General features: G+C 45.1%; 2 protein-coding genes and 1 long non-coding RNA gene across 13 annotated transcripts; 1 reads left to right on the forward strand and 2 right to left on the reverse strand.

Moving 5' to 3' along the window:
• The first annotated feature begins 22,073 nt into the window (after positions 1–22,073).
• LOC123123570 (uncharacterized) lies at positions 22,074–26,362 on the forward strand. Of its 2 annotated transcripts, XR_006460677.1 has the most exons (3): positions 22,221–22,605; positions 22,749–24,000; positions 24,833–26,362. It is a non-coding gene; the product is annotated as an uncharacterized lncRNA (long non-coding RNA). The 2 variants fall into 2 exon arrangements; XR_006460676.1 differs by lacking the exon at positions 24,833–26,362 and having other exon boundaries at positions 22,074–22,605; positions 22,749–24,577.
• A 919-nt stretch (positions 26,363–27,281) lies between these two features.
• On the reverse strand, positions 27,282–32,678 carry LOC123123571 (uncharacterized). Of its 10 annotated transcripts, none has more exons than XR_006460683.1 (8): positions 32,215–32,677; positions 31,796–31,883; positions 31,548–31,715; positions 30,904–31,066; positions 30,544–30,618; positions 30,382–30,449; positions 29,947–30,153; positions 27,282–29,088 (listed from the first exon to the last, which is right to left on the reverse strand). XR_006460683.1 is itself a non-coding variant. In XM_044544096.1 (7 exons), the coding sequence occupies exons 3-7, from the start codon at positions 31,565–31,567 to the stop codon at positions 28,696–28,698; spliced, it is 693 nt and encodes a 230-aa protein (XP_044400031.1). In that variant the 5' UTR covers positions 31,568–31,715; positions 31,796–31,879; positions 32,215–32,674; the 3' UTR covers positions 27,282–28,695. The 10 variants fall into 10 exon arrangements, 4 of the variants coding, with proteins under 4 accessions (XP_044400031.1, XP_044400033.1, XP_044400030.1 ...); XR_006460685.1 differs by lacking the exons at positions 30,382–30,449; positions 30,544–30,618 and having other exon boundaries at positions 27,282–27,558; positions 28,528–28,695; positions 28,853–29,088; positions 32,215–32,675; XR_006460680.1 differs by lacking the exons at positions 30,382–30,449; positions 30,544–30,618 and having other exon boundaries at positions 27,282–27,558; positions 28,528–28,695; positions 28,892–29,088; positions 32,215–32,674.
• A 706-nt stretch (positions 32,679–33,384) lies between these two features.
• LOC123123572 (non-specific phospholipase C1) lies at positions 33,385–37,011 on the reverse strand. Its single transcript, XM_044544099.1, has 3 exons — positions 35,770–37,011; positions 34,317–34,493; positions 33,385–34,080 (listed from the first exon to the last, which is right to left on the reverse strand). Exons 1-3 carry the CDS (start codon positions 36,899–36,901, stop codon positions 33,764–33,766), a joined length of 1,626 nt encoding a protein of 541 aa, XP_044400034.1. The 5' UTR covers positions 36,902–37,011; the 3' UTR covers positions 33,385–33,763.
• Positions 37,012–72,089: the final 35,078 nt, after the last annotated feature.

Below are 72,089 nucleotides of genomic sequence, written 5' to 3' on the forward strand. Positions count from 1 at the left end.
GCCTCCCAAGTTTTGGGCTGGAGCCCTACACATGGCCACATTCCTTCTAAATATTCGACCTTCTAAAACTAAACCCAACACTACTCCCTATTATTCCCTCTTTCTTTCCCACCCCGACTACTCTGTGGTTCGTGTTTTTGGCTGTCTCTGTTTTCCCAATGCCTACGCCACTTCTGCAAATAAATTGTCACCACGCTCTATCCCATGTGCTTTTCTCGGCTTCTCTGACGAGCACAAAGGCTATCGCTGTCTTGACCTTCACACCGGACACGTTCATGTCTCTCGTCATGTCACGTTTGCTGAGCACATTTTTCCTTTCTCACAACGCGCTACTACACCATCCAACACCCCTAGCTCCGCAAACACCCCCTCTCCCCGTCCTTTCCAACTATATACTCCCCTACCCGCCGAACACAACTTATCACCACCATACACTCACCCCACCCGAGACGTCCCCAACACCCCCGACCCCTGCTCCCTCCCCAACACCCCCGGCCCCTCCTCCCACTCCACCACCCAGCCCTGCTCCCACTCCACCACCCAGCCCTACTCCTTCGTCCGACTCTTCCGCTGCGCCGGACTCACCAGTACCCACCTTACCCCCTCGTGCTATTCCTACAGCAGCCCCGATTAATGATCATCGCATGCGTACTAGGGCCAAATCAGGATTTCATCAACCCCAAGACCGCCTAAACCTTCATACCTCCGTATCTCTCACTTCTCTTCCAAAGAATTACAAAACTGCTCTACTTGATCCCAATTGGGCCGCTGCCATGCAAGAAGAATATAATGCTTTACTTCAAAACAACACCTGGCAACTTGTTCCTCGTCCTCCCAATACAAATATTGTTTCTGGCAAATGGATTTTTCGCCAAAAGTTCCACTCCGATGGGAGCCTCTCACGATATAAAGCCAGGTGGGTTTGTCGTGGCTTTTCTCAGCAACAAGGAATTGATTACGAAGAAACCTTCTCTCCTGTTGTTAAACCTAGCACCATTCGCACCGTTCTTAGTGTTGCTGTCTCCTCTTCATGGCCCATTCACCAACTTGATGTGAAAAATGTTTTCCTCCATGGTTCCCTTCAAGAAACTGTCTACTGCCAGCAACCTCTGGGTTTTGAAAATTCATCCTTTCCAACTCATGTATGTCTTCTTCAGAAATCTCTCTACGGTCTTAAACAGGCCCCACGAGCTTGGTTTCAACGCTTCTCCTCCTTCATTCAAACAATAGGCTTCACTCCATCTCTCTCCGACACCTCTCTTTTTGTGTATCATCAAACTTCTGACACTGCCTATTTACTTCTCTATGTAGATGATATCATTCTTACCGCCTCCTCTCAAAAGTTCTTAGATCATATTGTCTCTCTTCTTAGATCTGAATTTTCTATGACTGACCTAGGACTCCTTCATCATTTCTTAGGCATTGCTGTTGTTCGAGATTCCTCCAGCCTTTTTCTTTCCCAACGCCAGTATATTCTTGATCTTCTTAATCGTGTTGGTATGCTTGACTGTCAATCATCTCGCACTCCTGTCGATACTAGTTTTAAACTTTCGGCTACCGGTGAACCCTTTTCCGATCCTACTCTCTATCGTAGCCTAACAGGTGCTCTCCAATATCTCACCATTACTCGTCCTGAAATCTCTTTTGCTATTCAACAAGCATGTCTCTATATGCATGATCCCCGGGTTCCTCACTATAATCATGTTAAACGCATTCTTCGGTATTTAAAAGGAACTCTCAATCATGGTCTCCACCTTAATAATTCTTCTCCAAACTCGCTTACCGCATACTCTGATGCAGACTGGGCTGGTTGTCCTGACACTCGAAGGTCCACTTCCGGTTTTTGTGTTTTTCTTGGTAACAATTTGATTTCTTGGTCTTCGAAAAGACAGGTTACAGTCTCACGTTCATCGGCCGAGGCTGAGTATCGCGCTGTGGCACATGCCGTTGCAGATACAATCTGGATTCGGCAGTTACTCTCCGAGCTACATAGGCCTATTGAGCAGGCCACTATTGTCTACTGTGACAACATATCAGCAGTCTACATGACCAGCAATCCAGTTCAACACCGACGCACAAAGCATATTGAGATTGATATTCATTTTGTTCGTGAAAAGGTTGCTCTTGGTCAGGTTCGGGTGCTTCATGTTCCCTCTACGGCTCAGTTTGCTGACATTTTCACCAAGGCACTGCCTACTAAGCCGTTTCAAGATATCTATTTCAGTCTCAACGTCGTCGAGCCTGCCGTTGATACTGCGGGGGGATGTTAGAGTAGTCATTATGGTATACGACTTCTAGTCCAAGTCAGTTTTGTACCCCTACCCCAAGTCGGTTTGTACCCTCTTATATACTCTTGTATGCCGCACCAAATCATCAATAAGCAACAGTTTTATTCAGCTTTCAAGGAGCACGCAGAAAGCTTGTTTCTTGTCACCAATAGTTATTTGAGGGAGTAAAAGCTATAGCACGCACAAAACTGGAGTCATATTTTTGTAGCATTTGCATCATTTGAGAGAGTAGGTAGGAAATATAGCTAGACAATTAGCATCCAACGTATGGAAACTAGCTGGCGCATGTCTATCAAGAATTTCCAGCTTGATTTAATTCTCTCGATCGCCTCCAAGTCCCAAACCAACCTTGTACATCTCATTCAGCTGTAAATCTCATTCCATTAACCAAACCTGCCGCCGAGCTCAGCCATATGTGGCTTATCTTCGACTCAAAACAGCGCAAGAGCGTCTGTGACCCTTGTGTGATGCAGCAATGCATGTTGATTTTTCTTTTCTTTTTGACAAAGCCGGTTTATCATTCATTCGGCATTCACCAGGTCTTTACATAACAACATCGTGAGCCTTTGCTAAAGCATTCGCTTCTCCACAAAGAATTCAGAAAACAAAGATAATTAAGTGGTGTCCAGCCGTGCGTTGTTTAATTAGTTTCCTTACTGCGATCCAAGCAATCCATCTCCAACTTCACTTTTTCAAACAAAGATAATTAGTTTCCTTCACCGAGTCTCAGTACTACCTGGCTTTATTTAAGGGAGGGACCTACCGAAAAGTGCAAGCACCAACCGAGCTCCATAGAGCTCTTTATTTTTCTTTCAACGAAAATACTTTTTCACAACTAAAAAAATCTAAAAAGAAAGTATACACATATGCATATGTTTGTAGTATACATGTATAATTTTTTGTAAACATATATGTTAATATGTGATGTACGCAAGAAAAAGACAACTGCATGGATCAAAATAGGATTTTTGTTTTTGGGACTGATATTTGTCTTTTTTGTGTAACATGCAAATAATCAAATTAGTTGATGAAACTTTATACATACTTGAAGAACATGCATATGTATTTATAGAAATTTGTTTTGACATTTTTCTGAAACTTAAAAAAAATCTATTTTGATTTTTTTTTATTTTAAAAATCAAGCCCATCCTCTGCAACGCCACTCTTAGGGACCAATCTATTAGTTGGGAAACCTAACAAACCAATGTATGGAAACTCATACCTACCTGGCGCTATTCTACATAGGGGAATGTAACAAATCTTCTTCGTACATTAATTTATTCTCTCGTCTCCCTCCTCCTCCTGGAAACCAGGGAGACACTTCCAAAAACCAAGGCATGCCCCTTTAATTGCTGCTATCCCTCTGCCTCCTCCTCCATTACTCCCCTACCTTGATCCCTCCACCCCGTTCGTTCCATTGGCTCCCGCGCACCTCACGTGGATCGCCCTTACATCCGACGGCCTCCCCTCGTTCCCCGCTCGCTCAATCTGGCCAAGCCGTACGCCATCTTGTCTATAAATGGCCAGACCTTTGCCACTGCCTCTGATTCTTTCCCTCCCGCCACACACATTGCTCCTCCTTTTATCCTTAAGCCAACACACAACCAATCCTTGACATGTGAGCATCTTCGATCCCCTGGCCATACATGTGGCTGCTGCCCAACGCTCGTCCACAACGTTACACTTGTTGGTTTTGTTCCCCCTCTCTCGTTTCTCGATCAAACCTCCTTAAAGAAAACCTTGCCGTGGTGCCAATCAACCTGACAAGTCTGTGTACCTTGTGATGCAGATGGTCTTGCTGGACATGAGGAGGCAGAGATGCGGGCAACAAGCATCCTGAAAGGGCCATGGGCCAGCAGCGTACATGATGGAGAAGATCCACATCAGGTTATCCAAGCAAAGGTACTGACAAATTTATACATGCTTCCTTTCAGCGGTAAAGTTGATTGTCTTCACTTGAATTTCTCAGTAATATGTATAATCGAGCCAGTAGGGCATGAAATCCTCATTCCTCTCTTGTCTCATAGGAAAGCATACACCAGTTTTAGTACAAGATTCAATCAGATAGTGACCTGATCTGGTCTAGTATAAAGAAAGTGTCAGTAATTAGTAGTAAGCCATGTAAATAGAATTGCAGCAGCACCAACCCAAGTATACATATTTATGGCAATCAGTAGTACAATCCGTAGTCTCTCTAAAACCTGTTGTCAATGGAAAAAGAGGAAGAAGTGTCACAGTGACGGACACCTGGGTTTATCTGTTTATTGGACGATATCGTATATGGCTAGTATCGTGTATGAACTTAAAAAAAACAATCATGAGAGCGTGTGCAGACCCGGTGTCAAGAGTGATCTTGACGTACCGGACTCTTGGTCTTATGCCGCGCGAGGCTAGCTAAAATGTTTGTACTAGGATGGACATAAGTCTCCACGTTGACTGCAGCAGGTCACTCCCCACATGTTGTATGGGGATAAAAGTTGATGCTTGCACGAGCAAAACTATCTTGTTCAGTTGAGAACAGATCAGGATCAGTGGTGTAAGGCTCTTGGATGCCCAATGTAAACACTACAAAGACTATCCCGTGTTATGCCATTTGCCTTTGAGTTTTGTAACAGCATGCATGCAGGAGTTAGGAACAAATAATGTATCTTCAGAAAGAAACATCATGCATTCATCCCTTGTTTAATTCAATTTCCTCTTTCATGTGAACCTTTTTGAGTTTGCATAGTGCATGCCTACAGGAATAATTTTTTACTAAACCACCTGTAGGCATGCTTTACAAATTATAAGTACCAATAGTAAAAGTTCTTAACAAAATAAAGTTGAAGCATCCCTTCTGATTGGCATTCACAATATGTTGCAGTTAGTTGTTCGGTAGTCATTACTGTAAGTGAACTCCATGAACGAGGGTTAGGAAGTTTAAAAAAAGAAGAAGGGGCATCACACAGTACATACCTTGTGCCAGTGAAGGTCACGATTAAATCATAAGAAACAACTTAGTAAGTTAGATAAATAAATAATAGCAGCCAATTTATTTTCAGTTAAGTGGGTATAACTTGATTTCATAATGGATATACACTTCCAAAAGGAAAGCATAAACATATGAACCTATTTAGTGCACCCGTATCTTAATCAATACTAGGAAGCTCAGATGCAAGTTTGTTTGAAGAGAGAGAGAGAGAGCATTTTTCGATATTAGGGGATTGAACCGATTCACAATAGTAATTAGGAAATACTATACTAGACTGGATTTATATGACACCACTAGCACATGTTCAAAATCAAATGGGCTAGTAACAAAGTGTCTTGATGATTTGGCATGTATAGTTTTGTTTAGGAAACTCTGCGGTTATAATTACCATACTCACATGTTTGCGCAAAATTGCTTTCGGTCGTGTTTTAATCCATCATCCTTCCTACTAGCCAAAACTTCTTTTCGCTCATGCAATGCCGTTGTGGACACGCTTCTTAATCCATCCAACGCGCTATGCTGCCGAAATTTCCAGCCGAAATTGCCACGACTTGTCCAAAATTTGTCCTTGTTTGTAAGGAAACGCAAACTTTAGGGTGTTGGCTGCAAGATTCCAGGGACTTGGTTGCAAGATCCGATAAAATGTTTGGAGCTACAGCCGGCCCGGCGCCTCTGCTTTGCCTAATCAAAATAACTCAACTGAAAATCAATATCAGTCAACTGAAAATCAGTTCCAAGGAAGACATGTGGAACACACACCATGGAATTAATAGTAGAACAAAGTGGTTTCACAAATTCCTTTTTGACCCACGGACACACGGGGAGGTCCATTTCCACTGTAATTAAAATGAGATTACAATCTTCAAGCTGCTGTAAACTTAGATGCGTCAAGTAAACCTCTCTATATAAAGAGAGGAGATGTATCAATCTAATCAAGCAAGAATTAAGAAGGAAATCCCTTCCCTCTTGTCTGGTCGTGGGCAAAAGGCCCCCGGCCGGCCCTCTCGCACCCTCCTTCTAGCAGCGCCATAACAGCAGGTGCATGCCCCGGCATGTGTGTGCCCTTGCGAATGCCCGGCACGAGGAGTTTGGATAGACGTGCAATGCATATGTAGCCCCCCCCCCCCCCCCCCCTCCTAAGCCTAGAAGATATGATCGATGAAAATAATAGTGAAGCACTAGGATCAGTTAGGTGGATTGCATGGACGGAACCGACATAGGTGAAAACTATTTATCTCTTACTACCAGTTCTGGTTTCCTCCGTATTTCAATCCACCGCCAGTTCCATTTACATCGCATGCTGCATGCCACCTGACCATGCTTGCTCTGCATAGCTTGCATGCCTACGCGTCAACCGGACCGATGCATTTTTTTAAAGGATACATCTAAGGTAGACGTATCGGTATCATAGAAGAGCAACTCTAGGATGGCTTCCTCGTCAATGCCAGGATGGCTACCTCATCAGTTTACAAGCAACATCACTTAAGACCAAACTCCTCATACCGACTACTAGTACTTGCTATCCAACAATGTATCCATCCTAAATGGTACAAACCCATCACTCCGCAATAGATTCATTGTCCTCCAACTTTGGCCTTCCTCGGCCACTTGTTCCAGAACCGTGGCAGCCGAAGGTGATGCCCCATTGAAGCCAACATCATTGTGGTGTTCTCATATGGCCGAAGCCACAAGTGTCACTGCCGTCCAAGAATCTCTCGAGAGCCCCCGGTCCCATGTCAATCAAAGTCCACTACTCGTGTTAGAAGTATATTGTTTTGAAGCTAGAGATAGAATAGGTTTAAACCACGCGTAACTTGTCTTATACTCCCAAGTCTCATTTCCTCACATTGTACGAGGGTCAGATCAGTACGACAAAAATATTTGACTCTTTCATAGTGATATTGGAGCGGTTACTCTAGCGATATGATCCTATGTTCTTACAGCACTTTCATAGTTCGCCGCCCCTGAAGTGATTAATATTCTCTCCTCGAGAGCGCAACATCCGGTCAATCAAAGATCAAATCGATTCTCTAGATTAGGCCCAATCCAGTTTTCACCTTCACAAATACGAAACCCCATTAGATTAGTTTTTCTGTAGCTACAAATAAATCTCGACAAGCCTTGGATTATTAAATTCTAGTGAGCAGCAGCGCAGAACCGACGTCGACGTGCATGGCAATGCACAACTCTAGGGATACAAGGGCCGGCCGACCTCCCCCCTTGCTCCTTTATATACGGGGGCAAGGGGGCACCCTAGGACACACAAGGGAGGCCGTTAAATCTCTTCCTTCGGGCAAGGCTCCGGGCCCAGATGGCTTCACCTCAGAGTTCTTGCGCGCCTGTTGGGACATTATCAAGCATGACATGTGCAACGCTTTCGGCAAGCTTTACCACCTTAATGGCCTGGGCTTCCAGAAGCTTAATGAAGCGCTTGTCACTCTCCTCCCGAAGAAGCCCGACGCCACCACCTCGCTGACTACAGGCCTATCAGCTTAATTCATCTCCTGGCCAAGCTTTTTGCCAAGGTGTTGTCACTCCGTCTCGCTCCACGGCTTGGGAGCATGGTGTCGACCAACCAGAGCGCGTTCATCGCAGGTCGCAGCATTCACGACAATTTCATCCTGGTTCAGCAGACCGCCCGCCAGCTGCACAACATGAGGGCTTCTCGCATCCTTCTCAAGCTTGACATTGCACGCGCCTTTGACTCCGTCTCATGGCCTTTCCTCCTACAGCTCCTTGGACACCTTGGCTTTGGCCCAAGGTGGCGCGAGTGGATCTCCATCCTGCTCTCCACGGCGAAGACGCGTGTGCTCATCAACGGCAATCCGGGCCATCCCCCCATCTGCCATGAGAAAGGTCTCCGGCAGGGTGACCCCGTCTCTCCCATGCTTTTCACGCTGGTCATCGACGCGCTCAACCCCCTCCTCCAGCACGGCATCAGGACTGGAGTGCTGCGCCGCCTCACTGAGCGTCGGATGGCCTCGAGCATCTCCCTGTATGCCGATGGCGTGGTTATCTTCTGCCACCCGGACCCCCACGAGCTTCAGGTCATCCGTGAGCTGCTCCGTGTCTTCGGCGCCGCGACTGGGCTGCACACCAACTTCCGGAAATGCTCCGCCACGCCGATCCATTGCACGGCCGAGCAGACCGCGTTGGTCGAGGGCACGCTCGCCTGCCCGATAGCGCACTTCCCCATCACATACCTTGGCATCGCACTCTCGACCCGAAAAGTTTCCGCGGCGGCCCTTATGCCCATGGTGGAGCGCATGGCGCGCAAGTTGCCGACTTGGAGAGCGTCCCTCCTCTCGCATGGAGAGCGTCTAGCCCTGGTGCGCCACGTTCTCACCGCCATGCCCGTCCACCTGCTTATGGCCATGGCGCTCCGGCCCACTATCCTCAAGAAGATCAATAGAATCATGCACGACTTTCTCCGGCACGGCGAGGCCGATGCCTCTGGTGGAGGTTGCCTTGTGAGTTGGCAAAAGGTGTGCCGCCCCCTGGAGTTGGGCGGGCTTGCCATTCGGGACCTGCAATGCACTGGTGTGGCGCTTCGCACTAGGTGGCTCTGGCTTTAGGCCACTGATCATTCTCGTCCCTGGCGACACCTCCACTTGCCCTTCGATCCCGAGGTCCAGGCTATTTTTGATGCTTCCACATACTGGATTCTTGGCGATGGGACCTCCTGCCTATTCTGGAGAGACCGTTGGATCTCGGGCCGCTCGGTCAGTGAGCTGGCGCCGGCCGTTCTCGCCCTGGTCCCCAAGCGCCGGAGGCGTACGGTGACCGTTGCTCAGGGCCTCCACAACAGGGCCTGGGTGGGAGATATTCAGGGTGCCTTGGGGCCGGCTGCAATGGTCCAATACGTCGAGCTTTGGCGCGCCCTGCAGCCCGTTACCCTATCTCTCGACCCCGATGTGCTGCGCTGGAAGTGGACCGATTCGAGCATCTACACTGCGAGTTCCTGCTACCGAGCCATGTTTGCTCGCTCTACTGTCGCGCCCAACTGGAAACTCATCTGGCGCACGTGGGCCCCTCTGCGATCCCGGTCTTTGCGTGGCTCGCTAGCCAGGATCGCTGCTGGTCCGCCGCCCGCCTCGCGCGCCATGGCTTGCCGCACGATGACCACTGCATCTTCTGTGACCAAGTGCTGGAAACCCTCGATCACCTTCTTCTACAATGCCCATTCTCCCGGATCATATGGCATGAGATCTTCGCCTGGTGCCGGCTGCCAATCCCTCCTCCGGGCACCGATGATTGCTTCCTCGAGTGGTGGGCTGTTTCTACTAGGCGGGTTCCAGCGGCCATGCGGAAAGGACTCGCCTCCCTCGCCCTCCTCACGGCGTGGTCCATCCACTAGTAGAAAACTGGGCTTTGGTCACAGGGCAATATTCACATTAGTCCCGGTTCAGTCACGAACCGGGACTAATGTGAGCATTGGTCTCGGTTCGTGCGGCCAGGGGCCTGCCGGGCCTCGTGGGGGCATTGGTCCCGGTTCGTCCGGCCCCTTTGGTCCCGGTTGGTGGGACAAACCGGGACCAATGGGCCTCGCTCCTGGCCCACCACCATTGGTCCCGGTTGGTGGCTTGAACCGGGACCAGAGGCTCACCCTTTAGTCCCGGTCCATACCACAAACCGGGACTAAAAGGTTGGTCCTAGTTGCGGTCAGAGTTTAGTCCCACCTCGCCAACCGAAGGGCGCTCACACCGGTTTATAAGCCCGTCCCTCTCTGCCTTGTTGCGCTCCTCTCAAAGTGAAAATAGATGCCCTTATACAGGGAATTTGACCTAAATTCAGAGTAAATTTCTTTGAATTTCATAGAAATTTATTATGAATTTAGGTTGAATTTTCTCTATAGGCGCATCTATGTTAATTTTTTTATAGTAAATAAAATAAATAAACCTTAATAAAATAAATAAAAATAAATAAACCTTAATAAAATAAAATAAAATAAACTATAGTAAATAAAATAAATAAACCTTAATAAAATAAATAAAAATAGCTGCAGTAAATAAATAAAAATAGCAGCAGTAAAATAAATAAAAATAAAATAAATAAAGTAAAATACATAAGTAATTAGAAACAAAATGGAATAAAATAAATAAGTTTTTTGTTGTAAGTAGAAACAAAACAAAATAAATAAAGCAAAAGAGAAAACAAAAAACAGGGAAAAAAATTATGCCACCTACTGGGCCACCACGGCCTGAATACGACTTGAAACCCATCCATGGGCCAGGATTCAGGCCCGCAGAAGGCCCAGTAGGCCCCACAGGCAAAGAGAACGGTTAGGCCCGAAAGCCTGCAGTTGAGAGGAGCTCGAGAGGGTGGGCGCAACAGCGCTTATAAACCACTCTCGAGCTCTCTCAACTAGCAAGGTGGGACTAAACTTTTGACGCGGGGCAGCACAAGGCCTTTGGTCCCGGTTGGTGCCACCAACCGGGACTAAAGGGGGGCATGCGTACCGGTTCGTGGCACCAACCGGGACCAATGCCCCCCCTTTAGTCGCGGTATGAGGGGAGACTGACAGGAAAAGGCACGCTTGGAGGGGACTCAATAATATGCAGGGACGGATATTCTTGGTCTCAAGCACACTACACAGTTCTACAGAACTCTACCTTGGTGACCCCGTATGTCGATGAACACAAGAACAGTCTGCGCTCCAAACACCCGGAGCAGTGCGACGACTGGATTACATGTGAACACATCAGGACTTTCAGCAGTTGGTTGGAAACACGTCTCAGAGGTGACAACACTGTTTGTGATGAGCTGTACTCGTTGTCCAGGGGAGTGTTACTGTCTTGTGCATATTCGGTTTCCCTTATTAGTCCAGGTTATGGTAATGTAATTGATGACTTATGCATGCATGCGCAGCTTCCACTATATTCTCCTAGAGATTAAGCTTGAGCAGGGAGTAGTAACCGTCTTAGACTCGAGACGAAAAGATCCCCAGGACTATGTGGACATGACTCAAATGCTTGAGAAGTCAGTTAAATTGATCATTATCCACCATATCAGCAACTTTGTTCATTTCCTGATATTAAGTAATTGTTTTCTTTGTCTGGCAGGGTTTGGAGAAAATTCACCACAAAAGCTCCGGGACTGCCTAAGAAGCTGCAATTTAGACACCCGAAAGTAAGTACTATAGTAGCATGTTCCGCACATCTCCTAGTGATTCAAGCGCTAGTTTCATCAATACCATTTAGCATGCTTGCTTATTAGTTAGATTGACCTCTATTTCTTGTAAAGTGGTTGTGGCAGGAACAAGGGAATGATTTCTGTGGATACTACGTTTGCGAGTCTATCCGCCACACGACATGTGAGCGGGGCTACTCTGACGAACAATATGAAGTGCGTAAGCAATAATATTCACAATTTCATTTTATTACCATCATTTGTGTCGAGTTTCATTTATTCATATATATATGTATTGACCCCCTTCTTCAAATTAGATGTTTCGGATGCGGGATGAACTCCTAGCACCAGATCGTATGCGAGCAATTCAAGAGGAATTGGCGGCATTCTTCCATGACCACGTGATCGCTGAAAACGGAGAATACTATGTGGACCCTGTGTTCTTACAATTTAATTAGGAGATTATATTGTAAGAGATAATTATTGTATATATGTAGCCGGTAGTGTCAGATAGATATACGAGAACTTGTTGTTCGACTAATCTCTCGGAGAAGGAGAGGTGGTCGATATCACTTCTCTCTGTATGCATATGTTCATGACGATCTTCTGTTTCCTTCATTTGCTTACTAGCTAGCGTGTCTAGTCCTCTCCATACGTATATAGTACGTAGCGTCGACCAAGCACGGAGATAAGAGAGGACACTTCTCTCTATTAATTAGCTAGCTAACACAATATATGAAACACCTAAATTAACCCCCCAAAACCCCCCAACCCCTTTCAAAAAAAACAAAAACCCCAGGCCCTGAAATGCTGACGCGTGGATGCCTATTGGTCCCGGTTGGTGACATCAACCGGGACAAAAGGCCCTGCCTATTGGTCCCGGTTGGTGTCACCAACCGGGACCAAAGGCCCCCCTGCCTGGGCTGACAGCAGCGGCCACGTGGAGGAACTTCTGTCCCGGTTCGTGTAAGAACTGGGACTAAAGGGTTAGGGCTTTAGTAACGACCCTTTAGTCCCAGTTCGAAAACCGGGACAAAAGGCCCTTACCAACCGGGGTAAAAGCCCCTTTTTCTACTAGTGATCTGGCGCCATCGCAATGCATGCATCTTCGACCACATGCGCCCCTCTACTACGCACCTTCTCCAGGTCATCAAGGACGACGCTCGGGCATGGGCATCTGCCGGGGCCAAGGACATCGCAAACTTTATGCCTCCCTGATCCGTAGGTAGCTAGTTTGGGGCTGAGCACCCCCATCTATTCTGCTCTTGTACCACTTTTCCACGCCAGCTCTGTGTACGTGGTAAGGTGATACCCGTGTAATGTTAGAATTAATGGGCTAGGCCCATAGCAATTTCTGAAATCTCAAAGCCCATGTGTAAAATGGCAAGTGGTGGTGCTAAGTTTAGTCCCACCTTGGAAGTTGAAGAAGAGTTGGACCTCTTTATATAGTGGGTTCTCTCCACCACTCTAAGTGGTGTGTGAGAAGAGAAAGGGAAAACCACACGCGCGCGCTCGCTCGCCTCGCCTCGCCTGGCCTGGCCGTGCCGTGCCGTGCCGAGGCGAGGCGAGGCGTACATGCGACATGCGCGTGAATGGTCCGCCGAAATCCGGTCCGTCTCCTTGCAGGAGCGCAGCTTCCTTTTGCCGTTTTATTTTTATGTCTTGGCAGACAAGTTTTTGATTTCTTGTTCGGTAAGTATACGAATTAGAAACCGAGTCGGTTTGGGATTGTGGTCGCGATACAATACCGCCTCTGGTCCTAATATATATACAGCTACCGGCTGCGGCCAGAGACACACCGAAAAACACCTAGGGTTTTGCCTCATCTCACAACTTGCGCCGCCATCGTAGTCTACTCCATCCCAAACGCCGGCGTGCATCGGCGCGTGGGAGAGCAGGTCTCCGGAACCGTTCGTCTTTACGATCCTGCACCGGGAGAGGACGAATTAGGTTTTTGGGAAGCGTTGTGCGCGACTGCTCAAATTCGTCATCACGGGTCGTCTTCCGTCCAAGTCGGGCGGTGCTACTCATCGTCGTATTCATCGCCGTCAGCAGCAGATCGTCGCCAACATCGTCATCAACACTGTCGCACCCATAATAGCTAACGATCAGTACGTCCAACATCCTCTGTTCATGTCTGTTTCTACAGCTATTGTTACGTGTTTGCTGCTGTTATGCATGTCTTGCTGTTCTTCTAGTTTGCTAGATTATTGCATGCTAGTATCTCTTCTAGTCATGAATTATTTACTGGAATTAATCATGAACTTGCCTAATATTCCAACAATCCAAAAACCTAAATATAGGCAATTTCCTGAGTTAACTATGGCTGGATTCGCTGATGCACTGAGGCCGGATAAGTTTACCGGTGTGCACTTTAAGAGGTGGCGGGTGAAGACCACGCTCTGGCTTACTGCTCTGAAAGTTTTCCACGCTAGTGTTGGTGCTCCAGAGGGAATGACCGACGAAGATCGGAGAAAATTCCAGGAAGCCAATACTATGTTTGTGGGATGCATTCTGAGTGTTCTTGCTTACCGTCTGTGTGATGTGTACATGCACATAAACGACGGAAAAATTCTGTGGGATGCACTGAATGCAAAATTCGGTGCAACAGATGCAGGTAGTGAACTGTACATCATGGAGAGTTTTCATGACTACAAGATGGTGAATAACCGTTCTGTGGTTGAACAAGCTCATGAGATATAGTGCATTGTGAAGGAACTTGAACTCCTTAAATGTGTTCTACCCGACAAATTCGTGGCTGGGTGCATGATTGCAAAGTTGCCTCCTTCATGGAGGAGTTTCGCCACAACTCTGAAGCATAAGAGACAGGAGATATCAGTTGAAAATCTGATTGCATCTCTTGATGTTGAAGAAAAAGCTCGGGCTAAAGATACCACTGAAAAAGGAGGTGAGGTTCAGCCTACTGCTAACATGGTGCAGAGGTACCCACAGAACAAGAACAAAGGGAAGAACAAACCTGTTTTCAACAAGCCTACCAAGACTACTACCTTCAAGAAGAAGAAGTTCAACAAGGCTGAGCTAGACTGCTACGCCTGTGGGAAGCCTGGACACTTTTCCAAGGAATGCCCTGAACGTGCAGACCGCAGAGGGAAAACAAGCTCCAAGACTGTCAACATGGTGACCGCTAGCAATACTGATGGGTATGGTAATTTACCTATTGTGCTTTCAGTATTTCAATCATCTTCGTGGTGGATTGATTCGGGTGCTAACGTTCATGTGTGTGCTGACATCTCCCTGTTTACTTCTTATCAGGTCGCAAGGGATTCTTCCGTCCTAATGGGGAATGGGTCACATGCTTCTGTTCGTGGCATTGGCACGGTGGATCTGAAGTTTACTTCGGGAAAGATCGTGCAACTAAGGAACGTGCAGCATGTCCCTACTATGAACAAGAATCTAGTTAGCGGCTCCCTTCTATGTCGAGATGGATTTAAGGTAGTTTTAGAGTCCAATAAAGTAATCGTGTCAAGATTTGGACAATTTATAGGAAAAGGCTATGAGTGTGGAGGCTTGTTCCACTTTTCTCTTTCAGATTTTTGCAATAAGTCAATAAACCAAATTTGTGCTAATGTTAATGATGATGCAAGTATTTGGCACTCTCGTTTATGTCATATTAATTTTGGTTTAATGTCTCGGCTATCCAGCATGAGTTTAATTCCAAACTTCACAGTTGCCAAAGGTTCTAAGTGCCATAGTTGTGTGCAATCTAAGCAACCTCGAAAGCCTCATAAGGCTGCCGAGGAGAGAAACTTGGCACCTCTAGAACTCATACATTCTGATCTTTGTGAGATGAATGGTGTGTTGACAGAAGGTGGAAAGAGATATTTCATGACTTTGATTGATGATGCGACTAGATTTTGCTATGTTTATTTGTTGCAAACTAAAGATGAAGCATTAGACTACTTTAAAATCTATAAAGCTGAAGTTGAAAATCAACTAGAGAGAAAGATCAAGCGTCTTAGGTCCGATCGTGGTGGAGAGTATTTTCCAAAAGTTTTTGATGAATTTTGTGAGGAACATGGTATTATTCATGAGAGGACGCCTCCCTATTCACCTCAATCAAATGGAGTGGCCGAGAGGAAAAACCGCACATTGACTGACTTGGTGAATGCCATGTTAGACACTGCTGGTTTATCTAAGGCATGGTGGGGGGAGGCTCTATTGACTTCATGTCATGTCCTGAATAGAGTTCCCAACAATAATAAAGAGAAAACCCCTTATGAGGAGTGGGTTGGGAGAAAACCATCACTTTCTTATTTGCGCACTTGGGGATGTTTGGCAAAGGTCAATATTCGTATTCCTAAGAAACGCAAACTTGGACCAAAGACAGTGGATTGTGTCTTTCTAGGGTATGCTCAACGGAGCATTGCTTATAGGTTTTTAGTTGTAAAATCTGAAGTACCTGATATGCATGTTGATACTATAATGGAATCTCGTGATGCAACATTTTTTGAGAACATATTTCCTATGAAAGATATGCATAGCATTGCTAGATTTTCTTCTGAGATAATTCCTGAATCTAGTACAACTGATGAATATTTCGAACAATCACATGAGGAAGTCCTTGAGAAGGATAACAATGAAGTTCCTAGAAGGAACAAGAGACAAAGGATTGCAAAATCCTTTGGTGATGATTTCATTGTATACCTTGTGGACGACACACCCAAGACGATTGCAGAAGCATATGCATCTCCGGATGTAGATGATTGGAAAGAAGCTGTTCATAATGAGATGGACTCAATTCTTTCTAATGGAACTTGGGAACTAACTGATAGACCATATGGTTGTAAACCTGTGGGCTGTAAGTGGGTGTTCAAAAAGAAGCTAAAGCCTGATGGTACTATTGATAAGTACAAGGCGCGGCTAGTGGCCAAGGGCTACACTCAGAAAGAAGGCGAAGATTACTTTGACACCTATTCACCCGTTGCTAGAATGACCACCATTCGAGTGTTACTTTCCTTGGCTGCCTCTTATGGTCTTATCATCCATCAAATGGATGTAAACACAGCTTTTCTCAATGGAGAGTTGGAAGAGGAGATCTATATGGATCAGCCTGACGGGTTTGTGGTAAAGGGTGAAGAGAGAAAGGTGTGCAAGTTGTTAAAATCTTTGTATGGTCTGAAACAGGCACCTAAGCAATGGCATGAGAAGTTTGAAAGAACTCTGACTTCTGCAGGATTTGTCATTAACGAGGCTGATAGGTGTGTTTACTATCGCCATGGTGGGGGCAATAGTGTCATATTATGTTTGTATGTGGACGACATACTGATCTTTGGTACAAACATTAATGCAATTAATGAGGTCAAGTCTTTTCTATCAAAAAGTTTTGACATGAAAGATCTGGGAGAAGCCGATGTAATTCTAAACATCAAACTTATTAAGGATGAGAGTGGGATTACATTAACGCAATCTCATTATGTTGAGAAGGTCTTGAACCGATTCGGTTTTATGGATAGCAAGCCTTCTCCAACACCTTATGATCCCAGCGTGACACTCAGAAAGAACAAGAAAGAAACGAGAGATCAATTAAGATACTCTCAAATTGTCGGTTCACTCATGTACTTAGCTAGCGCTACAAGACCAGATATCTCTTTTGCTGTGAGCAAACTGAGTAGGTTCATGTCCAACCCGGGTGATGATCATTGGCATGCACTAGAAAGGGTCTTGCGCTATCTGAGAGGTACTATGAGTTACGGAATTACTTATTCAGGGCATCCTGCTGTGCTAGAAGGATATAGTGATTCAAATTGGATCTCCGATGTTGATGTACTTTACGCAACAAGTGGGTATGTATTTACTCATGGTGGTGGCGCAGTGTCATGGAGGTCTTGCAAGCAAACCATATTGACGAGGTCAACTATGGAAGCAGAATTAACTGCTTTGGACACAGCTACTGTTGAGGCAGAATGGCTGCGTGAGCTCTTGATGGACTTGCCAGTTGTTGAAAAACCTGTACCGGCTATTCTTATGAATTGTGATAACCAAACGGTTATCGCTAAAGTGAACAATTCTAAAGATAATGCAAAGTCATCAAGACACGTGAAAAGACGTTTGAAGTCTGTCAGGAAGTTGAGAAACTCCGGAGTAATAACTGTTACGTATATACAAACAGACAAAAACCTGGCAGATCCCTTTACAAAGGGACTATCACGAAATGTGATAGATATTGCATCGAGGGAGATGGGTATGAGACCCATAGATGTTACACCATAGTAGTAGCCCAACCTTTGTGATCGGAGATCCCGTGAATTAGGATCTGGGAAGAACAAGCTATTGGTTAACTGAGGAGAGTAATAACTTATGATCGTCTCCAAGTGAAGATGCAAAACTCTCAGAGCTGTAAGGCTCAGATCTGTAAGGCAGGTTGGCAACATGCCTTAATGTGGTTCTATTGGCTATAATTAGCAAAGATGCTGTCCTACAGAGCAGTCTTGAAAGAACACACCTATATGAGTTCTGACTGTAAACGTCGCATCTATGAGATTTGGGTGATCTCTAGTAAGCTCACGAAGAGACCAGGGAGTATGACGTATAAGCTCCAAACCGCGGGGTAGCCTACTGGCGGTCAGGTACTGGTTAAGACTTTGAGTGAAACCTGTTCACACAAAACTAGCAATTCAAGGCATAGTCCATTGTCAAGTTGTGAATGGATGTAGCTTAAAGTTCTAGGCAGAAGTTCAACTTAACAGTCTCTGCTGAAACACTGGTATATTAAACAAGTGGTGAGAGAAGGCAAATCTCTAAATGGGTATTTGAGATCTGGTGGGGGATTGTTAGAATTAATGGGCTAGGCCCATAGCAATTTCTGAAATCTCAAAGCCCATGTGTAAAATGGCAAGTGGTGGTGCTAAGTTTAGTCCCACCTTGGAAGTTGAAGAAGAGTTGGACCTCTTTATATAGTGGGTTCTCTCCACCACTCTAAGTGGTGTGTGAGAAGAGAAAGGGAAAACCACACGCGCTCGCTCGCCTGGCCTGGCCGTGCCGTGCCGTGCCGTGCCGTGCCGAGGCGAGGCGAGGCGTACATGCGACATGCGCGTGAATGGTCCGCCGAAATTCGGTCCGTCTCCTTGCAGGAGCGCAACTTCCTTTTGCCGTTTTATTTTTATGTCTTGGCAGACAAGTTTTTGATTTCTTGTCCGGTAAGTATACGAATTAGAAACCGAGTCGGTTTGGGATTGTGGTCGCGACACAATACCGCCTCTGGTCCTAATATATATACAGCTACCGGCTGCGGCCAGAGACACACCGAAAAACACCTAGGGTTTTGCCTCATCTCACAACTTGCGCCGCCATCGTAGTCTACTCCATCCCAAACGCCGGCGTGCATCGGCGCGTGGGAGAGCAGGTCTCCGGAACCGTTCATCTTTGCGATCCTGCACCGGGAGAGGACGAATTAGGTTTTTGGGAAGCGCTGCGCGCGACTGCTCAAATTCGTCATCACGGGTCGTCTTCCGTCCAAGTCGGGCGGTGCTACTCATCGTCGTATTCATCGCCGTCAGCAGCAGATCGTCGCCAACATCGTCATCAACACTGTCGCACCCATAATAGCTAACGATCAGTACGTCCAACATCCTCTGTTCATGTCTGTTTCTACAGCTATTGTTACGTGTTTGCTGCTGTTATGCATGTCTTGCTGTTCTTCTAGTTTGCTAGATTATTGCATGCTAGTATCTCTTCTAGTCATGAATTATTTACTGGAATTAATCATGAACTTGCCTAATATTCCAACATGTAACCCTGTCACTATTGTTTTCTACCTATCAATGGAATGATACGCATCTTGCGCATTCGCGAAAAAGCATCTGATCTACTACAGTCGCACAGAAATTCACAAAACCAACATGAAAAACTTGTAATACAACCACATAAGCATCGATCTCCCACAACACCATCAACATCATCACCGTCAACATGCAAAACCTACCATATTACCAAAACGGCATCTAATCTACCACATCCTCACACAAAATCATGATGCAATACTTGCATAAACCATACCTTCAAATCTACTCTAGTCTATAACATGCTCACAGATCTAAGCTACAAGAAGTATGGTTTGATGTTACTTACAACCATCGAAGGAGCGGGGAGGAGACGGGGAACAACTCTGAGAAAATGAGGAAGAAGGATTGCCGCCGCTGACCACCAAAAACTAGCGGGGAGGAGATGGGAAAGCATGGAAGGTTGGGGAGGGTGACACATGCAACTCTTCCAAAAGCTAGCATGCATGAACCCCAATGCAACGATTACGAGTTAATGGCATATATATAACTAGTGCACTAATCTTGAAGCCACTAGGTGGCTGCATGCATGCGTGCCCCTCTAGGGACACACGCGGATGCTTTCGATCCGTAGTTGTGGCACCCGCGCGGCAGGGCAACCAAGCGGAGACAACAGACACCGACATCATGTACGGCCGGACACGGTACACCGACAAGGTACGACTACGCGTTCCCAACCAGCAAAGTGCGCGCGTGGTCTCTACATCCCTCGAGCGCACCACCGCACGCACGATCGCCTCTACACCACAACCATGCGCCCATCTACATCGGTCGTTTTGATGATTTTTGAAAATAAATGTTAAGTTTCAATTGTTCAAACTTTAGTGCGAGCGGCCGTAAAATCATGACTTTTGTGTCTATGAGTGACAAACAAAATATTTTAAATTTTTATCAATGAAACTTGGTAAGAGTGAGCGAGAAAATTGCAAGTTTCCGTTGAAAAAATGTAAGTTTCAGCAATTGAAACTTAAAACTTATTGTGCGGCCGTGCACGATTCAACTACTTCGCGAATCGCGAGGCAATTGAGCGTTCGGGCAGGGCTTGGCAGGAGCATGCCCCTGCAAATTTCCACTTTTTGGCATACTGGTTTACTTAATTAATGCATTGTGTAATGTGTATCCCAAATTCCTGCATTGTGTAACGTGTATCCCAAATCCCTTGATTCCTCGGATTGATATGCTGTAGACCACAAAAGACATAGACGCTAATAGTAGCAAATGTTATCAAGGCTTTTACACATTTGCTATTTGGCACTGGTTTAATTATTAGTGCTGCTTGATGCTATTCATGCATTGTGTAAAATGTATCCCAAATTCCTTGATTCCTAGTTTCGACGGTAATTGTCTGGTTCTGCGTTACCACTGCAAATTTGCCATCTTATTTCCTGCTTTATGTTGGTTGTTAAAAGTAAATTTCTTGCTTTACCACTGCAAATTTACATGCACGATGTGTTTCTTGTGCTGGTACGATATTGATTGATGTGCATGCATTTAGACAAACTTCACTTGCTTTGAGCTTATTTTGCAATAATCCGCACATTTACTGAGGGGCAATAACTTGAATTGTTTGAAATAAAATTTAGATACTTACAGGTCAAGAATTTTGAAATACTCCTGCCATTATTTTGTTAAAATAGACGAGTACGGCAACGAGCGTCACCATTGACCTAGTAAAAGCAATATAAAATAGAACCTGCTGATGGCCATATTTGCAACTTAGAGAGACACGATATGCCAGCCTGAATAAGTGTTGCAGACTGATCACAATTTCTTCCGGTGATACTTTTATGATAATCAAACTAATCTGTTGTTTGCCCTTCATTTTATCACATCTATGTCCTTGCTTCGCCTTTCCAAAACAGACATGTAGAACACACACACCATTGAATTCACAAGTTTTCCCTTCTGACCCACGGACACACGGGGAGGTCCATTTCCAACTTCCACACACTAGGGTGTTGCTATTGCAAGGGAAATCTGTAAAGTGTTCACTTCAGTATCTCTAGAATCTGATTTACATTCTTAGCATCCTCGCTACAGGTGTCGTGATATTAGACACTGTGTTGCCTTTAGATGATAAATCGATAGAGTTACTAAGCTCCCACGGATTACTCGCATGGGGTGAATCCAGGCTTTAGGCTGGTCACAATGGGCAGGAACTTAGGAGTAACATCACACACTCCAATGCAACTTTGCTTATGTGGCACATATTTAATGAAGAGAGAGCTGCTTGTGGTAACTAGCTAAAGTTACCGGAACATCACACACTCCAAGAAACAATGAGTCTATGACCTAATAAATACATCGTTGCATGACACTACATATATGTTCCTACCCACTATGGAGGTAGGTTACTAGCTTATGTTCCTGCCCATTGTGACCAGCCTTAGGCAGCATGTGGACCACGTTCGTCAGTGTGAGAAAGCGAGGGGATCCTCCGGTCAAAGTGAGATAGCGACCGCCACACCTGGTCAACGCGGCCTCGTGTTTCTTTCTCCTTCATCCCATCGTGCATTGACTTGGCTGCTAGGGTTCCGGTGGTCAGCCGCCTCTCGCCGGTAGCCGCGACTATGAGCTTCCTCAGGCCGCCGACCGTGACCTTCCTAAAATACCCAAAAGCCAGCACGCAACTCCCATGCTCCGCTCCTCGCAGAACACGACGATGCTGCCTAACACAACGGCGGCGGCGACCAATAGCCGATCTGCGGGGCGCCTCACCTCGGCGCGGTGTCTGGCGGCGTGGGCCCCTACTGCTTGGCAACGGCAGTCCACGGCAATACGGCCGCGCCCCTCGGCCAGAGCACGGAGGAGCTACGAGAGGCGGGCTCGACCCAGCGTTCGGAGTCCAGATCCATGACCCACCGTGGCAGGGGCGGATCTGGGCCCCAGGCCCCCAGGGCCCAGGCCCGGGGCGTGGCATTTGTTTTTAGTTATTACCTATGCATGTTTTTAAATGGGCCCGGGGCTTGGCCCAATACACATCCAGCCATCTAGGGCCCAGGCCAGGCAGTTGCTCCATCAGCCCACCGCTCGCGTCTTCCGCGGCTGTCCACGAGCGCATCAGACCACCGCTCGACTGCCCCTGCTCCCTTCGTTCCCCAATGCCCAGACCTAGATCGACGCAGCCACGCCCACGCAGGCAGCAGCCGCCGCCGCCCGCCGGTGATCCCCTCCGCTCCGCACTCCCTGCTCGCCTACTCCGCCGCTCCCCACCTGCTCCTGTCCGCGCCTCCGCCTGCTCCGCCTCCGCGGTCCGCCGCCCGCCCGCGCCCTCCACCGCTCGCCCAGCCTGGGCTGGTCCCCTGCTGCTCCGGCCTCCGGTGCTCGCCGGCTCGCTGCCGGCCGCCTCGACCTCTCCTGGCTCCACGCGGCCACGCCGTCTTCCCTCAATCCCTCTGCTGACTGCTGCCCAGAATTGGTAATGGGGCTGTTCAGGCTGTTGTCTGTTGATACAAATTTCAAAGAGTAGACATTTTTTATCCGCAATCTGATTATGGAGTTGGTTGCTGCTGCTGTCAAACTGGTTGCTACTGTTAATGTCAATTTCATTTCATTTTGTAGAAATAAAAGATGAAGAGATATTTTTCATCCGTGGCCGCAACAGAAGTGTCTACACCCAGAGTTTTAGCAGGGAATCAAGGGGCCGGGAGGACTGAAGCAACTCCAGAAAATGAAACAGCTGGAGAAATGGGACCACCGCCTTCAATCTCAACTCGAGAAAGCAACATTTTTGTTATTCCTGATTCTGCTCGTGGTCAACTAAGGGAAGGTGATATTCAACCTGATCCTGGTCGTAGGAAACCTATTGAAAGCTTAGATCCGGATATTAGAGATGTTGCTAGAAGGATGTATGTAAATATGGGTCCATGCCAACCAACTGGTCATAAATTTAAAAAAGAAACTAGAGGAAATTCTTTGAAAAAGAGATCCTTTCAAGCTAAATGGTTCGAGAAGCATTCCGATTGATTGGAATATAGTGTTGCTAAGGAGGCAACCTTTTGTTTATATTGCTTTCTTTTTAAGCAACCTAGAAAAGAAAACTATGGTGTTGAGGCATTCACAACAGTAGGGTTTATAAATTGGAAGGATGGACTTAGTATTATTGATACACATGTTGGTAAACATGATAGTGCTCACAATAAAGCTAGACAACAATATGTGGCTTTCAAAAATCAAAGGCAATCTGTTGTAAATGTGATGGATCGTGGCACCATAAAGACCCAAGAAGAATATAGAGCTCGTCTTATCATTATTTTGGGTGTTATAAGATTTCTTCTATTACAAGCTCTTACTTTTCGGGGTCATGATGAGAGCTCGAGCTCATAGAGCGGCTTCTCTAAAAGCAGCTTTGGATGGTATGTTTCTTAAACATGGCTTGTCTATGTCTAAATTGAGAGGGCAAGGGTACGATGGAGCTTCTAACATGAGAGTGCAATTTTGGACGTTAAGTTTTTCTCTCGTGACAAAAAAAAAAAAATTGGGCCCGGGGCTTGCTCCAATCCTGGATCCGCCACTGCACCGTGGATGTTGGTTGCTGCCTGCCCTCTACCACCATAGGTCATCGGCCACCTCGAGTTTTCCCCATCGGTCGTCGACTACGCTGCTCCGACTCGTGCCGTCCCCTCCTCCTTCCCTTGTGTACCCTCAACAATGGCTAGCGACTGGAATAGTGGCAGGACAGGCGGCGATATCCTCCCTACAGCTCTACCGCCATGGATGCGCCACAGATTCACATGGGTTGACCGTTTCTGCCATGGATCTGACTCATGGTGGACTGCATCGACCATCGTGACCTTCGTCCCACAGCTCACCGGTAACCTAACCTCTCACCCCGAGGTTTTTGCAATCTTGGTTACTCCTTTTGTGTTCAGGTTAGAGAATGGGGAGCCTTTATTTTTTTTCTGTTGTAGATCTTCGTTCCATTTTTCTTTCATGGTCATATCTGGAAATGAACAAATATTCCCCCTCTTATATTGGCAGAAAAAGGGAATTTGTTTTGTGCCATTGTTGTAGGCAATAGGATAGGTTTCTTTATCCCGTGTTCATTAGGAAGCTTCCCCAGTAGTTGTATAAATGTTAGGGAGGCAAGTAGCACAACAGGACCAATCTCTGTATTGATGTTATGTGTGTCCAATTAGGGAGATGTGCTATTTGGTGAGAACAGCTGCATGTTTGAGGGTAGGTAAAGATGCAGCAAAAATGTTGTAAGAATACAAAAGGTGAAGATACACAGCAGAGTTGTCATTGTGAAGTAGTATTACTGTAGAAGAAATACAAATATAGAAATACGATCAATGGAGATAGTATCTTTTGATGTAATATGTATGTACCCTTCAGTTCAAACATAAAATGTTATCACTATCAGATAAGACCATTCAATAGCAATATAATGAAGTTCTGAAACCAATATGCAAATCTTACACCAACAGGTCTGCAACGGCGCAGTTCAATAACTGGGATAAGGCTTCCTGGTTGTTGCGAATTAAGAGAGAGGCTCATAGTAAAATATTTGTTAATACTTTGCACTCTAATGGTGTGATTGGTTGGGTGTATAAGCTTAGGCTGCCATTCTGAGTTGCTGCATACTCTTTTCTTTTTCATCACACTGAAATCCCTGTTCCTTTTGAATCATTGGTACATTATAGATGACAAAATTGTATGGCCCTCGATATGTGCAAAGCTTTCAGAGGAGCTGCAACACACAAGAAGCAAAGTGAGTGCCCTTGCTTATGAGAAGGCAAGCTACTAAGACGCACAAATGTGAGAACTTCTGATCTATTGGGAATGTTTAACTACATTTTGATTCAATAAAATCTGAACATGATCAAGAGACCTGAGATGCAAACTTCTGTTCCTGAATCATGGAGTTACACAAGAGAATGATATCAGTCTACATTAGCAAGAGGTTACAGGCAATGGACTTTCCCTGTATATTTTCATTTGCAATATTTCGTCTTATTATTGTATATTGAACCTCCTGCCCACTACTATTACAGATTATATCTTAAGATGTGTATATAGAGAGAATGGGAGATAAAATAATGTCTTTTTTATTTTTTTACTCAGTAAGTCTATGTTCTGAATTTATAAGTTAGTAGAGTATTGATGTGCTGCATAATTTTGGACTCCACATGCTTTTCTGGAGATTATTAGGAGCAGCACAGTACCTGAACTTTAGAGAACCTGTTGTAAAAAATTAGAAATTGGCACCTAGGCTCAACACAGACAGTGTTATGAGGGTGTCTCACTATTTTAGATTTTCGTAATATAACTTTTAGAAAGGATACAGATTAAAAATAAATTGGGATACCCTTGCATCGTTGTCGTGATACCATCATGGTATGAAATAATGCAAACTATCAAGAATCCTCTCAGAATCTGCTCCAAAGTACATGTTTTGTTATTTTTCCTACATGTGTGCTTATTCCTGAAGTACAGAAAGTAGTCTATATTATTGTCGAGTTGGTTATGTAGCAATGCACTTAGAATCATAATACAAATTCAGTTTTTGGTCATACCAATTCACAAGCTATATGTAAATAGATTGGTGGATATTTCTACAGTCATTTGGATAAATATATATCCTTTTGCCTTCTTTCTTTCTTTCTTACCCAAAGCAATGAAACAAAACTATTTATTGTCCACTGTTCTTTCCTTTTTGTTTCATTGCTTGCTATTTTGTTAGGGTTTTTTCTACCAGCTTTCAGCGTGATTGAAGGAAGCACAGACAAAGTAACAGAGTTTGGTAGACATGGTGTACTTTCCCAATGGAAGTTATTTTGTTATACCCTTCCATGTTGTGCTGAATGTATGAGCTTTAAATAACAATGAACTTTACATTGTAGATATTGAAAATCTTTTTTAGCATGATGCCGCTGCTGATGATAATTATTAGAATGCGACTGATGCTGCGGCTGTTTTTTTTTTCACTATCAAATTACTTGGAAAAGCCTTGCATTGTTGTTGGTTTCATTGCTACAGATCTAAGGTGACAAGAGATAAGGAGGGAGGCAGTGGATGGCAATTAATCTGGCCAGCAGCATCAGCGCGGCGGACAGCCTGGGCGACGTAATGTGCATATGGTTTTGGAAGTTTGATCTTAGCCTATTTTTAATCTACAAAATTAGTGGATTTTGCCGCAAGGAAAAAGTTGTTAATTTTACACATACTCCCTCCGTCCGAAAATACTTGTCATCAAAATGGATAAAAAGGGAGTGTCTAGATACATCCCTTTTTATCCATTTTGATGACAAGTATTTCCGGACGGAGGGAGTATTTGCATATGCTTGAGTTGTGTACGACTCAGAGAGGCTGGTTAAAATTTTGAGTCAATCCTCAACAGTCAACAAGCAATAAATTAGGCTTTGGTATATGTTCATTTAAGTCTACTCCAACTACAGTTGGTATAAACCATGCCGTACACTTAATATTGGTACCCCTCAAAGTATTTTAAAAATATATGTATGTGTACATCTCTGTTCAAGATATGGTTGCACATCAGTGTTCTCCTTTTGCATGTAATATATACATCAAGATTTTAGTGACCAGGCTGGAGAACATGCATGCAAACTGGGAGAGATTATTTCTAGATTAGTAATTGATTTGATGCATGCTACCCTATTTTTAGGAGCTCAACATTATTGCGAGGCCAACAAAAACTGGCGCAGCGAAGCGCGCGTTCTCTTCTAGTACTGTCTACTAGATTGTAAGTGCGGCTTGCCGCACCCCCGCACCCCTACCGGGTGCGGTCATATTGAACCTGGTAGAAAATACGGCTTGCCACACCCTTGCCGGGTGCAGCCATATCCAACCTGGTAACAAAGAAACTTGAGCATTGCATATAAAATAGAACATAGCAAGATATAGGTTACAAAAGCACCATCCATGAACCGACCCAAAAAATAGACATTTATAATGCCTCAGTTTTGATGGGAACTTAACCAAAAGAGGTATAGATAGTTATATAACAATAATGGTCCAGTACAAATAAGTTTAGTTACATGCCACATGCCAACCCAATCAGGACCAACCCCAGATAGCTCAGTAGTATACCATATGAATTTCAGGATAGAAAGGTATGAAGGCGGTGACACATAAAAGAAACTCCATGGCCATTGATATATCTCAAATAAAGCAATAACACATAATATGATCCACATTTAGAAAGTCGAGAGGAAAGTGCAAAAGACTTGATGCGAGTCATTTTTACAGAAGAATTTGCACTGAGGTTCAAATAGCTGTCGGTGGAGGACGTCATGGTAGCTCATTGTATAATACAACATGAGAGGGTCATCGGTGTAGAGGCAAATGATTCCCAACATCAATCGTCATGGAGATCCTTCCATCAGTAATCAAGTCACTAGTGAGATGCCTGTGGAAAAAGCATCCAAGTATAGATGTTCACTTTGCTGAATAAAAAAAACATATGCCCAGGTATTTTTATGTGAAGTGCAGTATAAACTTCAAAGTATCAAGATCTTGAAACTGATCTCAAAAGCCGAAACAGGTCGTATGAACAAAACAAAATAATGTATAAAACATGTTGCCTTCATTTCCAGGTCTCATTTACATGTTCCCCATTAGATATCTTCAGTGGCAGGAGATACAATCATTGTTTCACACTGAAAACTTGAAATGTAAAGTAATGACATATTAGTGGAGGCACCATACAAAATAATAGAGAGATTAGTCATAATCCAAAAGGGTTGTTCTGTATTGAACACTAATTAGATCATGTGAAATCGGAGCAAGAGTTTTGACACAAAGAATAGGCAACAAAACTATAGATCAGCATGATAGAACATAGCATGTAGTAGGATTCAGCGTCCATTTAAAACGATTCAAAGTAACCAAAAATGAAGGACAAAGAGACACCTTTAAGCTTTATGAATAACTCATCTACATGACCATACATGCTACTACTGAAAGCTAAAAAAGCTAACAGATCAAGTGTGAGGTGAGTTGGTAACTTTCTATGAGTTTTTTGACTCGTTGAGTTCCTCTGCTGGATTGTAATCAATGTACCTCCATTTTAATCCAGCGATATCATGCTATGTTCTTTGTAGCTGACCAACACTGATAGTGCATTTGGGGCATAGAAGAAAGGTTAACATTAGGCACTCTATAGATTCTCATTAACAATTTCAACACCAAATTCGACATCCATCGTGGACAACCTATCTATTTTTAGTAACAGTGAGGACCAACTAAATAGATAAACACATAGTGTGCAGATATGGTGTGCAACAACAGAACTAAATATTTCAGTCAACAATCAACATCGGTGATGGATAATCTAAAAGGAATTGTAAATATAAGGGAAGGGGAAGGAGTTTGCAACCTAGTACTCCCATTGTCGGTGAGCAAGAATATGTGGAGGCATTGGGGCTTCAGTTATTCCTCTTTCATCTGCTCATGTGCCACCTCCGCCGCATCCGTGAGCCGCAATACAGCTAGGCAGGCGCACATGGTTCGCACACCATCGCCTTGCCGGGAAACCTAGGGTTGGCTAGGAGAGCAAAAGTAGGAAATGGTGGAGCTTAAGGTCCACATGGTAACAACAATCTGTCACCACTTGCATATTTATCATTTTTAGTGATTGTTTCAATAGAAACCTACATCCACAATTGTATCATTTTTAGTGATTATGGATGAGCTGCACTTACTATCCTTTCTACTAACGCATCATAGCATCTCATCTTTACCCGCTTGGCCACGTCGTTGGGACCAGCACCCTCGCGCCAAGGCGCGATCCCGATCTAGTAGCCGAAGCAGAGCAGCAGGAGGAAGATGGAGCTCCCCGAGGGAGGTTGTAGCCGAGGCAGTACTCATCGAGAGAGGTTGTAGCCTTCCGCAACTTACTGGTGAGTGCAAATGGCTCCTCTTCTGCCCCCTCTGGAACCTACAACAACACCAAAGCATAACACTTCTTTTCAGACAAACGCCTACGCCTAGTTCAAAAGATAGCATAGAAGAACCATATAAATTAGGGATTGGCTCATAGCAGAACCAATATGCTCTGCCATAGAATAACCATATATATCAGTCATACATATAAATTAGGCGGCAAATGAGTAAGAACAGTAGCCCTTTGTTCAAAGATAGGATGATACACCAAAAGCAAATTATACCGGTAGTCGAGGATAACTGGTTTAGATGGTTCTTCTATTGTATACAGTGATGCAATCTTTTGCCAAATAGGATTGGTTCATAGCAAAACCATATAAATTAGGTGGCTAATGAGTAAGAACAATAGCCCTCTGTTCTAGCCTGAGACATGGTGCTACACTGTTGCTTAAGTGGTTGCGAAGGTGCCTAGTCGAAGAAAGGACACGACCAAGTAACACACATGATATGGCACGACCTACTCTGTGGTTTTGAGAAGCGGACGTAAATCTCTAAATAAGAGTATAAGACATGTAGTTGTCGCCGTCAGTCCATATGTGTATGGATCAAACTGTCCTTTGTCTAATTTCTTCTGTCACCTAATTATACTACTAAATCTGACATGAAACTGTTTGGACACTGTACCAATAGTGAGTGTAACCTGCAGTTTAATGCAAGGGAAAACCTGAAAAGGCATTGCCGCTGGTAATGGTTGTTGGTCCATCTTGGTCAGCTTTGGATGTATTTTGTTCTACAATCGCAACTATGATGGTAGCGGATCTAGTACCTCGCCACCTCCTGGCCAGTACCAAACCAGGCCCTGTAAGCTAAGACGATGGAAAGGATAGAGATCAGGGAGTGGAGAGAGCCTTACTGGTGGGTGAGACGGCGATTTGGTGTAGAAGGAGGGGCAAGAGAGAACTGGCTGGCACGTCGTGGTGGAGAGGTGGTCGGGGCCTGGATGCATCTTTCCACCGGAGATCTCATCGCCGGTGCGCCCATCATCGGCCGCTTGCGGTGGACCTCCTTGACTCGCACGCCATCTGCAGACCGCCTCCATCAGCCGCTCCCTCGGCAATATCTAAAGAAATGGATGCAAATTTGTTATGGAAACATTAGATGATTGACATGAGGTGGTATTCTCTTGCTGCTAGGAGGGCATCTCTAACATCTGCCACTTTGGCCTAAAACACAAGGCAAATACGAGAAAACATGTAGTCTATGTAGATACCATCGTTACTTGCATAAGTAAATCCATTTATCTAAAAATGTATAAAGCCACGAACAATGATATCTATTGTCCACTTACAAAAAGGCTACTACGGTGCTTCTCACTAAGACATGGTCACCATAGTGAGTCAATCACAGCTCCTATCACTTGAAATAAAGACCATGAATCACAACGCGGTTCAGGATTAAGGTACTAAAATATTCACACTGATTTAGATAATACAAAAGGGTGAACGGACACCTTAGGTGTACATATTCAAAGCACTCAACCAATCGGATACTTAAACAATCTGTAGAAAGTAAATCATAATCACACCTACATGAGAAGAAATTAAGCAGTCTTGTAAGCACACTCTCCGAAAATCAGTGCTAGCGGTTTTAAATTCTGACATAACACACATGGATGGGGCATAGCTTGTGACACTGCAAGATATGGTAACTACAGATTGCGACAATTGTCGAAAAAACATTTATACACGTACCATTTAATTTGGACAACATTCTAGTATATTAATATTTGTTCAAGAAAAGGAGCAAGACAAAATGGAGGGGGTGGTCTTCTAAAAAATGGAGGGGGTGGTTACTGAGGAGCAGTACCTACCTTGAGACCAGGATGGAGGAAAAAAATTGCATGGTACATAGAACTGCATGGTAGCAGGACAAAATTATGATGGGCCAAATCGGCCAACCACCAACAAAATATGTATAGACAATCCAGATCCCAAACAATTGAGGTGGTCTTCAAATCAGTATGTCTTTTCTGCCTGGAGAAAAGAAGAAGGAATAATATTACTGCAATAAGCTGAAAGATCAGAAGACTATAGTCTATTTGAGGACTTTGGTCATCAGCAATTTAAAAGCATATTTAATTTCTTGCCGGGCTTACAACCTGAACTATTTTACTTAAACATATGGCCACATTCAGTGCAAGATATATGTGCAGTCCCGTCAGATTTTTCATTCAGTTCAGAGTGAAAAGGAACTGTACAGAGAGAGAAAAGAAGCTGAAGAGAGTTTTTCAGTCGTAGCCATCCTATGGAAAAGGAAAATGAACTCATACTCAAAAAAGAAACAGTAGCCTAAGCAGATTTCTTCACCTTAACAAACTATAAGCAAGAAGTTTCAGATTGTGAGAAATGCATTGGAGATAAATGCACACACTTTATGAACCTAGACTGAACTGTGGGTGTTGATCCTATTCTATGAAAATAAATTAGAAAAGGAAGGGATGAGGATCTGCTATACCTAGGGACGTGAAGGTCCATGCTTCATTCTTGCCGTGGACATCCACAACAAAGAAATGATCAAGTGTATGATGAGAGGAGTACGGAATGGCATGGATGGCTTTGGTACCCGGATGCGGTGCCCTCTTCACCACTGACCATAAAAGGAGATAAATGTGGACGAATGAACCTTGAGATAAAATGAAAATTATCAGCTTCATCACATACGCATGGGTACAGTTACTTGAAAACATATTTTGCATAGCATACTTGATAGGTAGTAGACAAAATCTATCAGTTCAGTCTTCATGTTTAGCTAGATCCGAACATCTCTTAAATCCCCTTTGCAGGAACCTACCTAGACATGAATATCAATGGGCAAGTCATAAACCAATTAAAGAGTGTAGAAACCAATTACAATAAAAACAATACATTTCGGCAAATAAACATGACTCATTACTCTTTGCAGGCCAAAATATACAACAATTGATGAACGTACAACTGGAATTTGATAAGTGAGCACTTCCTCCAAAATTGAAGAACACCAATCATGAGAAAACGAATGTACAGCCAGATCTGCATCTCCATATGAATGAACAGCAAACCAAATCGCTAGGAAGTTTTCTATTCCACGCCCAAGCAGTCTGAATATCTAGCTCCAGATTCTTTAGGGAGGGAGAGAGATGTACCTGGTGAGCTCGTCGCTAACGCTGCCTCACGTCGAGCTTGCAGCCATGTCCACATCAGCCCAACCGCCACCGCTACTGATGGCTCCGCCCTTGTGCTAGCCGGTTGCAATGACGCGCACCACCTGTCCTCCTCCCGTCAACGCGCCAGACGGTGCCGAGGGCGCGCTCCGGTTGACCTCCTCCCGTCACTCCGCCTGGCCTCCTCCCGTTGACGGCGCAACGGCGCGCTCCTCGGGGAAGAGCAGCGCGACCTTCCTCTCCTCCCGACGACGTGACGCGCGAGGCGATCAGGAAGCGGCAGCGCGAGCAGCAGATCTTCGATGGCGACGGCGGCGCGAGCGGCAGAGAGAGGCGAATGGCAGGAAGGGGACGAACGGTGGGGAGAGCAGCAGAGGTGAGGTAGGCGGCAGGAGAGGAACGGCGACGGGGAGTGGATGCTAGGGTTATCACCCAATCGGCGCCCTGCTTGACCTCATCCATCCCGAGCCAACCACCGTACGGCAGGCACCGACCCACCACAGGAAATGACGAAAATGCCCTCTGCGGGGCACGGTTATTACCCGCGGTGGCACGAGATCTTTAGCCAGGGAACGGGACTATTCATTGTAGCAGTGTCGCCTCTTCATCCGACGGCTACGGTCATCCGAGGGCGAGATCCGACGGCCGAGAAAGCATCAAGTAAACGATCCAACGGCCGAGAGTCGCTGAGCTCGGAGAACGCTCATGTTCTCCCAACTAACATAGTTCTGGATGCCTGGTAGATTCACTCTCCTCGCATCTGAAAGAATACCAGCGGACAAGTCAGGGAGCTGCCTGCACAACTATGACAGACAGATCAGGACAAATGCATCATAACCGCGTCCATGGGCAGCAACACAAGTCCCTGTCAAACATCCTGTGTTCTTGCTCAGCTTGGCGCGACAAGCGACAAGTACAAAACGGTTTTAATCAAGTGATGCCGAGATGACAAGCGGGGCTGGATGTGCAGATCAACAAACTGCCAACTGAAGGGGATCAGATGACACATGTTGTAGTGTTAGATACATGCGCATTTAAATGTAGCTTTTTTGGACGGAGGTAATACATTTTTTAGAATGAAAGATGAAGAGTTAGGAGATATCCCTCCTGACATTTGACAGCTTTATTTGAAGTGAAACTAAGATTCAGAACTGTATCAAATCCAGACAGATGCAAATAGTTACAGGTGGCCAAATCCAACAATCATTCATAGTACAATACTCCTTACGATGCAGTTCAACTGCTATACAAGCAGGTACAGTAGAGAGCTGAATAGGTACAACACCAGCTACAGCTTATCCGGAAGGGGAATTTGGCATGCATCTGGTGCGTCGTTGGGTGATACTCCTGAGCGTAAACCACGAGGGCCCGCTGAAGTAAGCTTCAGATACGAAGTATCATGGCGTATATGTACAAAAAATCCATGTGCAAGATCTAATACCCATTACATAAATGCTACCGTACTCTTGCAGCCCATGTAGCGCCGGTAATCGTGATGCAGAATCTGTTGGCAGTATCCAGTAACAGTCCATCAGAGTTCAGATGACAAGCCGGTGGACATTGCGGCTCTGCTGGTGAGCGCGGGCCTCATTGTCACCAGAGCAGATTCGTTTGCACCAGCCCTAAGAGCGATCCTTCCAGCCTCCAGGAATCTGGAGACAGCATCCTCTGCGTAGCGGTTTGCTTCGCCTACACTCATCGTCTTGCCAATATCCGGATAGCTGTTGAGCACGTGGTCACCATTGAGCTGAGAGGCAAGTTGAATCAACTCCACTTGAAACTCCGATAGAGATTTATCTTCATTAGCACCAAATGGTCGCAGGGACTTTGTAACCTCTGGGAGTTTCTCTGTTTCGAATAAAATTAATATGTGATTAGGATGCCAACAGAATCGGCCATTTATATCCACAAAGGCACAAATCCACATTGAAAAGCAATTGTAAACATTGTTAACTCCAATATGTACTTCTCTTTATGAACATTCACTAACCATGGCTGGCATAATGCCAAAAAAATGGCAACTATTTATGTCATACCTCAAAACATATAGTGTAGTGACATGCTGAACTACACAAATTATTTACCTGGACAATCAGTTCTTGGTGTCTTTCGGACTTTGAGGTAGCTCTCAAAGGTCCCAGCCCATGAATCCCTCTTTGTCAGGTAGTTAGCACGTAAATTAAATAGCTTCTTTACTGTCGCAGGGATGGATGAATGCTCATATTGTGAGGTTCCCTCAGGACCATTTGGTTCATGGATCACTGCACAAAAGTCAAAGCAAGGTGCTTAGTACTAAGATATTGATATACGAAGCAAGTCACAAAAGGTAAAAAGAGCAATTTCAAGATGGAGAGGTTAAGTTACTGGCCAAGTTCCAAGTTTTGTCTACTTAATAGAAGGGTAAACGGGAAGCAAAGATGGCATTAGAATGAAACAGAAAGAAAGTCCACCTCTTGACGACAAAGTCTGTAAACAGCTACTTATCCACCGTTCCAATCAAAATAAAACACAGGTAAACAATCAAAAACCAGTTAATTCCTATTCCTGTAGCAGCATAATTTCCAAATGGAGTCTTTAAGCAACTTGTTGAGGCTCCAGGATTTGTCAAATTAATAAAGGGCAAATAGGAACCAAAGATGGTGTTAGAATGAAATAGCAAGCAAGTCCACCTCTTGCTGACAAAGCCAAAAAACAGCTAGTTGTCCAACAACATGTCCACATGGATACTTGCCGGAATGCAGGAGGATGTTTGCAGCTTACCATCAGTAAGATGCAGTGAAAAATTGAGCGTACGCCTAGGCGCGCAGAGGCCTACCGCTACGTTTTTGGAACAAGTGTTGAAAAAAGTGCTCGGGCGCCTAGGGTTAGACAAAGGGGAGCGGGATGAGAAAAACAGAGGAGAGCAAGGCTTGTGCAGCCAGATAGATGTGGGGCTTTCTTCCCCGACCTCGCCGCTGCCAGCTTTCTTCCCCTTCCCTTGACCTCTAGCTCTTCCTCATATCTCCTTCCTAAACATGCTTGCGCTTTTAGGCTTAATATACATGACTTACAACATGCTATGAAAATTGTTTTTTGGGTGCCCTTGTTTAAGCGTCCGTACAGAACGCTGAAGTGTGCCTAGGCGCCTAAGCAGGGGCACGCCACTCCCTCAGCGCCTAGCGCTTAAAAAAAACTAGGTAAGATGGGTACTACAAATCTTGTATTATTCATATGCAACATTTCAAAACGCAGAGGCCCTCAGGTCATCGATATGTATTACTAGAAACAAGCTTACTACATGCTTCTATACCAAGTGAATGCTTCAATGCAAAATCAACAAGAAATTCATACTAACATCATTCATCTTCAAGTTAGTCTTCCTATCAAAAACACAGCGCAAGCTAATAATATTTGCAAGTCAATTCATCCCTGTTGCTAGAGTTGATCAATAAATTTTACCTATGGACATTAAATTCGAAGATAAAGGGCAGCAAAACTAGATGTGCAGAAATAATAAAAACATGACATGAGAAGTACTACTACTTAAGGAGTGCTCACCGGTGCCCTTCTCAACCCAGGGTGAGATGAGGAAGCTGGGCACGCGCACCCCGAGCCGATCAAACTTGAAGTAGTAAGGGTCAGGGCCAATAATCCCATCAGGCTGAGGCACTTTGACGACGGGCGTGGGGACATGGTCATAGAAGCCACCATGCTCATCATAGGTGATGATGAGAGCCGTCTCGTTCCACTGCGGGCTCGCCCGCAGCGTCTCGTAGACCTCCTTGACAAACCTCTGTCCCCTGGCAACGTCGTGCGACGGGTGGTCGTCGTTGGCGGGGAACTCCTTGCAATCGAAGTAGCGCTGCTCGATGACGACGTAATTGGGCAGCTTGCCCCTGGCGGCGTCGAGCTTGAACCTGAGGCTGTACTGGTGGAACTTGAGGAGGTGCTTGAGGCGGCGCAGGCTCTGGTAGAAGAGCGTGGCGGGGATGTTCTGGTAGTAGATGCCGAAGGAGAGGCCGTCCTCCTCGAGGCTGTCGAAGATGGTCTTCTGCGGGAAGCCGTTGATGAGGTCCTTGCGCGCGTTGAAGGTGAGGCCGTGGGAGGTGGCCGAGTGGACGAAGAGCCGGTTGGGCTGGGTGGAGGTGGGCACCGACGCGAACCAGCGGTCGAAGACGGCGAACTCGTCGGCGAGGGCGGCGTAGACGGGGACGGAGTCGGGCGCGAATCCGCTCATGACGTTCTGCGCCATGCCGAGGCCCATCCCGCGCGCGTTCTGCGCGAAGCCCGACATGGGGGGCGGCACGGCGGAGGTGTCGGCGGAGCCGAAGATCTGCTCGCGGATGTCCTCGAAGCCGTGGCCGGGGTCCGAGTCGACGTAGCCGGCCTTGTCGGTGACGAAGATCTCCGGGGAGGAGGGGTCGGACGCGTTGAGGCGGTTGGACTCCGTGCCGGTGAGCCCGTCGATGTCGGGGCGGGAGGCGCGGAGCCAGCCGAGGACGTGGTCGAAGCTGCGGTTCTCCATGACCACCACCACCACCGTCTTGACGGGGGAGTGGATCTCGCGCTTCTTGCGGCGCCGCTTCACGCGCGGGCCGTGGTGGCCCGCGCCGTCCAGGCAGTGCGCCGAGACCATAAGGGCCAGGAGGAGGAGGCCGACGAGGAGGCGCCGCTCTCCGGCGGCGGCCATGGCGCCGGTCAGGGGCGGCGGGGATGGGGGGTGGGGGTTGGTGTACTGTTCGGCGAGTGGTTTGGGTTTATTTTCCCCCTTTAATCTCAACAGGGCTTCGCTTTCGCGTGCGGGCTGCGGTGGCTGCGCTCGCTCTTGTAGGATGGGGCCGGGAAGGTGGTTAGGCTGTTGGAGTAGGGAGGCTGACGGGTGGGGCCCGGTTTGGTGATGATGTGGGGGCCCGGTGTCACTTGCGGTAAGTTTATCTTGTGTTCGGTGGGTAGCTGCGTCCGCGGCCAGTGTGGGGCCCACGTTCGGTTCTTTCTCTCTCTCTCTCTCTCTCTTTTAGTTTAACGAATGTGAATGGATATGCCACGAGAATCTGTAAAAAAAAAAAATCTTGTCGTTGCTTGCAGTTGTGGACTGGTCAACTCTTACCAAGTGTACATTGCAGTAATTCAACATGTCGAAATCTTGCATTTAATTAACTTTGAAATATCTAGTTCCGGTTTCTGGATTACTTATTACGGTTCACAGCAACCAGAAGGGTAGAAAAAGATTAGACAAAATGTGATGTACAATCCAAGTAGAAGGGCAGTAAACATCACTGTTTCGACTAGGAGGGCAAAATGTAGCCGCCGGGTGCCTCCCTCCTCCCCGGCCTTCCTTATCTCGCCGCCACAAGTGACGGCGGGGTCCTTCTCCCTTTTGCTCGGGTCTGACCAGGCGCGACCAGTTCGGGTGGAGGTCCGGCCGGTGCGAGGCACGGGGCTGCAAGGCAGAGCGGCAACGGCGCATGCGCGGCTCTGGCTGGTAGTCTTAGCTTGTTTGTGGACGGGGTGGAGGTGGAATTTGCAGTTGTATGGTAGAGCTTGGCATGGGTTAGCAGGGGTGACGCGCAGTGCAGGGAGCCGGCGGAGGGCAAGGCTGACATGCGGCTGCCTGGTGCGCGGAGTTGTTGGCTGGCATGGGCACCCATCTTGCCGGGGGCTGGTTGCCCCTTGTGCGTCGGCGACATAGCCTAGCCTTGCCCACCTCCAGCCATGTTGAGTTGGGGTCCCATGGGTTGGTTCGGGTGGCATACACTGGTTATATGCCGGTGTAGGGGCCACGGCGGGGTATCTGGTCTATGGTTTGACAACGTCCGACGTCGTGCACGTATAGGGGGCTGACTTGGTCCGTGCTAGCGCAAGCCCTCATGTTGTGCTCTCCTTGTCCACTGCTCGTTCGTGGCGTCGGCCCAAGTTGGGCGCCCTGGGCGTTGCTGTATCGTCAGGCGGATCGGCGTTGATGACCACGGATGTGGCGGCGTTCGATCTTGCCTAGGCGAAGGCCAGAGGGCTAGGCCGGTGCTTGCTCGACACCGGTTGTCAGCAGCCACTGGGTTTTGTCCCCCATGCCCCCATCCACTGGGACTGGCTGGGGACTCAATTGTGAGCGTCTCCTACGGTGAAGGCATTGACCTAGGCCCAGTGGGTTGATGGTGGGCTAGGAGCACAAGGAGTGCCTTCCGTTCTTCCTACTAGGGTTAGTGCATTGTGATGTGTGCAGTTGGAAATCTCTTTGAACATGGATGCGGAGGCGGCAGCCACGGACGGTCCGCATGTTTGGCTCTCTGGCGGGCATCGTGACAGCTGTGGTGGCTATGCATCTTGGTCGTATGAACGGCAAGGGGTGTAGCGGTGGGTAGCTCTGGCTCACTCTACTCTTGTACTTGTCGCGACTGTCCTGGGTACCTTGTGGTGGCATGGTTGAGTTGCCAAGCGAAAGCTCCGTGCTTTAACGCCGACGGCGGTGACGCTCGTGGTTGACACTATCCTCTTGAAGACATTCTTCTGGTTCTCCTCTTTGTGCTAGGGTTTCGAGTGAAGACTCTTGTTCGTCTTGGAATCGGCAGCGGTGACGTTTAGCATCATTTCCCCTGTTGAGGGCATTGTCGTGGAGCTTAGGTGTTTTAGGGTGTGCCATGATGTTGTATTTAGGCTTGCATGTGTTAGCTTTCGGCAACGTAGTCGTGTACGTTTGTGTGGTCCGGTTATTCCGGCATCCGCTTTATAAGAGGGCTCCTTCATCAATTTTGTATCGATCGGACGCGTATTTTTTATTTATGTTTTATCTTTAAAGCAGGGAGACGACATATGTTTCGTGATGTACAATCTAAGTTAACAAGCTGGAACTTGCGTCATTTCCACACAAATCGCGTCTATTATATGATACTCCGATATCTTGTACTAGAAATACAGTAGAAAAATTGCAACTCCCATCCAAAAATAAGTGCTATGGTTTTAGTGTAAATTTAAACTAAAATTACAACACTGATTTTGATTCGGAGGGAGGAAGTACTAATATATGGATAGACGAGTTAGTGCATCATTACTAGGCTTGTGGTCCAATAGGATATCTTTTTCGAAACGCGGTCCAATAGAATATCATCAACCAGAGTAGTACGTACTACTTCTTCCCTTCCTAAATATTTGTCTTTCTAGAGGTTTCAAATGATGACTACATACGGAGCAAAATGAGTGAATCTATCCTCTAAAATATGTCTATATACATTCGTATGTGGTGACCATTTGAAATCTCTAAAACGACAAATATTTAGGAACGGAGGGAGCAATATATATGGGCAGTGGGTGCAGGCCGAAAACCCGGCCGACATGTGCATGTTGATCTTTGTTTGCTTCTTATTAACTTTTCTATGTGCGCTTATGCATCTTAACTTTCTCTAATGATGATGACGTATCTTAGGCTTGAAATTAAGCAAGCAAGGCATGGAAAGATCGCGCTCGCAAGGAAAGGTTCATGATGACCCAGCACCTTTTAAGTCACTACTATTATATCATCTCTCAGTTTCGAAAAAAATATTATACGATCTTGCAGACGACCATCTGCATGCAGTTTTAACCCCGCACGGCACGCCAAGCCTGGACAAAAGAGTCGTCGCGCGCGCGCCCATCCAAGTGGCCGCACCGAGCATCACTCGCTGGCTCCATGGCGGAATAATCAACGCTTGAACAGCATATGCCTTCATGTGTTGGCTCGCTAGACTGACCACGATTACTGAACTAACTCAACGGATTTAATGCGACGTGCTACTGCTCCGGTAATGAGCATGGCATCAACTTTGGCAGCTTTGTGGCGTCGCTGTCGCGTGGAGCCATGTGTGTGGCCGGCCGGCCGGCATCAGGTTCCCCATCCTGATCCACCACTTTGATGATTAGATGGCTCGGGCTTAACCCTGGAGCTGATATTTCTGCACAAACTTGGCGATGCATCCGTGCGTGTGTGCACGGTGGTGCTCCCTACACGTTGCCTGCCTTTCTCTTTACACGATGCCTGTTTTTCTTTACTGAGCTACACGATGCCCGCTGAGACTGACTGACGCTGCTTTTCGGCTACGCTCACTCGCGCAAGGCCCCAAAATGGAGGGTCATCCCTATCCATCCATCCTCATTGCTACTCGCAAAAAAAAAAAAAAATCCTCATTGCTATTTTTTTATTTAAAAAAAAGGCATAGGCTGTTCTTAATTTACAGACCAACCAGCACTAGTCGGTAGTGTTGACAGAATATTACTTCCTCCGTCTGAAAATACTTGTCATAAAAAATGAATAAAAAAAGATGTATCTTAAACTAAAATACGTCTAGATGCATCCCTTTTATTCATTTTGATGACAAGTATTTTCGAATGAAGGGTGTATTACTTTACATCAGCAGTGTTGATATTGTTTTTCTAGTGTAGTACTAGTAGTGTTGAGATTTGATGACGCAATAATAGTGCTCGAGGCACACACACGCAAATGTGAGCCATAATTGTACGTGCGACGAGCAGTTGATCTGATCTTGTAGTTGGCTGCAAATTCATTTTTAAGCCAGAAATATCAAGTGAGTTGACCAATGGTGATCGTACGTATCAAGTACTGTAGAATCGGTTGATTCTATTTCTCCACAAGCATCTGATTAGTTGATTGCATTGCGCGTGTGTAATGGATGATGCCCTCGCAGAGTAGTCGACTGTACTATCCTAATCCATCCACCTCCATGTAGCTAGCTAGATTGTCTTTTTTTTTTTGCGGGGTAGCTAAATTGTCTCTGAATATACAGCCATGACCCAGGAGCACAAAACAGCCAACTGCATAAACGCTCTATATATATCAAACTAAAACAAGAAGTCATATATAGGATCCTTGGCCGGTCTCGCTCAGCACGACGGTCTTTTTTCTAGTCCGTTGCTCACATGGAGTTTTCATCGTTGCCGCTCATACCGACTTCCATTTCGCCCTTCCTATCAGCTGGTTCTTCGTCATGGTTCTCCACCATTGATACTGCTGAACCATGTCCAATCCAAACCCAGCTGACAGATAAAGATTATGTGCTTTAATCTACATGCTCGGCATCATAGGCAGAGAGGATAATGGAAAATGAGTATGTACGCAAATGGAAAAAATTACTCAAGCAACCTCCAATTACCATGCGGTGAAGCAATGTTTTTTTTTTGAAAAGGAGGATGTACCCACGGCCTCTGCATCTGGACGATTAACTTTTGCTCACTTTTTCTCACTCCCTTGCCCGAAACCCTCAGAACTGGTCACAAATGATGGATGCCGTCAGGTCAGTGCTTTGATCGTTAACTCTGACGAGTGGGGCCGCGCTGACTGTGTCGCCCGTTGGACCTGATGAGTGGGGTCGCGGCAGACGGTGCCGCTGTTAGCCTGTTGGGCCGTGGTTAGACTGTTGGGCCGTGCGCGCGCCGCAACGACAGAAGCCTGTTATGCATGCACGACATGTCCAGCTAGCCTGCTATGCATGCACATAGCTAGCCTACCCGCATGCGCCACTGCCCGCCGCCACGATGCGCTGACCGGCCTCTTTTTCACGCGAGCCGCCACGGGCGCTGACCGGACTCTTTTTCACGCGAGCCGCCATGGACGCAGGGATGGTTGCTGCCGCTGGTTCGTATCATCTTGCACGCGTGTCTCCTTGATGTAGAGCATTGTTTCACACTTTTCGATCCACTCGCATCTATTCAACGTGGCAATTAAAACCCGTTGGCAATTAAAGTGGCATATCGATCGACGCGTCTCGTTTGAATGTAGCAAATCGATAGCGCAGCCGGTGCCACTCCCCTTCCCTTCCCCTTTCCCTATTTAAACCACCACCCTCCACCTATTCTCCACACATCCATTTGCACCACCCCCTTCTCTTCTTCACCCAAACCCAGGGCACTCTCAAAGCGAGGCGATGATGCAGTACAACGGCCCCACCTTCGAGCTCCCACCGACCGTGTCGGAGAGACGGTATCCGGCCGACGTTGTCGTGGAGAGGACACTCTGCGTGTGGGCGTTCTCACGCTGGAGGGGTGCAAGGGGGTTTGCCCAGTGGTTCCTCCGTGCGGGCTTCGCCCACCTCCTGGCGGGCTCGCCGGTGATGTTCCAACTGGAGGAAGTGCGTCCAAACTCCAGGACTCCACCGATAGGGCTCACCGTCACCTTCACCAACAGATTCGATGCATACTACCTCCTCGGCAAGGTGTTTTGGTGTGGATGCGAATTCATCGCATTCACAACCCACAACATCTTCACAAACTTCGACTGCATCTTCCTCACCCGCGACGGTATGCACAGCCTCCCCTACTACATCGGCCAGGACGGCATGGAGAGGAGGAGCAGTGAAGAGGAGGCGCAGTGAAGATGGTGGTGAAGGCCCGGTCTCGTGAGCTTGTCTTGCCCTAGGGTGTTAGGGCTTTTTATCTTTTATATATTTCTATCTTAATTATGTCGTTGGTTGTGCCGTGAACTTTTAATCTCTGTCGTGTTATCCCATAAGAACTATGTTATGCTTGCTACCCTTATTTGATATGTCGTTGGTTATCTTGTTTTGCTTGCTATTTCTATCTTATTTGACGTGAGATATCGCTAGATGGATATGGTGCTGTACACAAGCCCTTCTGCTAAATCAATCAATGAAAGGGTATCCCTTAATGAAAACCAGCAAGTTTTGGGGTTAGCCTTGTAAAAATGGTTGGAGGGTAGTCCATTCGTCTTGTTATATTCATGGTGTGTACTTGTGTAGGTCAAGTTTAAATGGCCCATTTAGAGTAGGGTCAAGTTTTTGCACACGCGGATAATGGACTAGTTGAAGTGTCAAAAAGGAAACTAAACCTAGAAAAATGAGCCATGTTGATGTTGAAAAGAAGAAGAAAAGCTAATTTTTTTGAATTGTTGGTGGCCCTATTCCGTACATTGTATCAACAAAAACAAGCTAATTTTTGAATAGTTTGTGGACTATGCTATGGTTTAGGGCACCCTATGTTTTATGTAAGAAGTATGCTATGGTTGCTACTTTCTATGTTATGGATGTATGCTTGCTACGTGAGATATCGGTAGATGGATATGGTGCCGTAGCTGAGCCGTAGACATGATCTCTAGATGGATATGGTGCCGTAGCCGATCCCTAGATATGCTCTCTAGATGGATATGGTGGCTAATGGTGCCACCTGACTTTATTTTAGACGTGATTTCAGATGGATATCATGATCAACATAATTAAGTTTGACATGCTCTTAATAACAAAAACAAAAACAAAAATCGTCTATACAATATTTTTCTTGCAACAAAAACATGTTTATAATACCCACATGTCAAAAAATCAAAGTGTTGTGTCATAGGCTATATACAAAAGGAAATTGCCACGATATGTACAAATAAATTTGACATGGGCAAGTCCAACAATAAATCAATTTACCATCATGCACTATTTTTGTTCGGCATGGCAATAAATGGATTTACCATGGCAATAATCAAGGAAAAAACAGAACCAGCGCGTGCACTATTTCTAGGCCTCTTATCTTTGTGTCCCTTCGACAATCAATGCAATGAGACGGCCCAACCAAAGCTTAGTTTCAATTTGGGCCCTAGAACTATATTTTTTCTTGTTCTGCGGTCGGTGTTGTCTGACGAAACTGAAGAAACTGAAAGTGTACAAAACTGACGAAACTGACATGATCCACAAATTAAGCAGCATAGAGCATAGAGCAAATGATCCACAAATTAAGCAACACGGAGCATAGAGTGAAGGAAATATGCCCTAGAGGCAATAATAAAATTATTATTTATTTCCTTATTCTCATGATAAATGTTTATTATTCATGCTAGAATTGTATTAACCGGAAACGTAATACATGTATGAATACATAGACAAACAGAGTGTCACTAGTATGCCTCTACTTGACTAGCTCGTTGATCAAAGATGGTTATGTTTCCTAGCCATAGACATGAGTTGTCATTTGATTAACGGGATCACATCATTAGGAGAATGATGTGATTGACTTGACCCATTCCGTTAGCTTAGCACTTGATCGTTTAGTATGTTGCTATTGCTTTCTTCATGACTTATACATGTTCCTATGACTATGAGATTATGCAACTCCCGTTTACCGGAGGAACACTTTGTGTGCTATCAAACGTCACAACATAACTGGGTGATTATAAAGGTGCTCTACAGGTGTCTCCAAAGGTACTTGTTGGGTTGGTGTATTTCAAGATTAGGATTTGTCACTCCGATTGTCAGAGAGGTATCTCTGGGCCACTCGGTAATGCACATCACTATAAGCCTTGCAAGCATTGTAAGTAATGAGTTAGTTGCGGGATAATGTATTACGGAACGAGTTTACGTAGGGTCCGCACGCTTAAAGTTTCGGTGACAATTGTATTATGAGTTTATGTGATTTGATGTACCGAAGGTAGTTCGGAGTCCCAGATGAGATCGGGAACATGACGAGGAGTCTCGAAATGGTCGAGACGTAAAGATCGATATATTGGACGACTATATTCGGACATCGGAAAGGTTCCAAGTGATTCGGGTATTTTCGGGGGTACCGTGAAGTTACGGGAATACGAGGAAGAAGCAATGGGCCTCATGGGCCAAGTGGTGGAAGAGAGGAGGCAGGGCGCGCGGCCCCCTAACCCAAGCCGAATTGGACTAGGGGGCCGGCCCCCTTTCCTCCTTTTCCTCCCTCTCCTTCCTTCTCCTTCTCCTTCCCTTCCTTCCCCTCTCCTACTTGGACTAGGAAAGAGGGGGGAATCCTACTTGGAGTAGGATTGCCCCCCTTGGGCGCGCCTCCTCCCCTTGGCCGGCCCTCTCCTCCTCCCCCTTTATATACGGAGGAGGGGGCACCCCATAGACACAACAATTGATCTCTTGATCTCTTAGCCGTGTGCGGTGCCCTCTCCACCATAATCCACCTCGATAATATCGTAGCGGTGCTTAGACGAAGCCCTGCGTCGGTAGAACATCATCATCGTCACCACGCCGTCGTGCTGACGGAACTCTCCCTCAAAGCTCGGCTGGATCGGAGTTTGAGGGACGTCATCGAGCTGAACGTGTGCTGAACTCGGAGGTGCCGTGCGTTCGGTACTTGATCGGTCAGATCGTGAAGACGTACGACTACATCAACCGCGTTGTGCTAACGCTTTCGCTTTCGGTCTACGAGGGTACGTGGACAACACTCTCCCCTCTCGTTGCTATGCATCACCATGATCTTGTGTGTGCGTAGGAATTTTTTTGAAATTACTATGTTCCCCAACAGTGGCATCAGAGCCAGGTTTTATGCGTAGATGTTATATGCACGAGTAGAACACAAGTGAGTTTTGGGCGATATAAGTCATACTGCTTACCAGCATGTCATACTTTGGTTCAGCGGTATTGTTGGATGAAGCGGCCCGGACCGACATTACACGTACGCTTACGCGAGACTGGTTTTACCGCCGTGCTATGCACACAGGTGACTAGCGGGTGTCAGTTTCTCCAACTTTAGTTGAACCGAGTGTGGCTACGCACGGTCCTTGCGAAGGTTAAAACAACACCAACTTGACAAACTATCGTTGTGGTTTTGATGCGTAGGTAAGAACGGTTCTTGCTCAGCCCGTAGCAGCCACGTAAAATTTGCAACAACAAAGTAGAGGACATCTAACTTGTTTTTGTAGGGCATGTTGTGATGTGATATGGTCAAGGCATGATGCTATATTTTATTGTATGAGATGATCATGTTTTGTAACCGAGTTATCGGCAACTGGCAGGAGCCATATGGTTGTCGCTTTATTGTATGCAATGCAAACGCCCTGTAATGCTTTACTTTATCACTAAGCGGTAGCGATAGTCGTAGAAGCATAAGTTGGCGAGACGACAACGATGCTACGATGGAGATCAAGGTATCATGCCGGTGAGGATGGTGATCATGACGGTGCTTCGGAGATGGAGATCACAAGCACAAGATGATGATGGCCATATCATATCACTTATATTGATTGCATGTGATGTTTATCTTTTATGCATCTTATCTTGCTTTGATTGACGGTAGCATTATAAGATGATCTCTCACTAAATTATCAAGGTATAAGTGTTCTCCCTAAGTATGCACCGTTGCGAAAGTTCTTTGTGCTTAGACACCACGTGATGATCGGGTGTGATAGGCTCTACGTTCAAATACAACAGGTGCAAAACAGTTGCACACGCGGAATACTCAGGTTAAACTTGACGAGCCTAGCATATAATAGATATGGCCTCGGAACACTGAGACCGAAAGGTCGAGCGTGAATCATATAGTAGATATGATCAACATAGTGATGTTCACCATTGAAACTACTCCATCTCACGTGATGATCGGACATGGTTTAGTTGATATGGATCACGTGATCACTTAGATGATTAGAGGGATGTCTATCTAAGTGGGAGTTCTTAAGTAATATGATTAATTGAACTTTAATTTATCATGAACTTAGTCCTGGTAGTATTAGCATATCTATGTTGTAGATCAATAGCTCACGTTTAGCTCCCCTGTTTTATTTTTGATATGTTCCTAGAGAAAACTATGTTGAAAGATGTTAGTAGCAATAATGCGGACTTGGTCCGTGATCTGAGGATTATCCTCATTGCTGCACAGAAGAATTATGTCCTTGATGCACCGCTAGGTGACGGACCTATTGCAGGAGCATATGCAGACGTTATGAACGTTTGGCTAGCTCAATATGATGACTACTTGATAGTTTAGTGCACCATGCTTAACGGCTTAGAATCGGGACTTCAAAGACATTTTGAACGTCATGGACCATATGAGATGTTCCAGGAGTTGAAGTTAATATTTCAAGCAAATACCCGAGTTGAGAGATATGAAGTCTCCAACAAGTTCTATAGCTAAAAGATGGAGGAGAATAGCTCAAGTAGTGAGCATGTGCTCAGATTGTCTGGGTACTACAATCGCTTGAATCAAGTGGGAGTTAATCTTCCAGATAAGATAGTGATTGACAGAATTCTCTAGTCACCATCACCAAGTTAGTAGAACTTCGTGATGAACTATAATATGCAAGGGATAATGGAAACAATTTCCAAGCTCTACTCTGAAATTGACGAAGGTAGAAATCTAGAAAAACATCAAGTGTTGATGGTTGACAAGACCACTAGTTTCAAGAAAAGGGTAAAGGGAAGAAGGGGAACTTCAAGAAGAACGGCAAGCAAGTTGCTACTCAAGTGAAGAAACCCAAGTCTGGACCTAAGCCTGAGACTGAGTGCTTTTACTGCAAAGGGACTGGTCACTGGAAGCGGAACTGCCCCAAGTATATGGTGGATAAGAAGGATGGCAAAGTGAACAAAGGTATATTTGATATACATGTTATTGATGTGTACTTTACTAGTGTTTATAGCAACCCCTCAGTATTTGGTACTAGTTCAGTTGCTAAGATTAGTAACTTGAAACGGGAGTTGCAAGATGAACAGAGACTAGTTAAGGGTGAAGTGATGATGTGTGTTGGAAGTGGTTCCAAGATTGATATGATCATCATCGCACACTCCCTATATTTTCGGGATTAGTGTTGAGCCTAAATAAGTGTTATTTGATGTTTGCGTTGAGCATAAATATGATTTGATCATGTTTATTGCAATATGGTTATTCATTTAAGTTAGAGAACAATTGTTGTTCTGTTTACATGAATAAAACCTTCTATGTTCATACACCCAATGAAAATGGTTTGTTGGATCTCGATTGTAGTGATACACATATTCATAATATTGAAGCTAAAAGATGCAAAGTTAATAATGATAGTGCAACTTATTTGTGGCACTGCCGTTTAGGTCATATTGGTGTAAAGCGCATGAAGAAACTCTATGCTGATGGGTTTCTGGAATCACTTGATGCTTGCGAATCATGCCTCATGGGCAAGATGACTAAGACTCCGTTCTCCGGAACAATGGAGTGATCAACTGACTTATTGGAAATAATACATACTGATGTATGCGGTCCGATGAGTGTTGAGGCTCGCGGTGGGTATCGTTAATTTCTGACCTTCACAGATGATTTGAGCAGATATGGGTATATCTACTTGATGAAACATAAGTCTGAAACATTTGAAAAGTTCAAAGAATTTCAGAGTGAAGTGGAAAATCATCGTGACAAGAAAATAAAGTTTCTACGATCTGATCGCGGAGACGAATATTTGAGTTACGAGTTTGGTCTTCAATTAAAACAATGTGGAATAGTTTCACAAATTCGTGCCACCTGGAACACCACAGCATAATGGTGTGTCCGAACGTCGTAACCGTACTTTATTAGATATGGTGTGATCTATGATGTCTCTTACCGATCTACCACTATCGTTTTGGGGTTATGCATTAAAAACAGCTACATTCACGTTAAATAGGGCACCATCTAAATCCGTTGAGACGGCATCGTATGAACTATGGTTTGGCAAGAAACCTAAGCTGTCGTTTCTTAAAGTTTGAGGTTGCAATGCTTATGTGAAAAAGTTTCAACCTGATAAGCTCAAACCCAAATCGGAGAAGTGCATCTTCATAGGATACCCAAAAGAAAATGTTGGGTACACCTTCTATCACAGATCCGAAGGCAAGATATTCGTTGCTGAGAATGGATCCTTTCTAGAGAAGGAGTTTCTCTCAAAAGAAGTGAGTGGGAGGAAAGTAGAACTTGATGAGGTAACTATACCTGCTCCCTTATTGGAAAGTAGTTCATCACAGAAACCGGTTCCTGTGACACCTACACCAATTAGTAAGGAAGCTAATGATGATGATCATGAAGTGTCAGATCAAGTTACTACCGAACCTCATAGGTCAACCAGAGTAAGATCCGCACCAGAGTGGTACGGTAATCCTGTTCTGGAGGTCATGTTACTTGACCATGATGAACCTACGAACTATGAGGAAGCGATGATGAGCCCAGATTCCGCGAAATGGCTCGAGGCCATGAAATCTAAGATGGGATCCATGTATGAGAACAAAGTGTGGACTTTGGTTGACTTGCCCGATGATCGGCAAGCCATAGAAAATAAATGGATCTTCAAGAGGAAGACGGACGCTGATAGTAGTGTTACTATCTACAAAGCTAGAATTGTCGCAAAAGGTTTTCGACAAGTTCAAGGTGTTGACTACGATAAGAGTTTCTCACTCGTATATATGCTTAAGTCTGTCCGAATCATGTTAGAAATTGCCGCATTTTATGAAATCTGGCAAATGGATAAACAAAACTGCATTCCTTAATGGATTTATTAAAGAAGAGTTGTATATGATGCAATCAGAAGGTTTTGTCAACCCTAAAGGTGCTAACAAAATATGCAAGCTCCAGCGATCCATCTATGGACTGGTGCAAGCATCTCGGAGTTGGAATATACGTTTTGATAAGTTGATCAAAGCATATAGTTTTATACAGACTTGCGGTGAAGCCTGTATTTACAAGAAAGTGAGTGGGAGCACTACAGCATTTTTGATAAGTATATGTGAATGACATATTGTTGATCGGAAATAATGTAGAATTATTCTGCAAAGCATAAAAGAGTGTTTGAAAGGAGTTTTTCAAAGAAAGACCTCGGTGAAGCTGCTTACATATTGAGCATCAAGATCCATAGAGATAGATCAAGACGCTTGATAAGTTTTTTCAACGAGTACATACCTTGACAAGATTTTGAAGTAGTTCAAAATGGAACAGTCAAATAAAGAGTTCTTGCCTGTGTTACAAGGTGTGAAATTGAGTTAGACTCAAAGCCCGACCACGACAGAAGATAGAAAGAGAATGAAAGTCATTCCCTATGCCTCAGCCATAGGTTCTATAAAGTATGCCATGCTGTGTACCAGATCTATTGTATACCCTACACTGTGTTTAGGAAGGGAGTACAATAGTGATCTAGGAGTAGATCACTGGACAACGGTCAAAATTATCCTTAGTGGAATAAGGATATGTTTCTCGATTATGGAGGTGGCAAAAGGTTCGTCGTAAAGGGTTACGTCGATGCAAGTTTTGACACTGATCCAGATGACTCTAAGTCTCAATATGGATACATATTGAAAGTGGGAGCAATTAGCTAGAGTAGCTCCGTGCAGAGCATTGTTGACATAGAAATTTGCAAAATACATACGGATCTGAAAGTGGCAGACCCGTTGACTAAACTTCTCTCACAAGCAAAACATGATCACACATTAGTACTCTTTGGGTGTTAATCACATAGCTATATGAACTAGATTATTGACTCTAGTAAACCCTTTGGGTGTTGGTCACATGACGATGTGAACTATGGGTGTTAATCACATGGTGATGTGAACTATTGGTGTTAAATCACATGTCGATGTGAACTAGATTATTGACTCTAGTGCAAGTGGGAGACTGAAGGAAATATGCCCTAGAGGCAATAATAAAGTTATTATTTATTTCCTTATTCTCATGATAAATGTTTATTATTCATGCTAGAATTATATTAACCAGAAACGTAATACATGTGTGAATACATAGACAAACAGAGTGTCACTAGTATGCCTCTACTTGACTAGCTCGTTGATCAAAGATGGTTATGTTTCCTAGCCATAGACATGAGTTGTCATTTGATTAACGTGACAACATCATTAGGATAATGATGTGATTGACTTGACCCATTCCGTTAGCTTAGCACTTGATCGTTTAGTATGTTCCTATTGCTTTCTTCATGACTTATACATGTTCCTATGACTATGAGATTATGCAACTCCCGTTTACCCGAGGAACACTTTGTGTGCTACCAAACATCACAACATAACTGGGTGATTATAAAGGTGCTCTACAGGTGTCTCCAAAGGTACTTGTTGGGTTGGCGTATTTCAAGATTAGGATTTGTCACTCCGATTGTCGGAGAGGTATCTCTGGGCCCACTCGGTAATGCACATTACTATAAGCCTTGCAAGCATTGTAACTAATGAGTTAGTTGCGGGATAATGTATTACGGAATGAGTAAAGAGACTTGCCGGTAACGAGATTGAACTAGGTATTGAGATACCGACGATCGAATCTCGGGCAAGTAACATACCGATGACAAAGGGAACAACGTATGTTGTTATGCGGTTTGACCGATAAAGATCTTTGTAGAATATGTGGGAGCCAATATGAGCATCCAGGTTCCGCTATTGGTTATTGGCCGGAGACATGTCTTGGTCATGTCTACATAGTTCTCGAACCCGTAGGGTCCGCACGCTTAAAGTTTCGGTGACAATTGTATTATGAGTTTATGTGATTTGATGTACCGAAGGTAGTTCGGAGTCCCAGATGAGATCGGGGACATGACGAGGAGTCTCGAAATGGTCGAGATGTAAAGATCGATATATTGGATGACTATATTCGGACATCGGAAAGGTTCCAAGTGATTCGGGTATTTTCGGGGGTACCGGGGAGTTACGGGAATACGAGGAAGAAGCAATGGGCCTCATGGGCCAAGTGGTGGAAGAGAGGAGGCAGGGCGCGGGCCCCCCCTAGCCCAAACCGAATTGGACTAGGGGGCCAGCCCCCTTTCCTCCTTTTCCTCCCTCTCCTTCCTTCTCCTTCTCCTTCCCTTCCTTCCCCTCTCCTACTTGGACTAGGAAAAAGGGGGGAATCCTACTTGGAGTAGGATTGCCCCCCTTGGGCGCGCCTCCTCCCCTTGGCCGGCCCTCTCCTCCTCCCCCCTTTATATACGGAGGAGGGGGGCACCCCATAGACACAACAATTGATCTCTTGATCTCTTAGCCGTGTGCGGTGCCCCCCTCCACCATAATTCACCTCGATAATATCGTAGCGGTGCTTAGGCGAAGCCCTGCGTCGGTAGAACATCATCATCATCACCACGCCGTCGTGTTGATGGAACTCTCCCTCAAAGCTCGGCTGGATCGAAGTTCGAGGGACATCATCGAGCTGAACGTGTGCTGAACTCGGAGGTGCCGTGCGTTCGGTACTTGATCGGTCGGATCGTGAAGACGTACGACTACATCAACCGCGTTGTGCTAACGGTTCCGCTTTCGGTCTACGAGGGTACGTGGACAACACTCTCCCCTCTCGTTGCTATGCATCACCATGATCCTGTGTGTGCGTAGGAATTTTTTTGAAATTACTACGTTCCCCAACATATCGCACATGATCCATAAATTTAAGCAAATCGTAGAGCACATGATCCACAAATTTAACCAAATCCTAGAGCACATGACACCGCACTAATAACATCTCTAACGAGTGATGACCAGCAAGTAAGCAAATCCTAGAGCAACTACACAAAAATAAAAGGGATAAATTCCTAAAGCTATCAGATTCGCCTGCTTGTTCAATTGAATCATCTGCTTCAAGTTCTTGTTCATCTTCTTTAATCCCCCCTTCAGATCTGCATCCCCAACTGTCAGAGCAGCACTTTCAGAGACCAAATTCGTTGGTGCTGACGGCAGATTGAGCTCCCAGGTTGGGGCCCCATTGAATTGAATCCGCTTAACGTAGTCATTCAGCAATTCAAAATGTGTGCATTTCTTCATGATCTGAAACGAAAACATGAACCCTTGTAGGATCGAAAGTATGTCTAGAGGGGGGGGGGGTGATTAGACTACTTGACCAATTAAAAATCTAGCCTTTTCCCAATTTTAGTTCTTGGCAGATTTTAGCAACTTAGCACAAGTCAAGCAATCAACCTACACATGCAATTCTAAGAGTGTAGCAGCGGAAAGTAAAACAATTGCATATGAAGGTAAAGGGAGGAGTTTGAGGGAGCAAACGCAATGTTGACACGGAGATTTTTTATCCGTGGTTCCGATAGGTGGTGCTATCGTACATCTATGTTGATGGAGACTTCAACCCACGAAGGGTAACGGTTGCGCGAGTCCACGGAGGGCTCCACCCACGAAGGGTCCACGAAGAAGCAACCTTGTCTATCCCACCATGGCCGTCGCCCACGAAGGACTTGCCTCACTCGGGTAGATCTTCATGAAGTAGGCGATCTCCTTGCCCTTACAAACTCCTTGGTTCAACTCCACAATCTTGACGGAGGCTCCCAAGTGACACCTAGCCAATCTAGGAGACACCACTCTCCAAGAAGTAACAAATGGTGTGTTGATGATGAACTCTTTGCTCTTGTGCTTCAAATGATAGTCTCCCCAACACTCAACTCTCCCTCACAGGATTTGGATTTGGTGGAAAGATGACTTGAGTGGAAAGCAACTTGGGGAAGGCTAGAGATCAAGATTTATGTGGTTGGAATGGAATATCTTGACCTCAACACAAGTGTAGGTGGTTCTCTCTCAGAAAATGTATGTTAGAAGTGTAGGCATGTTCTGATGGCTCTCTCCACGAATGAAGAGTGGGTGGAGGGGTATATATAGCCTCCACACAAAATCTAACCGTTACACACAATTTACCAAACTCGGTGGGACCGAATCGTTAAACCCGGTCAGACCGATTTAGTTCATAATGTGACCGTTAGGGTTTTCGGTGGGACCGACACGTCAACTCGGTGAGACCGATTTCGTTAGGGTTAGGGCATAACGTAATCTCGGTGAGACCGATTACACAAACTCGGTGAGAACGATTTTGGTAATAGACAAACAGAGAGTTGGTCAGGCAAACTCGGTGGGACCGATTCGCTCATCTCGGTTAGACCGAAACGTTACGAAAAGGAAACAAAGTGTTTGCATTGCAATCTCGGTGGGACCGATCGCTCATCTCGGTTTGACCGAAACGTTATGAAGGGAAACAGAGAGATTACAATCCCATCTCGGTGAGACCGAGATCCCTATCGGTGAGACCAAAAAGACTAGGGTTTCTGGCAGTGGCTATGTCAATTGAACTCGTTGGCGCCGGATTGAAAGATTCCGTGGGGCCGAGTTTGACTTTTGGTTTGGGACATATGTGGATGTGAGAAAGTAGTTGAGGGTTTTTGGAGCATATCACTAAGCACTTTGAGCAAGAAACTCATTAAGCAACACCTCACCCCCTCTTGATAGTATTGGCTTTTCCTATGGACTCAATGTGATCTTGGATCACTTAAAATGAAAAATGTAGAGTCTTGTGCTTTGAGCTTGAGCCAATCCTTTGTCCTTAGCATTTTGAGGGTCCACTTTTCTCATCCATGCCATGCCAATCATTGAGCTTTCCTGAAATGTTTATCTTGAAATAGCATTAGCTCAATGAGCTATATGTTGTTAGGAATTACCAAAACCACCCAGGGATAGTTGCACTTTCAATCTCCCCCTTTTTGGTAATTGATGACAACATATAGATAAAAGCTTCGACAAATGATAATAAGATTGAAAGACATCGTCTCTTTGAGAAGTATGTGATAAGCAAGAGCTCCCCCTAAATTTGTGCATTATTTAAAATTTACTTTTGAATGCAAATGCACAATCGATTAGGATCATGGGTTACTCTTCCGTGCCACATACATCTTGGTGGAGCGCTCAAAATGATAGAAGTTAAAAGCATGCACTCATCACCAAGCAAGTGAATGATCATATAAGGATATAAGAGATAATATCATCCCACAAGCATTAAGGGTAGCATATGATCAAACACATGATCAAACAAGTATCTCACAAGCACATAAAGTATCTCACACAAGCACATAATAAAAAGGTTTCAACCAAAATAGCAAGAGAGATAAAAAAGGCAACATTCTCTCTCGAAGCCTATGATCTATACATCCCCCCTTTGGCAACAAGTTACCAAAAAGTTCAAAATGCATAGTGCTAAACGACTCTCGGGCTTGATCTTCAGTAGGAGGTGTTGAGATGACTCCAAGGACGAAAGCTTCTGTGGATGTAGCTAGAGCTGGTGGAGTGGCTGCTGGAGCTGGTGGCACTGAGGCTGTAGCTCTAGTATCTGTGACTGGCACTGCAGCAGACCTCTGGCTTCTGGGCACTCTAGCAAAAGCATCTGTAGTAGACTTGCCCTTCTTCTCCTCTGCTTCCTCCTGTAGCTGCTCAACTGCAGTTTGGATCTCAGTTACCTTGACATCCAGATCATAGAATTTCTGCTCAATGATCCTCTCTAAACTCTCCTGGTTTTGAGTCAGGGTGGCCAAGCCCTTCTCAATCCTCAAAGTGGATTGGATCAGATATCTAAGTTGATCTTGTTTGAATTTCAAGAACACTTGAGATGCCTCTTCAACAGTTGGCATCTTTGTAGCTTTCTCTGCCCTTGCCTTCTCTCTCTTCTCATGTGCTTGAGCTGAAGATGGTTCATTCTCATTCATGACAACAGTGTTGTCTTCAAATTCAGGGTAGATGGACAGGTGCTCCTTGTCCAGTAGATATTTGCCTTTGCCCATCTTGGAGTTGATGAGCTCCTGAATGTGTGGGGCATACCCACAACTTCTCTTCTAATCAGCTGCTGTCCTTTTGATTGTCTCCACAATCAGACTCATGACTTTGAACTTTTGAGGCACATCAAACAAATGTAGCAAGTTGATAGCATGTCCTCTTATCATCTTGTGATCACCTGACTTGGGTAGCAATGTGTGCCTTAGGATCCAATTTATGGTAGGCAGACTAGACAACAAAAAGTGGACAGATCCAAACTTATGAGTTTCCAGAGCATCATCTGGGATCTCTCTGTACATGTTGGCCATAGTGTTGTGGTCTTTCTTCTTCTCAGCATAAACATCCAAGTCATCCTCATTTTCTTTCGGAGCATTAATCAACTGAGCCCATTCTTCAACAATGGATTGGTACCTTGTACCTTCAGACATCCAAACTATCTTTCCATCTGGGTAGAAGTGGGCAGTGGAGTAAAACTGCATGATCAGCTCATCATTCCACTTGGTGAGCTTCTGGGCAACAAATGTATCAACTCCACATGCTTTGAAGCTATCATATACTCCAGGATAGTGATCTTCATTCTCCTTGATGTACTCCCAGTCAACCCATCTCATGTCACACACAATGGGTTTCTTGTCAAGCAAAACTGTCTCATAAAAGTCTTGCTGTTCCTTAGTGTGAAACCTGTAGTCAACAGCAGTTCTCCTCCTGATAGCATATGGATCAGACTGTCTCCATAATCCCAGTCCTGAATCCTTCCCGATTTTCATGTTCTCTGCAACAGGATGTGCATCATTGTGGTCAGGGATCTTGGGCTTCAGCTTTCTCAAAACAAGTGAGTCTTCTTCTTCTTCTTCAACAGCTTCAGGCACTGGGGCCTTGTTTTTCTCCTCAGCAGGAATGTTCCTGGTGCTTCTCTTGGGTTTTGGGGTTTTCTGAGCTGGAGTAGCAGCCTTGGGAGCAGCTTTGGGCTTAGATGGAGCAGCCCCTGATCTGATTGCATCTCCCATGAGCTTATGAGTTTTGGGTGCTGGTGCAGCATCCTCTTCCTCTTCTCCTTCAGAATCTTTCTTCATTGAGGGCTTGCCAAGAACTCTGGCAGTAGTGGTTCTTGCCCTCTTCTTCTTCTTACCATCTCCTGCTGCTTCACCATCATCTGATTCAATGGTGAACTTCATAGTTTCACCTGTGGCAACTTTCTTTGGCTTGGAAGCTTCAACAGTTGAGGCTCTGGCTTTTGACATTGGAACCCTTCACTACTGGAATTAGCTTATTTTCCGTCTGCCAGTTCTTTGCCGTCTGCTGGCTGACGGCAAAGAAGGTCTTTGCCGTCCGCTTCAGGAAAACGGACGGCAAAGAACTGGCTGATGGCAAAGAAGGTCTTTGCCATCAGCCTGTTCTTTGCCATCCGCTAATCTTTGCCGTCCGCTGGCTGACGGCAAAGAGAGAGCTGGCCCCACTAAACGAGCTAATTTGAAAAAACTTAACGGCCCCCCTCTTTGCCGTCTGCTAGCAGACGGCAAAGAGGAAACAAAGCGGACGGCAAAGGGTGGGAGGACGGCAAAGATGTGACCTAACTAACGGCCGAGCCCCACCCCGCCGTTGCCCCACCTCCTCTATCCCTATCCCCTCTCTCTCTCCGCCCCACCCCTCTCTCTCCCGCTCGTCTCTCCCTCTCCCTCCCGCGAGAAGCTACGCCGGCTGATTCCTTCGAGCTCCGACGGGATTCGACGATGCCCGCCCCACAGCAGAGAGCCTCCCGACCCCGCGCCGCTGCGCCACCTCGCCTCCGCCCGCCGGTGCGCGCTGCCACCTCGCCATTTCCCCTCACCCTTGTCTCCCTCGCTCAGATCCGCCGCCGCCGCCTCCTCCGCCAAGCCCGCCGCCTCCTCCGCCAAGCCCGCCGCCCCCAAGGTCCGATCTTCCACGTCCCTTCCCCTTCCTTCCCCGGCCCCGATCCTCTGTTTCTTTTCTTTTCTTGTCTGATCTCCTTTTTTATGTTGGATTTGGAAGCGCAGGCGAGGTCCATGGACGACATCGACGATGACGATGATGAGGACGAGGAGGAGGGGGAGGACGACCAGGACATGCGCGACCCCACCCCCGAGCCCGACGAGCTCGACGAGGACATCGTCGAGTCCGACCTCGAGCTTGACCACGATGGCGTCGTCCACCCCGACCACGACGACGCGCCACAGAAGGTCCCCTGCTCTGTTCACCCCCATCTCTGTTTCCTTGTTTCCATCGCCGTTCTAGTCTGCTCTGCTAGTCTAGATTCACGGTCAACTCGCATCACAGCAAGCACTAGTTATTGCTCCTGTTCTTGGCCCCTTCGGGGGTTCACAGTGGACTGACCGGATGCAGGAAATGTGCCAACTTCCTCTGGCGAAACCCTGCTGCCTTGCCCTAGATGTCTAAATTGTTGCCTTTTAGCCCAAGATTATGCTGTTTTCTTCTCTAACTTGTCACACACCACTGTCCTGCTCCAGTCTAGCTCTTTTATTACCACCTGCAACCAAGGATGTTCTTTTTTCTTATTTATTTAATGATGATGATTCGTCAATCCTCACTGCCCTCTTACTGTTCTAGTCTAGTTGTTCATAACCATGTCAGCCTAGCTGTTTATGACCATGATACCTTGCTCCACATTGTTGTTACCTGACACAGCCTAGGATTATACTATTTTCTTGTCCACAAGTCCAATGATATCTTGCGCAAGCAGACCGCTCTCAAGGTTGGTTCTTCATAATAACTTGTCTATCAACGTGCTTCTTCTGCTTCTAGAGGTTAATTAATTGTTCTGCCAAGCAGACTGCTCTCAAGGGCTTGTCCTTATCTTGTGTATCAACGTTCTTGTTCTGCTTCTAGCACTGGGTCTGTCCCTTCTATTGAGGAAGCCGGCTGGCAGACTGCTGCCGTCACTAAATCCCTAACGCTGGGGCCGTGTTAACTCCATTTGATTGTCAAATTGCTTAGATAACTCAATTTGATTGTGCTCATAGTGATTCCGGCATGCTATATTTTTCATTGCGGTGAATGGTATTCTCTTTTCCCACACAGCATGATTTCCCCTTTTGGGGCCTCTCTGCTTCAAATTATTCCATATGATTGTAATATGCGGCCTTGAAAAACTCCTATGGTTTTCTATGATGCAATCAAACATCCTGTCGATCATATTGTATCAAGAGAGGGCAGACATTGCAACCCAGTGATTTTCCTATTTATGAGTTTTTAGGTCCTGTGAACCAATTAGGCCCTTGGTCATTTCTTGAACTCAATCAGTAACTCATTTGTGGAAAAAACTTGACGATGTGTGTACCTGTGTGTTCTGTTCTGTTTGGAAGTGGATAACATTGCCCCGTGTTTCACTTGGAAATAACTTATGTTTGTTGAATAATAGGAATTTATGCACCATTTCTATTTGTTCATAACTCTTAAACTAGCACTGCTCTCCTTAAAATTTCTAATCAGGCTGACTGCTGTTTTGTGCTCCACAGATACAACGGTCCAGCAAGCTGCTATGGTGGTCAAGTGTGTGCTGCCTAGGAAAATAGATATTTAGTTTTAGGTCATTTCTTGTAATTTCAGATATGGAGTGCTTGTCTTTAGTTTTAGTTTTTTACTTTGTGAAACTTGCTACCTATGGATGAAACTGTGTAATATTGATGAAACTATGTATATGTATGGATGAAACTTGCTACTATTGGTAACATGTGTTGGATATCCTATATTGGTCATATATATATGTGTGTGTTTGATTTTCTGTGAAAATGAATGGATATAAGAAGAAACATAATTAATGCCTGCAGTCTTTGTCGTCAGCGGCGGACGGCAAAGGCTGTCGTTAGACGCCTAACGGACTAACAACGAATTTATTGCCGTCGGCTTTCTTTGCCGTCCGCCGCTGATGGCAAAGGCCCCTTTGCCGTCCGCTTCAGAAAGCAGACGGCAAAGAAGCTCTTTACCGTAGCCTACTTTGCCGGAGCCTTTTGCCGTCCGCGGCAGACGGCAAAGGCCTTTGCCGTCCGCCATCCTTGCCTTTGCCGCCTGCCGTGGCAGACGGCAAAGTAGCTGATTCTTGTAGTGCTTCTTGCTGGAGCCTTTGTTTTCAGTCCAGGCTTTGTTGCAGCAGCAGTGCTATATTCCTTCTTCAGCACTTTCTTTCTGGAAGTGGCCTCATCCTCAACAGCCACATAATCTTCATCTTCAGAATATGATGTTTTCTTCTTCCTTGTCCTGGTAGCTTCCTTTGGCAAGTTACTAGGTGTGCTCCTGCTGCCCTCATCATAGCTCCCTGAGGGACTAGTGCCCTCACTCAACTGAACCTGCTCTTCAGACTTGTTCCGACTATCACTTTGATCAGACATCTCTTCAAGCTCACTGACAGCAGACCCTGTGAATAGGTTGTAGATGAGGTAGAGTAGATGAGCATCACAAAGTACAGAGGTTTTGCAAAACAATTGAGTCAAAAAGCTTAGTTTTAGTTCTCTACAGAAGTGATCTTGGAGCTACCGAATTGACAAACTCGGTGATACCGAAGCAACACTTGGAACCTAAACTAGTGAACTCGGTAGAGCCGAGTCACCGTTCGGTGGCACCGAGATTGCTAGGGTTTCACAGAATCCTGAACTCGGTCACACCGATTTGCACGTTTCGGTCAGACCAAAAAGCGCATGTGCAACGGCCAAGGCCGAATCGCTGAGACCGATTTCTATAGTTCGGTCGGTCCGAGATGAGTTATGCGGAGAGCTAACCCTAAATTTTTTGAATCAAACTAGACCTAAGGAAGTTTTTGCTGGATGGATCAATCTCAATCGTGGCAAGAATCATGGCATTGTCCTTGTGCTAGGAATCGGAGTGAAAAAGACAGCACAAGGGGTCGAAGACTTACCCTAGTACGTCGAGTGTTCGCTATGGCGGCAACAGTGGAGCAGATTGCCGTTGACGGCGGCGGAGACCAGCGGCGGGAGGTCGCTGGCGGCGAGAGGACGATCCGGAGACCCAAAGAGGCAGAGCAGGTTACGCGCGGGTGAAGGGTTTCGTAAAATTTTCCAAAATTTGACCCGTCGGTATATATAACCTGACCATGTCGGTGTGACCGAATGGAACAACTCGGTGGCACCGAGATGCAAAACTACAAGCAGTTACTGCAACTCGGTGTGACCGAAAGGTTCTAATCGGTTGCACTGAGATTGAAAACCTAGATCAACTTAGTGATCTCGGTAGGACCGAAAAGGATGAATCAGTCAGACCGAAATGCACAAAGAGGTTTTGGAAGTTTAAGTCTATGACGAATCGGGAACTCCGAGCGCTCCTCACACAGAGTGGTTCGAATCTGACTTGATCAAACTTTGTGATGTAGCATGAATAGAGTTTGAGACGAGAAGAGCATAGATAGCTAGAGGGAGTTCTTAGGCATTCTTGTCCATCCATTTGGCAAAAGAGAAAAAGCCAAACAATCAAAGCAACAAATGGATGTCCTCGAATGAGAAAAATATGCATTCAACATGCTCACACAATTAAAGTGGCAAATGAAATATGTGACAAAGCATGCACAAACACTCTAGCATCTATCAAGCAATTGGCGATGACTTGGTCATCTATATATGAGTATATTGACTTAGGAGTCAAATGAGAACATTTGATCATAGGTCATACTCATCGTTTAAGCACAAGTGGGGTTACCACTTTTACATAAAGCATTGTTGTGCTCACACCATTAGAGTTACTTTAGCTCAATTTTAGAGTAAATCTCCCCCTAGATGTGATATCCCCCCTAAGAGGGATGAACTAACCTTGGGTTTTGTCGATGATGACTTCATGTAGGTGTTGAAGATGTGGATGCTCAAAGTTGATGTAGATCATTCGGAGCAATCCTTTGGAGTGAGTTGCACTTTCAATACCTACACGGGTTAGTCCCACAAGGAACAAGCAAGGATATCCATAGACATAGAGTGACGTGTACACAAGAAGTTGTCCATGAAAGCATTAGGTTACCTTGTCCCTTGTCTTACCAACAAGAGAGTTTGTGACTCCTTGAACTAGTGCAAGATATGGAAGTTGTTTGCACTTGTCATTGCCAAAATGATAAGAGTGAAGTATGTTGGCGGAGTCACCCTCAAGAACTCTCTAGTTCTTCTTCTTCGGGATCCACACCATCTTGATGGGAATCCTTGGAGTTGTAGTTGTACTTGATGAAGTAGAACTTGATGTAGTCTTGGGAACCCACTTGACTAAGGCCTTAGGTGCTTCTTCAAATGCATCAATTTCCTCTTGAAGCTTGTCCTTGCCTTTTTGCTTGAGATCTTGTGGTGGAAGATCATCTTGAGCTTGTGTTCCTTTGAAAGAAGTAGGATCATACTTCTCTTGTTGAGGAACAAACTTCGTCTTGGGGTATTGATCTTCTTCCCACTCAACTCCATTGGCATTGAACTTTCGTTCAAAACCAACACCTTGATTCTTCCGGTGTCTTCCTTGCTTGCGTACAATTTCCTCAAATTGCTTACTTCCGGCAAGGCTCTTGTAAACACCTTTTTCTATAATTCCCTTCAATAAGCTATTTTCTTGCTCAAGTGTAACTTGGCTAAGAGAATCATTAGTGGAATCAAGAGAACTACTAGAAGCAACAACATTGGATTTAGCATGATTGTTGTTACTACTAGATGAAGAATCTTTCTTATTCTTGTTGTTAGATTTAACTTGTGGCATGTAAGTAGACAAGAGTAAATGCTTGGCAATGTGAGAAGAACTTTTCTTGCAAAGGTCATCATTGATCGCCTTTAAAAACTCACGCTCTTGATCGAGGTTGAGCTTTTCAAAGCGTAGCTTCTCATGAGTCTTTAAAAGTTCTCGATGATCTTCCAAGGTAGTTTCATGGGCTAACTTAAGAGTGTTTAGTTCTTTAGTTAGACGCTCAATCTCCTTCTTATCATCATCATTCGTTTTATCTTGATTAGCATGATTAATAGCAAGTTCATCATAGTTTTCACAACTAGAGTTGTCAACAAGTAAATCATCATCTCCTAGCAAATCATCTTCATCACTATTGAAATCAACATACTCGGGGTGTGTTACCTTTGGACCTTTAGCCATGAAGCATCTCCCAATTCCTTCATTTGGTGATTCAAATATGTCGTAGGAGTTGGTTGTCACAAGTGCTAGTCCGGCAACACCTTCATCTTGAGTATATTCGGAGTCAGAGTGATAACTTCTTTCGGAGTGATTGTCGGAGTTGGAGCCGGATACCCATTCACCAACATGAGCTTGATGTCTTCTTTTTGTGTAGCTTCTTGATGACTTATCCTTCCTTTCCGAATCCTTGCTTCTCCGAGAGGGTCTTCGTTCATAACGATCATCTCTACTCCTTCTTTCTCTTGATGGTGATTCTTCTCTTCTACTCCTTCTTTTGGGTGAATCTTCTCTTCTTTTGTAGGGAGCCGTACACTCATTGGAATAGTGTCCGGGTCTTCCACAATTGTAGCAATTACGCTCACGACTAGAAGATCTTTTGTCATTGTAGGACCTTGACTTGGAACTTCTTTCCTTGCTTCTACTTTTGTAGAACTTGTTGAAGTTCTTCACCATTAGGCTCAATTCTTCATTGAAGGTTTGTTTCTCACTTGATGATGTGGGAGCTTCACATGAGGCTTTGTAAGCACTGCTTGACTTGTTATGGAGCTCTTCCTTATCCTTGAGTGACATCTTGTTGGGGAACGTAGTAATTTCAAAAAAATTTCCTACGCACACGCAAGATCATGGTGATGCATAGCAACGAGAGGGGAGAGTGTTGTCCACGTACCCTCGTAGACCAACAGCGGAAGCGTTATCACAACGCGGTTGATGTAGTCGTACGTCTTCACGATCCGACCGATCAAGTACCGAACGTACGGCACCTCCAAGTTCTACACACGTTCAGCTCGATGACGTCCCTCGAACTCCGATCCAGCCGAGTGTTGAGGGAGAGTTTCGTCAGCACGACGGCGTGGTGACGATGATGATGTTCCACTGACGCAGGGCTTCGCCTAAGCTCCGCAACGGTATTATCGAGGTGTAATATGGTGGAGGGGGCACCGCACACGGCTAAGAGATCTCAAGGATCTATTGTTGTGTCTCTGGGGTGCCCCCATACCCCCGTATATAAAGGAGCAAGGGGAAGAGGGCCGGCCAAGGGGAGGTGGCGCGCCCAAGGGGGGAGTCCTACTCCCACCGGGAGTAGGACTCCTCCTTTCCTTGTGGGAGTAGGAGAAGGGAAGGGGGAAGGAGAAAGAAGGAAGGGGGCGCCCCCCTTCCCTAGTCCAATTCGGACTAGCCCATGGGGAGGGGTGCGGCCACCCTTTGGGGTCTTCCTCTCCTTTCCCGTATGGCCCATTAAGGCCCAATACGAATTCCCGTAACTCTCCGGTACTCCAAAAAATACCCCAATCACTCGGAACCTTTACGAAGTCCGAATATAGTCGTCCAATATATCGATCTTTACGTCTCGTCCATTTCGAGACTCCTCGTCATGTCCCCGATCTCATCCGGGACTCCGAACTCCTTCGGTACATCAAAACTCAATAAAACTGTCATCGTAACGTTAAGCGTGCGGACCCTTTGGGTTCGAGAACTATGTAGACATGACTGAGAAACCTCTCCGGTCAATAACCAATAGCGGGACCTGGATGCCCATATTGGCTCCCACATATTCTACGAAGATCTTTATCGGTCAGACCGCATAACAACATACGTTATTCCCTTTGTCATCGGTATGTTACTTGCCCGAGATTCGATCGTCGGTATCTCGATACCTAGTTCAATCTTGTTACCGGCAAGTCTCTTTACTCGTTCCGTAATACATCATCCCGCAACTAACTCATTAGTCACAATGCTTGCAAGGCTTATAGTGATGTGTATTACCGAGTGGGCCCAGAGATACCTCTCCGACATTCGGAGTGACAAATCCTAATCTCGAAATACGCCAACCCAACAAGTACCTTTGGAGACACCTATAGAGCACCTTTATAATCACCCATTTACGTTGTGACGTTTCGTAGCACACAAAGTGTTCCTCCGGTAAACGGGAGTTGCATAATCTCATAGTCATAAGAACATGTATAAGTCATGAAGAAAGCAATAGCAACATACTAAACGATCGGGTGCTAAGCTAACGGAAATGGGTCAAGTCAATCACGTCATTCTCCTAATGAGGTGATCTCGTTAATCAAATGACAACTCATGTCTATGGCTAGGAAACATAACCATCTTTGATTAACGAGCTAGTCAAGTAGAGGCATACTAGTGACACTCTGTTTGTCTATGTATTCACACATGTATTATGTTTCCTGTTAATACAATTCTAGCATGAATAATAAACATTTATCATGATATAAGGAAATATATAATACTTTATTATTGCCTCTAGGGCATATTTCCTTCAGTCTCCCACTTGCACTAGAGTCAATAATCTAGTTCACATCGCCATGTGATTTAACATCAATAATTCACATCACCATGTGATTAACACCCATAGTTCACATCTCTATGTGACCAACACTCAAAGGGTTTACTAGAGTCAATAATCTAGTTCACATCGCTATGTGATTAACACCCAAAGAGTACTAAGGTGTGATCATGTTTTGATTGTGAGATAATTTTAGTCAACGGGTCTGTCACATTCAGATCCGTAAGTATTTTGCAAATTTCTATGTTTACAATGCTCTGCACGGAGCTACTCTTAGCTAATTGCTCCCACTTTCAATATGTATCTAGACCGAGACTTAGAGTCATCTAGATTAGTGTCAAAACTTGCATCGACGTAACCTTTTACGACGAACCTTTTGTCACTTCCATAATCGAGAAACATATCCTTATTCCACTAAGGATAATTTTGACCGCTGTCCAGTGATCTACTCCTAGATCACTATTGTACTCCCTTGCCAAAAGCAGTGTAGGGTATACAATAGATCTGGTACACAGCATGGCATACTTTATGAACCTATGGCCGAGGCATAGGGAATGACTTTCATTCTTTTTCTATCTTCTGCCGTGGTCGGGCTTTGAGTCTTACTCAATTTCACACCTTGTAACACAGGCAAGAAACTCTTTCTTTGACTGTTCCATTTTGAACTACTTCAAAATCTTATTAAGGTATGTACTCATTGAAAAAACTTATCAAGCGTCTTGATCTATCTCTATAGATCTTGATGCTCAATATGTAAGTAGCTTCACCGAGGTCTTTCTTTGAAAAACTCCTTTCAAACACTCCTTTATGCTTTGCAGAATAATTATACATTATTTCTGATCAACAATATGTCATTCACATATACTTATCAGAAATGCTGTAGTGCTCCCACTCACTTTCTTGTAAATACAGGCTTCATCGCAAGTCTGTATAAAACTATATCCTTTGATCAACTTATCAAAGCGTATATTCCAATTCCGAGATGCTTGCACTAGTCCATAGATGGATCGCTGGAGTTTGCATATTTTGTTAGCACCTTTAGGATTGACAAAACCTTCTGTTGCATCATATACAACTCTTCTTTAATAAATCCATTAAGGAATGCAGTTTTGTTTATCCATTTGCCAGATTTCATAAAATGCGGCAATTGCTAAACATGATTCGGACAGACTTAAGTATCGCTGCGAGTGAGAAAATCTCATCGTAGTCAACACCTTGAACTTTGTCAAAAACCTTTTTTTGACAAGTCTAGCTTTGTAGATAGTAACACTACTATCAACGTCCGTCTTCCTCTTGAAGATCCATTTAATCTCAATGGCTCGCCGATCATTGGGCAAGTCAATCAAAGTCCACACTTTGTTCTCATATATGGATCTTATCTCAGATTTCATGGCCTCAAGCCATTTTGCGGAATCTGGGCTCACCATCGCTTCTTCATAGGTCGTAGGTTCGTCATGGTCTAGTAACATAACCTCCAGAACATGATTACCGTACCACTCTGGTGCGGATCTTACTCTGGTTTACCTACGAGGTTTGGTAGTAACTTGATCTGAAGTTTACATGATCATCATCATTAACTTCCTCACTAATTGGTGTAGGAGTCACAGGAACAGATTTCTGTGATGAACTACTTTCCAATAAGGGAGCAGGTACAGTTACCTTATCAAGTTCTACTTTCCTCCCACTCACTTCTTTCGAGAGAAACTCCTTCTCTAGAAAGGATCCATACCTAGCAACGAATGTCTTGCCTTCGGATCTGTGATAGAAGGTGTACCCAACTGTCTCCTTTGGGTATCCTATGAAGACACATTTCTCCGATTTGGGTTTGAGCTTATCAGGATGAAACTTTTTCACATGAGCATCGCAACCCCAAACTTTAAGAAACGACAACTTTGGTTTCTTGTCAAACCACAGTTCATAAGGCGTCGTCTCAACGGATTTTGATGGTGCCCTATTTAACGTGAATGTAGCTGTCTCTAATGCATAACCCCAAAACGATAGTGGTAAATTGGTAAGAGACATCATAGATTGCACTATATCCAATAAAGTATGTTTATGACGTTCGGACACACCATTATGCTGTGGTGTTCCAGGTGGCGTGAGTAGTGAAACTATTTCACATTGTTTTAACTGAAGGCCAAACTCGTAACTAAAATACTCTTCTCCACGATCAAATCGTAGAAACTTATTTTCTTGTTATGATGATTTTTGCTTCACTCTGAAATTATATGAACTTTTCAAATGTTTCAGACTTCTGTTTCATTAAGTAGATATACCCATATCTGCTCAAATCATCTGTGAAGATCAGAAAATAATGATACCTGCTACGAGCCTCAATATTCATCGGACCACATACATCTGTATGTATGATTTCCAAGAAATCTGTTGCTCTCTCCATAGTTCCGGAGAACGGCGTTTTAGTCATCTTGCCCATGAGGCACGGTTCGCAAGCATCAAGTGATTCATAATCAAGTGATTCCAAAATCCCATTAGTATGGAGTTTCTTCATGCGCTTTACACCAATATGACCTAAACGGCAGTGCCACAAATAAGTTGCACTATCATTTTTAACTCTGCATCTTTTGGCTTCAACATTATGAATATGTGTATCACTACTATCGAGATTCATTAAAAATAGACCACTCTTCAAGGGTGCATGACCATAAAAGATATTATTCATATAAATAGAACAACCATTATTCTCTGATTTAAATGAATAACCGTCTCACATTAAACAAGATCCAGATATAATGTTCATGCTCAACGCTGGCACCAAATAACAATTATTTAGGTCTAAAACTAATCCCGAAGGTAGATGTAGAGGTAGCGTGCCGACGGCGATCACATCGACTTTGGAACCATTTCCCACGCGCATCGTCACCTCGTCCTTAGCCAAACTTCGCTTAATCCGTAGCCCCTGTTTCAACTTGCAAATATTAGCAACAGAACCAGTATCAAATACCCAGGTGCTACTGTGAGTATTAGTAAGGTACACATCAATAACATGTATATCACATATACCTTTGTTAACCTTGCCATCCTTCTTATCCACCAAAAACTTGGAGCAGTTCCGCCTCCAGTGACCAGTCCCTTTGCAGTAGAAGCACTTAGTCTCAGGCTTAGGTACAGACTTGGGCTTCTTCACTTGAGTAGCAACTTGCTTGCCGTTCTTTTTGAAGTTCCCCTTCTTCCCTTTGCCCTTTTCTTGAAACTAGTGGTCTCGTCAACCATCAACACTTGATGTTTTTCTTGATTTCTACCTTCGTCAATTTCAGCATCACGAAGAGCTCGGGAATTACTTTCGTCATCCCTTGCATACTATAGTTCATCACGAAGTTCTACTAACTTGGTGATGGTGACTAGAGAATTCTGTCAATCACTATTTTATCTGGAAGATAAACTCCCACTTGATTCAAGCGATTGTAGTACCCAGACAATCTGAGCACATGCTCACTAGTTGAGCGATTCTCCTCCATCTTTTAGCTATAGAACTTGTTGGAGACTTCATATCTCTCAACTCGGGTATTTGCTTGAAATATTAACTTCAACTCCTGGAACATCTTATATGGTCCATGACGTTCAAAACGTCTTTGAAGTCCCGATTCTAAGCCGTTTAAGCATGGTGCACTAAACTATCAAGTAGTCATCATATTGAGTTAGCCAAACGTTCATAACGTCCGCATCTGCTCCTGCAATAGGTCTGTCACCTAGCGGTGCATTAAGGACATAATTCTTCTGTGCAGCAATGAGGATAATCCTCAGCTCATGGATCCAATCCGCATCTTTGCTACTAACATCTTTCAACATAATTTTTCTCTAGGAACATATCAAAAAATAAACACAGGGAAGCAGCAACGCGAGCTATTGATCTACAACATAATTTGCAAAATACTATCAGGACTAAGTTCATGATAAATTCAAGTTCAATTAATCATATTACTTAAGAACTCCCACTTAGATAGATATCCCTCTAATCATCTAAGTGATTACGTGATCCAAATCAACTAAACCATGTCCGATCATCACGTGAGATGGAGTAGTTTCAATGGTGAACATCACTATGTTGATCATATCTACTATATGATTTACGCTCGACCTTTCGGTCTCTGTGTTCCGAGGCCATATCTGTACATATGCTAGGCTCGTCAAGTTTAACCTGAGTATTCCGCGTGTGCAACTGTTTTGCACCTGTTGTATTTGAACGTAGAGCTTATCACACCCGATCATCACGTGGTGTCTCAGCACGAAGAACTTTCGCAACGGTGCATACTCAGGGAGAACACTTTTATCTTGAAATTTTAGTGAGGGATCATCTTATAATGCTACCGTCAATCAAAGCAAGATAAGATGCATAAAGGATTAACATCACATGCAATCAATATAAGTGATATAATATGGCCATCATCATCTTGTGCTTGTGATCTCCATCCCCGAAGCACCGTGCTCGTGATCTCCATCTCCGGAGCACCGTCATGATCACCATCGTCACCGGCACGACACCTTGATCTCCATCGTAGTATCGTTGTCGTCTCGCCAACTTATTGCTTTTACGACTATCGCTACCGCTTAGTGATAAAGTAAAACTATTACATGGCGATTGCATCTCATACAATAAAGCGACAACCATATGGCTCCTGCGAGTTGCCGATAACTCGGTTACAAAACATGATCATCTCATACAACACATTATATCACATCATGTCTTGACCATATCACATCACAACATGCCCTGCAAAAACAAGTTAGACGTCCTCTACTTTGTTGTTGCATGTTTTACGTGGCTGCTACGGGCTTAGCAAGAACCGTTCTTACCTACGCATCAAAACCACAACGATAGTTTGTCAAGTTAGTGCTGTTTTAACCTTCGCAAGGACCGGGCGTAGCCACACTCGGTTCAACAAAAGTGAGAGAGACAGACACCCTCCAGTCACCTTTAAGCAACGAGTGCTCCGAATGGTGAAACCAGTCTCGCGTAAGCATACGCGTAATGTCGGTCCGGGCCGCTTCATCTCACAATACCGCTGAACCAAAGTATGACATGCTGGTAAGCAGTACGACTTATATCGCCCACAACTCACTTGTGTTCTACTCGTGCATAGCATCAACGCATAAAACCAGGCTCGGATGCCACTGTTGGGGAACGTAGTAATTTCAAAAAAATTTCCTACGCACACGCAAGATCATGGTGATGCATAGCAACGAGAGCGGAGAGTGTTGTCCACGTACCCTCGTAGACCGACAGCGGAAGCGTTATCACAACGCGGTTGATGTAGTCGTACGTCTTCACGATCCGACCGATCAAGTACCGAACGTACGGCACCTCCAAGTTCTACACACGTTCAGCTCGATGACGTCCCTCGAACTCCGATCCAGCCGAGTGTTGAGGGAGAGTTTCGTCAGCACGACGGCGTGGAGACGATGATGATGTTCCACCGACGCAGGGCTTCGCCTAAGCTCCGCAACGGTATTATCGAGGTGTAATATGGTGGAGGGGGGCACCGCACACGGCTAAGAGATCTCAAGGATCTATTGTTGTGTCTCTGGGGTGCCCCCCTGCCCCCGTATATAAAGGAGCAAGGGGAAGAGGGCCGGCCAAGGGGAGGTGGCGCGCCCAAGGGGGGAGTCCTACTCCCACCGGGAGTAGGACTCCTCCTTTCCTTGTGGGAGTAGGAGAAGGGAAGGGGGAAGGAGAAAGAAGGAAGGGGGCGCCCCCTTCCCTAGTCCAATTCGGACTAGCCCATGGGGAGGGGTGCGGCCACCCTTTGGGGTCTTCCTCTCCTTTGCCGTATGGCCCATTAAGGCCCAATACGAATTCCCGTAACTCTCCGGTACTCCGAAAAATACCCGAATCACTCGGAACCTTTCCGAAGTCCGAATATAGTCGTCCAATATATAGATCTTTACGTCTCGGCCATTTCGAGACTCCTCGTCATGTCCCTGATCTCATCCGGGACTCCGAACTCCTTCGGTACATCAAAACTCAATAAAACTGTCATCGTAACGTTAAGCGTGCGGACCCTTTGGGTTCGAGAACTATGTAGACATGACCGAGAAACCTCTCCGGTCAATAACCAATAGCGGGACCTGGATGCCCATATTGGCTCCCACATATTCTACGAAGATCTTTATCAGTCAGACCGCATAACAACATACGTTATTCCCTTTGTCATCGGTATGTTACTTGCCCGAGATTCGATCGTCGGTATCTCGATACCTAGTTCAATCTCGTTACCGGCAAGTCTCTTTACTCGTTCTGTAATACATCATCCCGCAACTAACTCATTAGTCACAATGCTTGCAAGGCTTATAGTGATGTGTATTACCGAGTGGGCCCAGAGATACCTCTCCGACATTCGGAGTGACAAATCCTAATCTCGAAATACGCCAACCCAACAAGTACCTTTGGAGACACCTGTAGAGTACCTTTATAATCACCCATTTACGTTGTGACGTTTGGTAGCACACAAAGTGTTCCTCCGGTAAACGGGAGTTGCATAATCTCATAGTCATAGGAACATGTATAAGTCATGAAGAAAGCAATAGCAACATACTAAACGATCGGGTGCTAAGCTAACGGAAATGGGTCAAGTCAATCACGTCATTCTCCTAATGAGGTGATCTCGTTAATCAAATGACAACTCATGTCTATGGCTAGGAAACATAACCATCTTTGATTAACGAGCTAGTCAAGTAGAGGCATACTAGTGACACTCTGTTTGTCTATGTATTCACACATGTATTATGTTTCCTGTTAATACAATTCTAGCATGAATAATAAACATTTATCATGATATAAGGAAATATATAATACTTTATTATTGCCTCTAGGGCATATTTCCTTCACATCTCATGAGCAACAATCCTTCCAATGATTTCCGTTGGCTTGAGATCTTTGTAATTGGGCATCATTTGGATTAATGTGCACACGGTATCATATTTTCCATCCAAGGCTCTTAGGATCTTCTCGATGATGAATTTATCGGTCATCTCTTCACTTCCTAAGCCGGCAATCTCATTTGTGATGAGAGCAAGCCTAGAGTACATTTCAGCGACGCCTTCACCATCCTTCATTTTGAACTTGTCAAGTTGACTTTGAAGCACTTCCAATTTGAATTCCTTGAAGGAGTCGGTACCTTCGTGCATATCAATCAAAGTATCCCAAATTTCCTTTGCATTCTCAAGACGGCTGATTTTGTTGAATTCTT

The sequence above is a fragment of the Triticum aestivum genome, chromosome 5D (genome assembly GCF_018294505.1).
Source record: "Triticum aestivum cultivar Chinese Spring chromosome 5D, IWGSC CS RefSeq v2.1, whole genome shotgun sequence".
In the NCBI taxonomy this organism is placed as follows: domain Eukaryota; kingdom Viridiplantae; phylum Streptophyta; class Magnoliopsida; order Poales; family Poaceae; genus Triticum; species Triticum aestivum.

Coding starts and splice junctions, on each gene's coding strand:
- LOC123123571 (XM_044544097.1), bottom strand. CDS start 31,567: ATGGACCTTCACGTCCCTAG. Junction 31,067..31,547: donor ATGGACCTTCACGTCCCTAG/GTATAGCAGATC, acceptor TCTTTTCTCCAG/GCAGAAAAGACATACTGATT. Junction 30,154..30,903: donor TCCTCCATCCTGGTCTCAAG/GTAGGTACTGCT, acceptor CCATTTCTTTAG/ATATTGCCGAGGGAGCGGCT.
- LOC123123572 (XM_044544099.1), bottom strand. CDS start 36,901: ATGGCCGCCGCCGGAGAGCGGCGCCTCCTCGTCGGCCTCCTCCTCCTG. Junction 34,494..35,769: donor CTGGGTTGAGAAGGGCACCG/GTGAGCACTCCT, acceptor ACTTTTGTGCAG/TGATCCATGAACCAAATGGT. Junction 34,081..34,316: donor ACCAAGAACTGATTGTCCAG/GTAAATAATTTG, acceptor TATTCGAAACAG/AGAAACTCCCAGAGGTTACA.